At 45.8% G+C, this 72,089-nt stretch overlaps 1 protein-coding gene and 1 long non-coding RNA gene across 2 annotated transcripts; one reads left to right on the top strand and one right to left on the bottom strand.

Moving 5' to 3' along the window:
* Window positions 1-21,445: 21,445 nt before the first annotated feature.
* LOC129380966 (uncharacterized) lies at window positions 21,446-25,158 on the bottom strand. Its single transcript, XR_008609199.2, has 2 exons — window positions 24,977-25,158; window positions 21,446-21,572 (listed from the first exon to the last, which is right to left on the bottom strand). It is a non-coding gene; the product is annotated as an uncharacterized lncRNA (long non-coding RNA).
* Window positions 25,159-36,934, top strand: LOC126548581 (uncharacterized). Its single transcript, XM_050196830.2, has 4 exons — window positions 25,159-25,538; window positions 26,140-26,184; window positions 26,246-26,417; window positions 31,846-36,934. The coding sequence occupies exons 1-4, from the start codon at window positions 25,263-25,265 to the stop codon at window positions 32,799-32,801; spliced, it is 1,449 nt and encodes a 482-aa protein (XP_050052787.1). The 5' UTR covers window positions 25,159-25,262; the 3' UTR covers window positions 32,802-36,934.
* Window positions 36,935-72,089: the final 35,155 nt, after the last annotated feature.

The raw sequence follows: 72,089 nt of genomic DNA, 5'->3' as shown, positions 1-72,089 counted from the left end.
TCGTCGCCACTGTTGTAGCGGGTGACAGAGTGACGGAGACGGCCCAAGAGCAAATACACAATACGCTTATTTCAGAGGCAATGAACTATATATAAAGGCTGCTTGCCTATGAAGTAACACAAAAGAACGAATCATGCTTGACATGTTAGCACAGCACTTCCAAGCATATCAAAAGCAAAACTTTTTATCTTTATTTTGTGGTCCAAAATGCATTGCAGCATATGTCCCATTAATACAAATTATGCCATATTTCTTTCTGACAAGTGCCTATAATTTGGTGCCACGCTGGACAGTATTTAAAGCGTTAATGATTTTAATTTTAAAAAAGATGCTGCGTGCAGCATTTCCACTCCTCTCAAAGCATCTTAGTATGTTAACCTCCCCATCCTGGTGGGGAGGTTAACCACACAACACAACGCTTGTGTTGGGTGATTCTCCCTTTAATCCTTGTGTAGTTTTTTTGCCCTGAATGTTACCAGTGAACACAACCAACTTGCCTCATCGCCCTACTTAAACGCTTTCTTGTAATCAATGAAAGCTATATATAAGGGTTGGTTATATTCCGCACATTTCTCTATCACCTGATTGATACTGTGAATATGGTCTATTGTTAAGTAGCTTTTACAGAATCTTGCCTGGTCCTTTGCTTGACAGAAGTCTAAGGTGTTCCTGATTCTATTTGCGATTGCCTTAGTAAATAGTTTGTAGGCAACTGGCAGTAAGCTGATCGGTCTATAATTTTTCAAGTCTTTGGCGTCCCCTTTCCTATGGATTAGGATTATGTTAGCGTTCTTCCAAGATTCCGGTACGCTCGAGGTCATGAGGCATTGCGTATACAGGGTGGTCAGTTTCTCTAGAACAATCTGTCCACCATCCTTCAACAAACCTGCTGTTACCTGATCGTCCCCAGCTGCCTTCCCCCTTTGCACATCTCCCAAGGCTTTCTTTACTTCTTCCAGCGTTACCTGTGGGATTTGGAATTCCTCTAGACTATTCTCTCTTCCATTATCGTCGTGGGTGCCACTGGTACTGTATAAATCTCTATAGAACTCCTCAGCCACTTGAACGATCTCATCCATATTAGTAATGATACTGCCTGCTTTGTCTCTTAACACATACATCTGATTCTTACCTATTCCTAGTTTCTTCTTCATTGCTTTTAGGCTTACTCCGTTCCTGAGAGCATGTTCAATTCTATCCATATTATACTTCCTTATGTCAGCTGTCTTAAACTTGTTAACTTGGAAAGTTCTGCCAGTTCTATTCTAGCTGTAGGGTTAGAGGCTTTCATACATTGGCGTTTCTTGATCAGATCTTTCGTCTCCTGCGATAGCTTACTGGTATCCTGTCTAACGGAGTTACCACCTACTTCTATTGCACACTCCTTAATGATGCCCACAAGATTGTCGTTCATTGCTTCAACACTAAGGTCCTCTTCCTGAGTTAAAGCTGAATACCTGTTCTGTAGCTTGATCTGGAATTCCTCTATTTTCCCTCTTACCGCTAACTCACTGATCGGCTGCTTATGTACCAGTTTCTTCCGTTCCCTCCTCAGGTCCAGGCTAATTCGAGTTCTTACCATCCTATGGTCACTGCAGCGCACCTTGCCGAGCACGTCCACATCTTGTATGATGCCAGGGTTAGTGCAGAGTATGAAGTCGATTTCATTTCTAGTCTCACCATTCGGGCTCCTCCACGTCCACTTTCGACTAACCCGCTTGCGGAAGAAGGTATTCATTATCCGCATATTATTCTGTTCCGCAAACTCTACTAATAACTCTCCCCTGCTATTCCTAGTGCCTATGCCATATTCCCCCACTGCCTTGTCTCAAGCCTGCTTCTTGCCTACCTTGGCATTGAAGTCGCCCATCAGTATACTGTATTTTGTTTTGACTTTACCCATCGCCGATTCCACGTCTTCATAGAAGCTTTCGACTTCCTGGTCATCATGACTGGATGTAGGGGCATAAACCTGTACAACCTTCATTTTGTACCTCTTATTAAGTTTCACGACAAGACCTGCCACCCTCTCGTTAATGCTATAGAATTCCTGTATGTTACCAGCTATACTCTTATTAATCAGGAATCCGACACCTAGTTCTCGTCTCTCCGCTAAGCCACGGTAGCACAGGACATGCCTGCTTTTTGCACTGTATATGCTTCTTTTGGCCTCCTAACTTCACTGAGCCCTATTATATCCCATTTACTGCCCTCTAATTCCTCCAATAGCACTACTAGACTCGCCTCACTAGATAACGTTCTAGCGTTAAACGTTGCCAGGTTCATATTCCAATGGCGGCCTGTCCAGAAGGCAGAAGGCATATTCTTGACTAAATATTAATATGCAAAGTTTTTTACTCAAATAACATTTTGTTGTTTCTTGTATTGCTCCATGAGCAAAAAGAAAGGTGAATAACTTCTACTTTTCTATCATCTGGAATGCTGTTCGGACTTTGTGGGGTAAATATGATGAAATTGTTTCCTTTAAGTGGTTGGCAACTACACGCAAATTATTAACAGGACATTGGATGTCCTTGGTGGCAGGTGAAGTATCCTCACAGTGGCCATACCAATCATGTCCTACATATATATAATTTTCTACTTTACAAAAACTGCTTAAGAAAAGTGATGCTTTGAACATGTTAGAACACTAATTTGTCACTTGAACTTGAGTTCCCCTTATCATAAAATAAATATTATGTTTTTATATACTAGAATGCAATTGCAGCTGCCAGGCATTAAACCTGCCACCTCAGGTTGTGTAGTAACATGCTGATGGTCATTCAGCTGCTATAATGTGCATGTATTGGCGATGGCTTCATTTAAAAGTGATGAACATAAAACAAAGGCACTATACACAGCAATAATAAATATGAACATTGTGGTTATAAACCAAGGTATATGCCTGTTGGTCCGCGGGCATAAATGCCTGCCCCATGAAATGAAACAGCTTTATGCAGTTTCATATCGTGGAACGTTTCTCTATCCGCCACCCGAGAACGCGCTCTCTAGCGGTCAGGCTCCGCCGAGAGACTTTAGTAGCTTGAGAGTAATACAGGCTGTGTTAAACAGTTGTATCGAATTGCAGCCACAGTAATGGCATCGAACTGCTACAATATCCTTCCTAGTAATAAACAGAATATATTAAATATGAATATTGTATTAACAGTGATGCTTTGTTTGAAAAAGAATTATAAATAAATTGGAATATATATTGTAATATGATATTTAAACATTTATTTTCATCTGGAAATAGCAATTTAAATTGTCACCTGCTGCCTGCATTTGCTTTCAGCCTACTGAAGCAGAATCCTACCTTGCACCTCTGGGCAAATGGACTCTTACACACACATTCAAATAGAATCAATTCTTTCCTGCTTTTCTACTTACGCCTGTGTTTATATATTCAAAACTGTTTTAAAGAAATTTTACATGCACTGTTGCTTTATTCTCACCAAATACTTCAATGAAGTTAATTTTCTTGGCCTGCACCATCTGCATGGCTTATTCGGAATTTTATTGGCCAATAGGCATCAAAACTAGTGCACTCTATGCAACAGCTTACGTTTCATAAAGCAAGTTGAACATACTGTAGCCGTATAAACTTTTTTTTCTAGACAACCAGACATGCACAAGAATTGTCTTATTGGATGGTGTAGACCAAAAAAATGCAATCTTATGAAATTTGAAGGGTAAAAGCAGTGGAATGAGCAAAAATGTTTCAAATCTAGAATACAAGTGCAAGTTGTCACACATCAATGCAAGTATAGTAAACCAGTGCACCCAACATTTGACATGACTTTTAGTTAGTAACCAGGAGAAAAGTTACCCTAAAATGAAATATAAAAGAAAAGGTAAACTAAATAATAGCTCTGTTTTAAAGGACTGCAGTTTATGTGTTAAACGAGAGCACCGCTGGCATGTACTGTTTGTTGCCATTATTCTAGTTCACTTACATGTTAAATGGCCATGACTCAGTACAGTAGCAGTTTTAATTTTTGCAATGCCTTAAATTTTGCTAACTTAATATTTTGTGGAACTTTTGGGTTCATGAAGATATTGGAAGAGGTACCAGAAAGCAAAAGTTTAATATAAGAGTCACTCACTCACTTTCAGGGATCAGTGAAACCAATGGCCATTGAAACGTACATTCCTCAGTTGGCTCATTTGTGTGAGCTAGTGAAAGGGAGCAAATGGAACTAATAGATGTCAATGACCATTGATTTTTATGGTCCTTGAAAGAGCACACGTGACTGCGGTATAACTTCACATATGAGTTACTTCTCAGGTTGCAGCTCATCAAGGATGCGAATCTCAACTGCTCTGCTGAGCGAGTGCCTACAACATCACTATGAATAACTCATGAATGGTAAAAAGGATTTTAGAAGTATCTCCATTTGCAATTTCTAATATCACAGGCACTTTAATAAAAACAGTGTAATATTTAATACTAAACTCCACTAGCATACAAAGAATTAGCATAAACAATAAGATTTCAGCAAAATCTTTTTTTTTTATGTCATCTGATTTTCTTCCAGTTTCATGTCACTAAGTCCTACCTGCCAACCTGTGAACTATGAAATTTAGAGAAAATGCTGCGGACACAACACTGGAAGTGAGAAAAATAGCTCACATTTTTTAAAGCTTGCCCTTAGCATGTACCTTTTCAGCCATACATGTTCACCTTATTTAACATGAATTACTTTTAGATGCAGAACACAAGCAACAGCAAACTTCGAAGAATGCACAGACAAGCTACACATAATTTTTAGGCCACAGTAACTTTTTGTTGACATTACCTGAACACACTTACTCAAGGCAGGCACCAGTATGGTTTTCACCATCAAAAGACCTCCAAGGGTATGGTCAAAGGCTGTGCAGCAAGGCTTGTTAATGAAATGAATTTACTCTTAGTAAGCTAAAGTTGCAAAGACAGCTGTACAAAGACCTAAAATCAATGGCTGTATGGCTAAAAGTGTAGGCATATAAACATGATAACAAATCTAAAATGTACATGCAACCACAACATGTAATGTATAAGTATTGTCCTTTGGCCATTATATTGTTTTAAACTTGACTGGAACAAACTGGGTGTTATACTTAAAGATAAAGTCCGGGGAGAAATTTGGGTTTTGCGCTGTCTGGCAGCTCAAAGTTTAGATTTTTCCTGCTAATAGTCAAACTCATTCTGGAACAAAAACGCAATTCCACTTTGGCTCTACCCTAGGCACTGGCAAGGCAGAAGAAGGGAAGTGAATCATTTCATTATCTGCTAGACATGATATTAAGTGCCTGCGCATTTTGGACTTGTCAAAAGTTGCCGTGCAGGGGTCGACCCCAGATGCAATGGTAAATGCATTTGCAATAGCAAAAACACCGCAGTCGTAACTATTCTCTTGACGCTGAGCTGCTTTAGCATGAACGTTAAGAACATTAGAAGAAAGATTCACAATGTTGATTATTTGATGTACTGCACTATCTGGAATGGCCTGATCCAATGAATCGTATAGAAAAACAGTATCCTTAGGGGCTCCATAGTTTGTAACAGTGACCCAATGTCCAGGAACGTGTAGGATTTGAATAAAGGTGTTTTGCTTCTTGAATTTAAACCTCTCCCCAAGAAGAACATCCTGAAACCCACCTATATCAGGAAATTGACGAGATATAATATATAATGCTGCATTAATAATTGCATCTGACAGCCACCCTGTGCCTCGCAAGGCCTTTAATTCAGAGGTGTTTATTTTGTAAGGGTTGCAATTATCTGAACCACAAATAGCTTCAGCAATGTTATCAATACATCCTTGTGCTGTTTTGCTATAAACATCTGGCAATGAGGCCTGTTGTTTAAATTTAGAGTTGTCAGAAACAGTTAGACACCTTTTTTTTTCTCTTTGGTTTGTATGATCCACGCGTCTTCTCTTACGTGGTCGGCCACGAGCTGATTGAACAAGAGGGATGCTAAGCACTGTTAGCTGCTGAGCAGCATTACTACTAGGCATGAGGTTTGGGTCTGATCCTTTCGCAAGAGCCTGACATATTTTTTGAGCATGTGAGACTATTGTACAGTTATTTACATCTGGTAGGTCTTGTGATTCATCTGCAATGCAGTCTTGATCAGTGGAGTTATCATTTATAGACTTCACTGGAATGCCGTCATCCGGGTCTACATCACTCTTTGAAATGCTCAGTTCTCCTTCACTTTCTACATCTTCCTGTATACTAATTTCTTGTTCACTGCTTTGTGCCATTTCATCAAATGTTGAATGCTCTTTCTTATTTCTAGAATAAGTCACAAGGTTGTGAAAGAAATCCTCACACTCTCCCAGCTTTTCATTAAGTTCAGTTTCACTATACTGTGCTAATATGTTTGCAGTTGCCTTTGAGAGTTCTAAGAGCCGTGCATATACATATTTATATCTAGCCTCTGGAGTATCAAGCTTTGGCTGTGCCTTTTTTGTTATGCTCGTTGTGAGAATGTTTAGTTTGTCTGTCGACATTGTCAGATCAGTGTCAACAAAATCAGATTTCAGCCAGCGCTGTGGTACACAACACTCATCGAAAAGTTTCTCGTTTTCTTCTGACCTAGCAGCAAAAATATGCCTGCAAGGCAGCTTGTACTGCATGTTAAATGTGCATATGCAGGCTCTCATTCTATCGCTAACTTCATAGCATTTATTGTTAACAGAAACAACGTGTTTGTCACCAGAAGCTGAACATTTTCCTGGATTTTTCTTGTATGTTTCGTACTCTTTACATACCAGTCTTTTAGCATACTCTGTACATTTTGCTGAAACTTCCGTGTAAAATGTGTCAGTCTTGCTGGTGTCAATGCACAACTTTGTTTCTCTGTACTGGGCATGGCTAACTGAAAGAGCATCATGGGTAACATAACCTACCAAAGCTTTCACTGCTTCAACCAAGTGCATTTCACGCCTTAAATATCTCTTGAGCTTTTGATTATGACTTTCCATCCGATTATTAGTATTATTTCCTAAACTGTGCACATTAGAACGATAAGCATGAACCCACATGCTCTTGCAACTGTGCCAGTTTTTGTAAAAAAACTCCAGAAGGGTTCTGTCATCCTTAAGTAATGTTTCCAAATTTAGTAAGTTCTCTTTATAAATGTCCACAGTGTGTGCAAAAACCAGTTTGGTAATGACATCTTTTACACTCATTTTATCAATGCTTTTTGAATCATGTTGCATAACTTTGGTGTGTAAATATTTTAGTACATGCCATGAACACAACAATATCCTACATTCAGGCAGAAGCTGAGTAATTATGTTCATTTCGTTTAGATCTTTGTCCATTACTGCAACTTTGCACTTGTTCTTTACAACAGGATTCAAACACAGGAATGTCTCCAGGAAAGACTTTAATATTTCAGATGTCTCCCGCTGAACAAATGCATAACACACGGGCCTGCCATGGCTAGTTCCATCCTCACACAGAACCGAATGCAAGATATACCCCTCTTTATTTACTTTATAGGTGCCATCAAAAAACAATACTTCAGGGTATTTTTCAGCTAACTGGGCCATATGCTTTGACTGCAGCAATATGTACAAAAGATCATTATCTGCATTTTTTTCTATATGCACCTTCCACCCAGTGTTTTCGGAAAACAATTTATTTATTTTTTCTAGCAGAAGCGCGCCATGATGTGCACTGTCCTTTATTTTTTTAACTGTTGCATGCCTTAAGTTTCTGACATCTTGTGAAGTAATGAATTTTCCAGTTTTTTCCAGAACAACTTCCTTAATGTCTTTCGATGTTGCATTGCAGGAAATTAAATCTTTAAGTTGGTCTTTTTCTGAAGCAGTTAGTGCACGATTCATAGCATACCATACATAAATTTCAGGGCCTGTTTTGTGGTTGTGCACCTCTGATATGTTCAGCACTTCATAGTATGGCTGTGGCATAGACCGCAGCACAAGTCTTAGTTCAACCTTACATCCTGTCCCATTGAAGCGCTGATTGGGCCGAATATTCTGTCCTCTCGGAGTTGCATGCCCTGCATGGCAACAGACAAATGCAACTCAAATGTACGGAAATTCTGCTTCATTTATATCTTTGTCGGTGCAAAATGGATTTTTATCCGATTTTGAAATACGCATAGGATGGCACCCTTCCTTCTTCCATTCCTCATAGCTAGCCCTGAACTCCTTATATGTTGTAAACTTGCTACCTATAGACAGATTTCCTCCACCTGTGTGAACATGGCCCTGCTGTAATTTTGCAAGCTTAATATGCTTATTACGTCGGCGTTTTGCCTTCTTGCTGCCACACACTGTGGTGCTACCCTCTACGCTCACTGTTGCTTGGCTCTGCTCAAGGCCAGCACTTTACCTCTCCTTGGCCTTTACCACAAGGTCCAGAAGAGCTGTTTGCTGCTGTGGCGCTGCCCTCGCTTAGCACTTCAGCTTCTGGCTGGGGGCTCACTTTGGGTGTTCTGCAGCAAGCATGAAGTGTCCCAAGGCCAGAAGCTGGGCTCTGCTTAGCAGCTGCAGAGGGCGGTGGCACAGTAGCTGGCACGGTCTTGCGCACCTTGTGGTGCAACCACACACCACCAACAAGTGCAGGAGCACATGCAGGCCACTCCTTCATGCTGTTCATTGCTACATGAGCTTTCATTGATGCAGCTGTGCTCTGGTCTACTTTCTTTACCTCTCCTTGGCCTTTACCACAAGGTCCAGAAGAGCTGTTTGCTGCTGTGGCGCTGCCCTCGCTTAGCACTTCAGCTTCTGGCTGGGGGCTCACTTTCGGTGTCGTGCAGCAAGCATGAAGTGTCCCACGGCCAGAAGCTGGGCTCTGCTTAGCAGCTGCAGAGGGCGGTGGCACAGTAGCTGGCACGGTCTTGCGCACCTTGTGGTGCAACCACACACCACCAACAAGTGCAGGAGCACATGCAGGCCACTCCTTCATGCTGTTCATTGCTACATGAGCTTTCATTGATGCAGCTGTGCTCTGGTCTACTTTCTTTACCTCTCCTTGGCCTTTACCACAAGGTCCAGAAGAGCTGTTTGCTGCTGTGGCACTGCCCTCGCTTAGCACTTCAGCTTCTGGCTGGGGGCTCACTTTGGGTGTCGTGCAGCAAGCACCAAGTGTCCCACGGCCAGAAGCTGGGCTCTGCTTAGCAGCTGCAGAGGGCGGTGGCACAGTAGCTGGCACGGTCTTGCGTGCCTTGTGGTACACCCACACACCACCAACAAGTGCAGGAGCACGCACAGGGCACCTTCCTGCTGGCTGTGCAGCAACAGCACCAGTCAAGTCCCTGGTGCTTGCACCAGCAGTCGCCGACAGTGCGGGGTACGCACGCACCGGGTCTGCTTCTGTGACTGTGGGCGTCACTGCAACAGCAGTGCAGTGCTGCACAGTGGCAGAAGAAGACGTGCGCACTACTGCTGCCCATGTCTTTTTGGCACTGCAACCTGTGGGAGCTACATTAGTTCCTGAGTGACAACAAAGAACAGGAAAGTTCTTGTCACTTCCCCAGTGCTGTAACAACGCATCAGACTGGTCACCATGCTGGCAGCGCAGCTCTTCATGCTCCTCCTGGACCTGGTGCTGCCACACCACCTCACCATGGCTCTTGCCGATGTCCTCAATGACACTCCTGATGGTGTGACGCAGCAGGCGCCCCAGCAACTGAAACAGGCAGAAACACACACAGCGCTCTAGTATTTGAAAAATGCTTTGGATATTCATGTGGTGTACATGGAGAAAATAAACACTTTCGTGCTAAATTACCCAGTGTAGGGTTTATTTCATCCATGGGACACCGAAATCATGTCTTGGTATCCATGCACTGCTCTGGGAACAAGACATCCAAATGTTGCATATACTACCAAGGACGTCTTACGACAGTTGCAATTTGAAACTTCTGTAACCCACACATAAATAGCTGTGCTCTAAGGTGCTCTGTCTGTTTCCACATGTCGGAAATGCACTTTCTGATGAGCTCAAATTATAATCCAGGGCTATCGCTTGTCAGCAGCTCAATTAAGTGTACACATATATATATATATATATATATATATATATATATATATATATATATATATATATATATATATATATATATATATATATATATTGCATAATTTTTAACACAATTTGTTTTGAAAAGTTGAGTTAGTTCAATCTGCCTTAATCAACATGTCCTCGCAATGTATCCAGCAAGTACCCATAATTATTCCATGGCGCACATGCAAGATATCTCATGGTGCGGCCGGACAGTACGACTAAACGATCGTGATAGTGACGTCCGCCAGATGTAATTCTCGTAATCTTAACCACATCCCTTTCTTTTGCCGAACAGAGATGTTCAAGCACAGCTTGTTTCCACTGGCCATTGAACTCTGGAATTCACTACCTGGAAGCATCCGCTCTTTACCACTGCAAGAATTTTGGAAAACCATTACATTTACTTCACATTCATATTTTTCTTGTGCTTGTATTTTGTTTTCTCGCTTTCTTTTTTCTCTTCACTCCCTCACTGCCCGCTCCTGCAATAGCCTCACCGAGGCTGCAGTATGTGTAAATAAATAAAAGAAATAAATAAAATTAATTGCAAGGCACGCACCTGGCTACCACGTGGCGTCGGGTGCACGCCGTCGGCCTTCAGCATCCCCGACAACTCGCGAGTGCTGTCCAGGTACCTGTAGCCATTCTTGTGGCACAGTGCCTGCAAAATGACATTCGTCTCCCTAGCATCCCTGTTGGATGTCTCCAATTCCCGAGCAGTTAGCGCCCACCGGCACTTGAGAAAACTCGTCTGTCTCGGCAGAATTGCAGACACCACCACACGGATGCATGGGTTGACATCAATGATGCGATCAATTAGTGCCCGGAACCTGGCAATCCGCGTGAGTGGTTCTTCGCCGACATTGTTAGTTCCTACATGAAGAACCACCACGTGCGCGTTTGCCAGGCTATCGGTGATCAAGGGAAACAACTTCTCGATGCGTACACCACTGAATGAGCGCACCTCGACATCTACCGAGGGGCCCAGTGTGAAAGATCCTGCAAGATCTTTCAACATTGAGTCTCCGGCAACAAGGACACGGGTCATGTTGAGGGGCTTTTCGGCAGCCGCGCACGAGCACTCCAATAAAAGCAAGGATTAAAGCAACAAATAAATGCAAACAGTTAACGCTAATGTTAAAAATACAGTAAAAATGACATGCACAATTGGAACGAAACAAATAGAACCCTAAGACAATGTAGAATCCACCGTCGCTCGCAGAAAGTTGCACAGTCGACAGCACTCAACGGATCTTCCACGCTTCTGAAACAATGGGTGCTTTCGGAATTAATCGCGTCACCGTATTAACTGTCACGTGATCTTATAGACAATTAATTAAGGCCGGTTGAACGCAGCATCTGTGAGCAGGGAAAATGACACTACAACACTTTTTAAACCAGGCAAGAAAATATTTGCAATACAAAGCGGTACCATGAACATGCGAATTTGGCGCAGTTTATATATGACGTCAAATACCGCGCAACCAACCGCTGGGCGTTTGTTCACATGACTGCATTCTATTCTTGACCATGATCCCCGAACTAAAGCTTGCGCACAGGTGAAGCCAGCTTCCACGAATGGGGAATGCGGCCCGCGCGCGTCCTGTCACCGCCCCTCGGTGACACGCTAACCTTGAATGGTATAGATGGTGCACCGCGCCGAAACAGGAAGGAAACAATAATTAACTGCTATATTACGCCTCAGCAGTGGTTGATCAATGTCGCTCTTTAATTATACGAAGGCCCTTTTCAAATATTCCTTCAGGAAATTTGGCTAGATTCATTGCAAGGCGTGGGTTGAAAGAGGGGTCCCATTTAAGCTGCTGAGCATGTGCGGCACGGACGTACGTTCAACACTTCATCAATTCTACAAAGCACAAGGTGGTAGTGCAGTGCGCATGCAAACAGTGCGTTCTGTTCAAAGTGGTTCTGCTTAAAGAGCGTCCACTGTATAATGCCTGTCTGCACTTCTCCATACTCAAAGCGTTTTCTGGCCCAAGAAACACGAACTATGGACGGTCGACCACAAAGGACATACGGCAGCGGCCTGATATCCCATTGACCTGGGACCGCTTAATTGTTCTTTGTGTGGCAGCGGTGAAGATCTTCGTGAATACATCCATGGCCATGCGATTAAACAAACGAAACAGGCATATAGTACGCTCTACAGATGCAGAACTTCTTGCACTGGCACATGGCGGCTCGAAAAGTGTGGGGAAACGGGCGGTAAGGATTAATTTTAGTATATATATCTACATTAAACGTAGGTTTCACGGGGCCCATGGAAATGGGTCATTTAAGTGAAAGCTAATACTGTTTGCGAGGAGCGCTATTTTCGTTTAGCTACCACTTGCAGATATATAGACCATACAAACAAGTAGGGTACATTGTCACCGGGTACGCCTCTCTCAACGTTCCCAAACTTCATTGTGGCGCTCAAACACGCACCGAACACCTGTTGGCACGCGCGACACTGAACCAAACGCGATCGTCCTGCACGTATTACGTATGACTTGTGCGTACAGGTAAAATAATAATGTGCAGGAACAATCCACGATTATTTTCAATGTAAATGAACAGCCGAAAGTTGGCGTTCAGGGTAGGTTTCTCGTGCGTAGGGCATCGGCACTCAACTGCTATTGGGTTAGAACGCGCTTGCGAGGACCATTTACAAGATTAAACGCCAGCATATATGCCGTGTTTGAGAAGAAAACGGCGACGGACGCGGCGGTGCCGTGTGTGTTCTATAAATAGAAGATTCGCTGTTCACTTCACGTACCATTGTCTTCGTTAGCCCTTTATATTTGTTAAATTAAGTCTTGTTTCATTTCTAAGTCTACAGAAAACTAAGCCTTTAACCAGTGCATTTGCTGCGGTATACATATAAGCCTATTGGTTGAATGTGTAGTTAGCTTTACTTCTTATCTTTGGGGGCACGAGCGCCGGCGAGGAATGCGGCCCATTTCGTTTTGTGGATTAGCCATACGGTTCCATATACGCATTCCTTGTATCAATGCTAGCGAATGTAAATTTGCCTTCGTAACTTATTCGAAAGCACTGCAGTTCTTCAATTGTTTATGTCAGACTCATTTAACTCCCCTCTCTCCCCAGCGTACGGTAGCAAACCGAAATTTCCTTTCTAGTTAATCTTCGTTCATGTTCCCTTCCTTCTGTCTCCCTCTCTTTCAGAATCATATCGATGTGCATGCATGAGGACAGCGGGAAAGCAAATGACTAACCAAGAATGATCGAGTAAACGAACGTTATACCAAAAGGATAGCGCGCGTACTATTTGGCGCCGCAAATGTGCACCTTGTGGATGACCGTGTGGTGTTTTGTATGGCAATGTATTTTGCCAATAAGAATGCACATACTTGAAGCAATTGAACAGCGCAATCAAAAAACGAGATGAGGGATCGAAGAAGACAAAGGCAGCGTTGAGTATATATCCGCCTTTTGTTTTTGTCGTTGTTTTTCGCGCTGCTTGCCTCATGAATGTAATACCAACTTACCTAGTCAATTATATAGGGTTCTGACGTACAGATGTAAAGTAGCTACATTAAAGTTCCAGTTGCTTTATCCAGCCCTTTTGAGCCTACGTTCATGGCGGCAGCTACATTACTCGAGCCGAACTGCCTTGACTAAAACCCAAGCGAAGTTAAATGCGCCAAATTTAAAACAAGCCTTTTCTAACCTTGAAAGGCACGTGATTCGCGCTTCTGAGTATAGCAGACGAAAAATGCGCGCCTGCTTAGGCCACGCCTTTGAAGTCACTCAATTGCTCTGTGCGGCCAAACTCAGTCCGGTCGTAGATAGATAGGTAGAATAAACGAATAAACTTTATTGTCTAACGGATAAGGTGATCTATCCACCCCCCGACACGCAGGTCAGGGGGCGGGTGCCGCCGCCTCAGCTGCATGCAGCCTCTTCAGCCAGTTGGACGAGCCAGAACCGGAGCTCAGAGTCTGAGCTGCGGAACAGGGTCTCCCACGTGCCTCTACTACTAATATGGTGCGTCACTCCGGGAAAGTACGGGTATTCCCGTATTATGAGGGTCGAGGGTCCCTCTCGCCCCACAGAGATTACACCTATCGCTCGATCCTGGCCTCGGGGAACACGTACGTGGTTCGCCACCCGGGTGCGGATACGTACTAGTTTGCAGACGTCTCCACGCGACTGCTTGTCTGTTGTTTAATTTCGGGTCTGGCGGGGATACCAGTCTACGATCCAATCTATAATGCTGCGTGATCTCCTCATATTTTAGAATGCGCTCTCCGCCGCCTCGGTCATCGATGGGCCCCGGCCGGTAGAGAGCTCGAGCCAGCTCGTGTGGCGCCTCATTGCCGGGGGAGGCTTCGTGCTCTGGAGTCCAAATTATTTGAATTTTTCTAGTTCGGTCGTGGCTGCGGTTGCCGCGTTGCTGCAGTGGCTGTGGGGAAGGGGGAAAGCGCGGTGGAAAAAAATCGCCCGTGCCGCACGCGGCGAGAGATGTCCGGAGACCTTCGAATCATATTCGACCCCTTGCCTTGGCCTTATAACTCTGACACCGACCCCCCCCCCCCCCCCCCCTAAATAAACAAAGAAAGGAAAGCTCGATACTCAAGCTCTCGACCTTTTATTCCGGCCTTGTCAAAATGCGGCCGCCGTATATGCATGAACCACGGGCGGCTGGCCAGCTCATGGCAAGAAATACATTTGGGAGTGACTGAATCGATTAAACTTACAGAAAAGTAAAAGAAGCATGTGGACTTAAAAATGGAACTGCACGAAGAATTATTCCTCTTTAACTGCATTTTCTATGAGTTAATTTAATTTAAGCTCACAGCAATATTTTAAAATGCCGTACGTTTACTTGCACTGTTGCTTAATTTGCCTTGTTCACGATCACAAAACCATATAGAATGTAAAATTATGAGGCACGCGAAGCTTGCAAGTGACTGGTGTAGCAAGAAACTTTTTCGAGATCGAGGGGCATGCACTTGATCGCAGTCATGGCATATGAAGGGGCGGGGTGAGGGGCGCGGGGTACTTAATCAACTCCTGAAAATATGACCTTAAATAGCAGCTTCTGCGCCCGATCGTTACTTATCGCTTGCTAACAGTAAATGTGGTGAATGTAAGACCGACTTCCCTGTCTAGAGGATCGTGGAAGAGGGCATGGTGCTGGGCAGGGCAGGTGCTGTTTTGCTACCTATAAATTTCAGTAGGGGGTGGGGGGTGCGTCTTCGGTGTCCAGGGACGAGGAGGGGGAGGGAGGGGTAGGAGAGATGGGCAGGCTGCATATTGACAAAAAAAAATTTCGGGGGAAGGGGCACATGCCAGCTGTACAGCCCCCTAGCTACGCCACTGGCATATATTCTAACAGATTAAGATATCCTATAGAAAGCAAAACCAAGAGTGCAGAAAAGTGATGCACTTCCCTTTAGAACTGATGCCTAACTTAAATATATAAGTGCCATATGAAAGCTTGATATGTCAACAAGTAATAAATTCAAGTTTCATATAATGCTATATTGTCCTTTATTTATGCTTTATATTAATTATGTTTTTATAGTAATCATAGAATATAGGTATGAGAAATAAATTCCTTCCCTTTAGACAAAGAAATTGTTTAAAGATTGTTTGTCCTCTGTTGTTCGCTGAATCAGATGTTACGATTGAGGTAGTAAGCTATTTGATACTGAGTGATAACAGCTACAGTGTTGGGTGCTAAGTTTCAGTAACGATATTATCATAGGTGACAAACTCATACAAAGTGGGCATATGAGAACACATGTTGAGAATATTATTTATTGTCAGCATATAGCACTACACAAATTAATAATACAATTAAGCTATATGCACAATATGCAGGCCCTGGGGAGGAGGATAACAGGGTATGTGAACCAAAGGCATTTTCGCTTACAGCCTTCATATGTTTGTAGCCTCAGAGGCCAGGTTTTGAAGGGGACATCCATAAATATGTTCAAATAATGAGGATATTTAATTAATGTTTCTGTGAGTGCTACATATATGGGATACTAAGCTAATTGACTGAAATGTTGCTAGGACCACTTGCAGTTACTAAAATAATGAGTTCTATGAAATGTAATGTCAGTTTGCTTGTAAATAATACAGGCTTGAATGCTTCTCATCAGAAAATTTGATGTGTGAGTATGCACACATGCATATGTATGTATGTCTCTATCTGCGTGCGTAGATAAACGGCATGAAATGACAGTTTGTGAGGTAATTTAGTAGCAGCAAAGGGTAAAGTTGGGCTGGTTGATAAGCATTTGTCATGAAGAAACAATGTATAAAGATGGGACATTAGAAAAAAGGCAAGGCACTGCTGTGTTCTTCTTTCAGTGTGCCATTTCGGCACTTCTTTATGAAGAAGTAACATGACACAATATATATAAATATATATATATATATAGTAAATTAACACTAGTCTGTTTACTAATAGGTGGCACATACACTATAGTATAGGGCAGACTTGTACGCAATAAATTAAGTGTGCTTAGTTTCCTTTAAATAATTATTATTATTGTAATTTTGTAACTTACCAATTACTTCGTTTACTCAGTAATGCTCGCTGTAATTTAAAAAAATTTTCAATAACCAATTAGATATAGCCGGGTGTCTTTTTCACAAACAAGCTATAACAGGTGAGCGGCGCAACTTCGGGTACTTAAATATAGCAGGAACTGCAGTGTCCAAAAGGATGAAAACATGTATCAGGGTCACCTCCTTCCCATAATCAGCATCCTGCAGCTGTGCCTCAACCATCTTAACATGGCAGGCTTTCCGATTTTTAAGCTTCTCGTGGAAGTCCAAGTTCTCAGCTTTTCTCTGATAATACATATATATATGTATATTTTTCTCTCACCTGAAAGCACTTTAGGAGCTGCTTGTCAATTCTTATTGTTTGCTTAGTGAATTCTATGACTTTTCTGATATAGACAGAAGCTTTTGGCCATTAAACACGCATGTTTCCGTCTGATATATTCGTGACTCATATATACCAAATATGCGATTGTGATACATTGTGATACAGCAGCAGTATTTTTAGGGCTGAATAAGATGCAGCTTCACATTAAATTACATTACACACTTGCCCACATTTTCAAGGAACATGAGCGTTTGCTGGGGTCCATTACAATTAGTTGTTTAAGTCTAGGAAGGGAGAGAATGGAAGAAGGAAAGGCAGGGAGGTTAACCAGACTGAGTCCAATTTGCTACCCTACACGTGAGGAGGTGAAGGGGGAGTGAAAGGAAGAAAGAGAAAACAGTCTACATCGCACTTTCACACATTGCACTAAGTTAAGTGCAGGATATCTACAGTCGGGCACTCATGTCTGTTGTCTTCAGGGAGTGAAGAAGCTAGCTCTCGAATGGCTTTCTTGGTTAATGAAATGTGAGGCCAGGCTCCCAAGATATTTGCTCCTGTGAATGGCCTATCGTCCAGTCTATTCGTATGTTTAAGCCTAAATGGCTAACAAGCAAAGGGCGCCGGGAGAAAGTCCAGCAGATGTTGGCTGACAAATATAAACGGCACTTCTGTGACTTAATTGATAGCGATGGCCACTGCAGACGTTGATGCCGGGAAATAGGTAACCTATGGGCATTTCTTTAGTTTTTCACTGATCCTACTGAGGTCACCATCTAGGCTCAACAACAGTGAAGCACTGTGGTTCATAGAGGACCCAAACCCGATGATAGTGCCATTGAGTAACCACAATCTTGTGTGCAAGGTGTTGGTACATTACAACACAGCCTTTCTTTCCAGCACACACATCAAGCAAGTTTTCAGTGTCCCTGCAGATACCTTTGCAAGAAAATGAGGGTAAATAACCAAATAACGTTTTTAAAAGCAATCATTAGTGAAGATAAACAACTTGTAAAGGGCTCCAGAGGATGCACTGAACGAGCCGGGCCAACTCGCTTTATTTACTTTATTTGTGTAATGTTAGTAAAACTAGGGAGGAAAGTAATGTTAATGTAATCGACGAATGTTTTACTAAATATTCAATTAATATAGTGGGGCAGTACTTGGTGACTGTAATCAATCACATTTTTGAAAGAAGTAGTTGTAATTGTAATCAGTTACCTTTTTTTCCTGCAACTTGTACAAGTCTGGTGTAGGGTGCTTGAGTATTTGAAATTTCTAATAGGAATTGATTAGTCTTTAATTTGCTATTCAGTTTGAGAATTCACTATTCAATGTTGTAAAATATTCATTTCATTTGATTACAATATAAGGAAAAACAACAGTTGCTGCAGTCTAGAGGGAGAAAGGTTGATGTGGTGACACTTGCAAATGAGTCTGCTTCAGGAAAACTATAATTGTTATGCATACGAATGAGTTTTTAATTAAAAGCCTGCACAAGTTTCCAGTCATTGATAAGCTTGTTTTGCCTTATACTGCCTAAAAATTTGGTGTCTTGATTTAGCCAAGGCGATTTATTATTCAGTTAGCCTCACCATGTTTGGACTCCTTTAATATAATATACAGTGCTGAGGTATCATATCTAGAAACTTCAAAACATGCATCTGATTATATGTAGTCAAAAGTTCGGCGGAATACCGTCTGGTCAGGTAAAAGCACTGTTAGAAAATGAAGCAGGTCACTGACCAAGGTCAAAATAAAAATGAAATTGTTAAAATTTTATTTTTATTTTGACCTTGGTCTGTGACCTACATCAACTATATGCACTATGAGAGCATTGCCTGTGAACAATGTGACATACAAAAGCAGGCAATTGAGCTAAATGGCTGAAACACTGGCTTTTGCCTTCTTGTGCCTTTTTGCTCTCCTGTGTGTCTTGCTCAGCTCGTGTTATGGGTCACGACCAAATGGCCCAAATCTACACAGGCTTTCACAGCCTTTAAACCATTCATTTACTATGCTTTACTTTAGGAGACATATGTCTGTGTGTTAATTGTGATGTGCTGTGTATAAAACATGCATGGAGACTACATGTGCACATACATTTCACCCTGTCATCATCTGAACTCTTTGCTTTTTGTTCCCTTTCTCCACCATCACACATGTGGAGTAGCAGGACAGAGTCGAAGCTTCTAATGCCAACTTCCATGCCTTTCTGATATTGAAAATTTATTCTCCCTGTACTTTCCAAACAAATTTTCTTTGTCACTGGTTGTTGTATACTAATCTTGTCTGTTTGGATTCTTCCATCTAATCATTTATGTACATTCTTTACTGGGCAATTTTCATGGTTGTTACACTTATTGTCTTGTCTGTGCGATAGCTTGATGTGAAACAACTTTCCTACTGTTGTTCCATTTCAGCAGGTATTTCTTTTTCACTTGTGCCCAGTGGCGTAGCAACAGGGGGGGCCGGGGGGCCCCGGGTGCAAGGGGCCAGTGAGGGGGGGGGGGGCTGTCATATATGTCTGAAGACACCCCTCTTTCCGCCGGCTACACCCGGGGAGGGGGGTGACAGAAGACCTATGGGCCCCGGGTGCCAGACGACCTAGCTACGCCACTGCTTGTGCCTAAATTTTCAACTCTCTGTAGCAATATTTTTCCTTTATGAGCAAATGGCCTTGTAATCAAGAATGGTTTTGGTGCCTGTACGATAGGAGTAATCTCTTCATTGAAGTACAGTAACCTCAGCACACTTAAGTGTGAATTCACCTATTAACATCAATGCCTAAGCAACGAGATCATATGTCGGCAGTCACTCTGCAAGCTGCCACCGGTTGAAAAGTTTGTTCATCTTGTTCACGTGGCACTGTTGGCACATATGTCAACAGCAGAGTATGTGCCTAACCTACAGTACCTATTCATGAACCATTCATAACAATGGCAATGACATAACATTTAAGAAAGTATTTTAGGGAAATCACATTACAGACACTTACAAAAACTTATTTTGTGTTGCACTTCTCTTTGGTAGTTTTAACTCTGCATGTATGTTTAATTGTTTGATCACAAACCATGTGCTATATATGATCAACGTGCAAGTTACTTATCAAGCATAAGTCCAATGATAACAATGGGCGTGTGCATTCCCCTGCCCCCCTTGAAGTTTCTGAGTTGTTATACAGTGCACATATGCTCTTCATTTTCAAACAATAAATTAGTACGTAAAACCAGTAAATATAATGTCAACTTATGGGTTTCTCTAAAGTGCAGACACTTCTTAATGGAATAACACATGATTTTCATTGGCTTCTTTAATTTTCTTATGTACATCCTCCCTCATTCCAGAGCCACTGAATATGTGCCACTTCGACACAAGGAGCATACAAGCCTTAAATGCATTTTTACATATGCTTCAAACTTCTTTCTCCTTACACCTGTCCTCCCGGAATGAACATCAAACATTGCCTTCACCCTCACATCCACGTCTCACATTGTGGATCTGCATGAACTGCTGCTTGCATTTCTATGTATCGTGTGAACGCTGGGGTGCATAAACATTGCATGCTGCACATTAAAACGAACACAGTCACATGCATTGAATTAAGTAATATAGCGCTAAATTGCCTTCCTTACATATTTTTCACTTCATATATATTCCGATACGTGCATCGAGTCTGCATAGTTTACACGTCTCTCTTCACACAAAATTTAACTGACACATTTTAAGAAACCTTTACTTAGTTCATCCAGCAAATTCAAAGGCAGGAACATAAAAGAGGCACAGGACTAGCTTTTTTATACTGTCTTTCTTGTTACTACAGTCAATTAACCGAAATGAAGGAAAATGAAATCACTGCAACGATTCTATTTTATTACAACATTATTAAAGCTGTAGCGACAGAAAATTGTCTATTTGTATAATGAGTTGTTATTCAGGTGGCCCCCTTCCACCACCAAGTTAGATTTTTTTTAAGCAATTAAAGAAAGGTCCCTCAGCATCTGCACTTTTTATTTGCTACTGAGAATCTTGTGAGGAGTATACACTTGCTACCAAATTGGGCCCCAAGGGTGTTGGTCTTTCCTTAGAGCAAATGTAAAAGCAAAGAAAAATAGCAGCTTTTTGCTAGCCAGAAGCAGGCACTTTGCGCACCTGGAGTTTCTTACTAAATTCAACATCTCTGTTGGGACTGGCTATAAAGAGCTTGTAGAAATGTATACCCATGTGAAAGATCTGTACTTCTAAGCCATTGAGGGCAAGTAGTCACTACTGAAGAAAATGTTGTTCCATACAACAATTTCCAATTTATAAGTTCTACCAATGCTGCATCAAGGTGTTTGCTATTCTGCCTTGCACCTCAGTTTTACTGTACATATACATTTTACCATGCCACCAGTAGAAAGGGTTTAATGCTGTTCATGAGTGCTCTCACAAGCATTCACCATCACAGACAATTTCCCATAGAAGTGGTTTTGCCATAGAAAACAACGAGGCACAAGAATCATAGTAATTGATGTTGATCAGTAATTAGACAACCAAGAATGTGGGCAGGAACACTTTATTTTCAGCACAGATGTTCTTGTTGATGAAGAACTGCTACTTGACTGTGGAAATCTGCACTTCGACGTACACCGCTGGGCTTCATCACACCATGCCGAGTGCAAGTATCCTGTACCAGAAAGTCAAACCATGTTTCATCTGTGAAAACAAAATGAGTTTGAAACAGGTAAAACACATCCAAGAACAAATCCAACAGATCAGAATTACCTTTGAGTGCATATAGTATGAGTGCACTGTGCCATGGAAACATATAGTTTCCATGGCACAGTGAAGAAACCTTGATCCTCCCACTGTTCTTGTGCGAGAAAAGATTAAAGTGCAGGTGTTCTGTCCCATTTGGTGTATTTTTCACCTTTTCATAAACAAAAAAGATGTTGTTTTAACTTGCCCAACTGTCTTTACGTCTCCATTTCTCTGTTCGCACACCATGATAACTGCAGTTAAACGCTGTAGTAATGCTTAGCTTGAATTAACACCAGCTACATGCACTGTACTGTTGAACATGGCAGTGCAAGTTAGATTGATTCACAGCACATTCATGTGCTATATACATTTGATCTTCGATTGTAGGCGAGATAAATAAAAGGAAGGTATGTAAATAAGAATGTTCCCTGATGAGCTATGCAGAAGTGCTCTCGCATTTAGATAGAAGCTGAGTGCAACTGCAGTGAACAAGAAGATAACTTATACAGCATTTAAAATCAAGGATCTAAATATGCTATAGATCTTTCTGAATTCATGGTAGAAAATCTAGGTGTTAAAGGTGACACACATTTAAGCAGGTCTCTGCTCGGAATGGTAATGCTATGTGTCGCCTAGTTTTATTAAATATGCCCTACCACTGGTCTCCCGAGCTGAGGCTGCTGACCAGTTGCAAATGCAAATCACTCAATTATGTCTAGGGCACACTTAAGCAAAACGCAGACAAAAATGACTGTGCCACTGAGAATGTACTAGAGGCTCCAACAAAGCAGCTGATGGCTTCCATGGACTGGAGCAAGAGAAGTGTGTCTTGCACAGATTGTGGTTACTCATGGATGCTATTTAAAACGTTTTATATATTTCAGTTAGTTCTTGGATTCAGGCAAAAAATATTAATGTATTCTGCATCCTTTCCACCGTTAAATACTCGCACCCAGGTTACCACAGGTCTGTTTTTCGGCATCAGATTTCTTCTCAGAAAACTACCCCTCTAAAAAAAACCTTCACAGATACATAACCCCAACCTCTCTTCAGGAGAGCCATTACACTGGTCTCTGAATATAACAAGTCTACTAATTACATAGCGACTCCTTTCTATGTATGTTATGTATGTCTGCACCTTACAAAGTACAGAAACATTTAATAATGACAGTATGACAGGTACACAACAAAGCAAAAGGATAAAACATCACGCATGCTGCCATCAATGTTCATGTCTCCATTTTAACGTGGATGTTCTTAGCAGTGAATATGTCTTTATTCTATTGAGTGTCATATCACAAAAGCGAATGGCAAGGGTCTTTGCATTCTAAACTGACAAATGTGCTGTAGTATGTTTCAACACAATACACAATGTGCTTTGCAGTGAAGCATACTAACAGTGGCAAAGGTGAACCTGTCACTAGGGTTTCGGCTAACTACGGCGGGCGTGTCCTGCAGCGAGGCATCTTCTGTATTGCGGTACAGCGTACTAATAGTGACAACAGCTAACCTGGCATTTATGTATGGCTTTAGCCAACAAAAGTTGTCGAAACGTCATCCTGCCGCGAAAATCTGCTTTGTTGAGACTAGAAAATTCGGTTAATAATAATACTTTATTGATGGCTTGAGAATAATACAGTGCAGGAATCGGGCCTGGCAGACAGCGACAGAGACATCAGTAACACGTTATTAGTTTGTAGACAACAGTGAAGAAAAAAAAAAAAAACACATGACAGTCTTCCGGTCATGCATGCAGGATTCGTCGCTGACTGAAACCCTACATACCCAATTCGCGTAAACCCTTCCAATTATCAGCGTGCTTCACTGCAACACACAAATATGTTACGGTGGTAACAGTGGTCGAATATGCTGGTGCAAATGTTTCGACAGGGGAGCTTGCCTTCATTCCCAATGGGGGAGAATTAGCTGGTAAGACCTTTGCCAAGTGACGTACCGACGAGCGTATGGTAGTGGCTGGCAGCGAGGCAGGAGTCTAAAAAGCGTTTTAAAATTCGGTTTCGTAAGGTTAGCTTCGCCGCAGTACAAATATGTTGAGCGGTTAGACATACAGAATGTTTTGAGGTGAATCATAGCAAGGCTGCCTGGCCTTTGATGCAAAGCAGCTTCAGAGGCATGCTGATATCATGGCTAGTTATGCAGTTCCCCGCATGCGAGTGAGCTCCCTGCTATCGGCGGTTTCCCAGTGACATACAAAATGACATTGGTTGACTGTGTTGTAAATGGGCGACGGCACTATATGCTGATGCAAAACCGTCGTTTCGCTTTCGAAAACTGCGCTCGGCTAAAGAGAACACCTTGACTCGCATATGACCAAAGCAGTTGAACAGGAAACTACGAAATAACGTAGCTATTATGGAAGAAATCAACAGTTCAGAAAACAAATGGCCGTGTAAACATTAACTGGCTTACGAGGTCGACAAACCAACGGTTCAAAGCATCACAGCCACGTCCGAAATAGCGTTGAAGGCCGGCCAGTACACTTAGGCGCCTCGGCGCGCGTAATGTAACAGGAGACGGCAGGTGCACGCGTACATCATTAAGGAACACATATTATATATGTCGGTGAAAGCGGTCACTCTTCAGTTCTGACATGCTTCACCGCTGAACACTAGTCTACTGCGGCGAAGCTGACTTCAGGACGCTGATTTCTTCAACTTCTCTAGCGAGGCAGGTCCGTTTATCACGCTTGGCATCGTTTGACCACATCTTCTGCATTAATTTCGTTTGCTATTTTTAGTTTTCTTATAATAGCGACCCTGTATAACGCAGTAGCAGAGCTGGTGCCGTGGCGTTAGGAAAGGTAAGCGTGTACGCAGCAGGCACGGCGGCATTGGCTCTTGTTGGGAAATTTCGAAAGACGCTCTTCCGCGCGGCGATGCCATTTGTATTATTAAAAGAATGCAGGTGATGATTAAATGAGCCGCAGCAAAGCTGTAAAAAAGCAGTAGTAATGCTGTTCTAAGATCCTCTCGCTCGAGCGAGATGGTCTTAGAAAAAAAGCGCGATGTAACACTATCTGACGGAACAGCTCGTCATGCCAGTGTTTTCTTACGTCCTCGTTCTTTCGCGCATCCTCCCCTGAACCAGACTACTGAATGGTTCTGCGCACGCACTGACTATCCTGACGGAGGCAATACCACTCACATAGCAGCTCTATAAGATGCCACGGCCCATTCCACATGCCGGCTGCAATTTGACGCGGCCAGGAGGCAAAATATGCGCGCAAGATACTTAACGGTAACGCATCAAACAACTCACAGCCCCACGCTTTTATTACACGCATATAGCTTGGAAAGATGAATTACTCACGCTGTAAGTGGGCACGGAATAGGGACCGCTTCGCAGCGCAACCGGTCCCGTGAGACAGACGCCATGGAAATGAACGGATGTGACATCATGGGTTATAGCGGACGTGACGTCATGGGTGAACGTAGACATTTCGGGCACCTTTCGTTTGCTGTGCCCCGGGCACAGCAGACACGGCCTAATTTTTTACCGTGTTTTAGCGCGCTGTCATGCTTTTTCATCCGCTCGGGTCTACCTTAGTGTTCCGGTGGCACTGACTTGTAATACCGTTAGTCTGGTGCCCGTAAATATGTCGCAACAACCGCCATGCTCTGTTGTCGGTTGCAAGCCCAGTGATCGGCCAGGGCGCATTCGGCATAGGCTGCCTTGTGATGAAGCGCTGCGCCTTGCCTGGCTGCAATGCATTGGACTTCCGCCGACAAAGAAATTTGCACTGGTTTGTGGCCGGCACTTCGCGCCGGAGGATTACACCCTTGACCCGCGGATGCAACAGGAAATGGGCTTTGCGTTTAGACCGGCGCTGCGCCCGGGCACGATACCAACGCTGTTCGTTCCGAACAGGGTGGTAAGTGACGCATTTTCGTGCTCAATCTGCGATCGATGCCGGCTTTATTAGTGAACGTGTTAACCGAGTACTATTTACTACTGCATATCGGTTGGCTCGTGCGCGCAGTATGCTTTTTAATTTCTTGTGTAAATCAGGCAACACTAAAGATACGCGGATTCAAACAAAACGAAACTGCTGCCGTCCACCGTAGTTCAAGCACCACTTACGCCCGTTGTATTAGTAAATAAGCTAACCGAGTAATTTTTTGCTACTGCACTATCGACAATGTCGTGCGCATTTTTTTTTTTTCATTTATTAAATCGGGTGGCAGGAAATATGTGTTGAGTTAAAAAGAAACTACCGCTGTGCACTGCTCTCCAAGTACCGTCATTTCATGGCCGCAAACAATGCAAGCTAACGAAGGCGTATTCATGCGCCCAAAATACTGATTAGCGAAGTAATAATTTTTTTTTTTCTGTGAGGCATATGTGCAATAACAAAGATTTAAAAAAAAAGAACTTCTACCTCAGTACATTGACCAGAAACTGCAGCAATGTCTATAGTACAGTAATGAGTGGACGTGCAGTGCACTTCATGCACCATTATTCTTCACTTCCAGCCTTTGCCTGCACCATGCAGTAGTCGGCCTGAAGCATCACAAACAGTAAGTGCCACGACATATCTAAATGCAATGACTGATTTTAGTGGTGTTGACACCTTTGTAGGGTAAGACGTGCAGATGCAGCCGAGCTCCACTGCTTTGCACAGCCAGCTCGCAGACAACACAGGATCTGTGCAGCCTTCGTGCGTCATCCGAGGCTCACACACAAACCCTTAGAATCCTGCGCACAGCTGGTACCCAGACACCACGGCAGCCGAGTTCTGGAAGAAATGCTGGTGAGCATGGGCTGTCACATTGCTGCAATGGGTGGACTTTCGTGTTGAAATAAATACTACCTGTACAAAGCCTTGATAACACACATGTATAGAAAAAATTCCAGTAGAAGTCACGTTGGGTTAATTATCTTTTGTACAAAAGAACAGACTCGTGGGCTAGTTGGTACTGTTATGATTGGGGGTTCAATCCCATCACTCGTGATCCGTTGTCAAGATTGGAGTCGGGCATGAATTAGAAGGTAGCTGGCCCATGCCGTTGTCCAACTTATCCACGCTGAGGACGTTGATGAAGGGAAGGACTGCTTCTCATTGAGAACGAGGAATATTGCTTTATTTACAGTATTTATATCAGTCTAGCATGACTGTTTGAGAAAGTACATCAGTCTAACATGACTGCCTGAGAGAGAGTGACCTGAGCAGCCGCACAACAGCGGTTTTTAAACACTCGGTCCTCTCCCGATACAAGGTGACGCGAACGTTCGTTCAGTCATTTTAAACAGGCCGCCTCTCTCCGGGACGGGTTACACGCACACATGCATACACACCGGTGCAATGGTCCAGAGCCGACGTCAGAGGGGCTTCGTAGAACTCGGAGCCGTCCCAGGTAGCGCGTTGTCTTGCGTCTTGGTCGGGGCGTGGGAAGGAGCCTGCGTCGGCGTTCCCGCCTTAACTCCCCCACCCGTAGCAGATCAGGTCGGCGTTGTGCTGTTGCGCACAAAGCCTGCTTCGTCAAACTCCTTCAGTCACAACAGCAACGAGGCTAGAGCGTAATGGTGACGGTTTCAGCACAAAGCCTGCTTCGTCGAACGCATCCTAGCTGAAGCGACGGAGAGTGGAGGATGCGCGTATTGTTCATGACACAAAGTCGATTTAGTCATGCCGTGGCTAGAGGTTAGTGGCGACGCTCCCGGAATGTTGCCTCCACAGTCGCAACTGGGTGGCAAAACTTGCACTGCAGCTGGCCGTTCTTAACAGTACTGCACCTCTTACTTGAGGCAAGAGAGCACGTGGGACAACAGAAGAGAGTGCTGCGTCTTCGTTCCTTTCTGTTGTCCGATGTGCTCTTTTGTGCTTTACCTCAAATTACCCTCGTAATCGTTCATCTGCACCTCGTATTGATTGTTATAAAGTGCTTGTTCCTCGTTGTCACACTAACCAACACTTTCATTCTTTCATCCCTCAAACTTGTAACGATTGGAACCACTTGCCCACCTCCATTGTATCTATTATCGACCTTAGTGATATTAAAAATCTGCTTGAATATGTTACCCAATGTTTGCTTTGTGTTTTTTATTTCCTATTTATTGCTCCCACTCCCTTCTGTAATGCCCTAAGGGCCCTGAAGGTATTCAAATAAATAAAATGTTTTGTACTAATGCACACACACACATATATACACGTATTGCATATTTACATATGTGCATGTTTATTGTTTTTCAATATAGTTGTTGCCTCAAAACATGACTCATGCACACAATATTTTATTATTATTTTTTTTATTTATTTATTATACTTCAAAGGTCCCTAAATGGGATATTACATGAGGGGTGGGCACATATTGAAGAAACGGCCTGTCAGATTAGGTAGTATGACTTGAAAGATGGTCTTCGATGGCTTCATGCTTTCTTCTTCAGTCGGATTTTCTTCAGGGTATCCAGCCCTGTTGATATTGCATGCAGATCCAATGCACATGTAATAATCAATTTCAAGCAAAGTTTTGTTTATTGGTGATGCCTATTTGATGCTATACAAAGATAGCTTGATTTGGTTTGGTTTGACGAGTTTGATGTAGTAGGGTTTGTTCAGATAAGGACAGACTGAGTGGTCCCGACTATTTTTAGCTTTCAGAGAAATTTTTATATGAGGTGGGAAAATGTCTCTGTCATCTGGCTGCATTCCTAATGACTGGTGCGTAACTAAAATAATCCCGATTTTCCAATCAGGTGATCATGCTTCTCTGCTTAATTATCGTCCATCTCTTTAAGCAGAGCTATATGTAAATTACTCAAGCACATCATACACGCTCAAGTCATCAACTACCTTGAAGACCATAACATTATTTTCAGGCATCAGCACGGTTTTTGCAAGGGCTACTCATGCGACATCAGACTTGCCGGATGTATTAATGACATACATGCACTGATGGACATTGGGTTTCAAGTTCATGTGATGTTTTTAGATTTTTCTGAGGCATTTTATCACATTCCACACCATAAGTTATTGCTTAAAGTTCCACAACTTGACATTTGCTCTAATATAGTTGCATGCATCATTGATTTTCTGTCATATAGAGTAAAGTTTACACCAGTTAACAATTCTAACTCGTGTTATGTTGATGTTATGTATGGCAGCATACTTGGACCTATACTTTTTCTAATTTATATTAATGATTTACCCAGTTACATGACGCCGAAAATCGAGACTATTTGCAGATGATTGTGTACTTTATCAATGTGTAACATGCAACACTGATACCAAATTGCTACAAACTGACCTAAGCCGCGTTTACACGAATGCGACAGTGTCACATCGCATTCATGTACACAGCGGTAATGCGCTAGGAAGGTGCATCGCATTAATGCGCCAGGCGAGGGTAGATTTACGGGCGCGAGTAGACTCTCGCAGAGCATGTAAACGCAGGATGGTCGCATTAGGAATTATGGGAAGGAATTAGCTGCGGGACTGCCGCGCTGGTGAAGCTGCGAGACAGCAACGCCCGAAGCAGAAGCAAAATGGCGTCCTCCACAGCAACTTCGCTCGCCGTAGCGTGCTCTACGCGAAACTATTTCTCTGCACTCGGCCACCAACATGCACTCGGCCCACTACCGGAAACCAGTTACACCGGAAGTCGGCTGCACTTCCCTTATATGGCACCATGTGGCGCTACGTTCTCGCGAGAGTTAATGCGCTACATGTAAACGGCGTCACATCACCTTTCTCAAATGCGCTTGGAAATGCGATGCGCGACTGTCACATTCATGTAAACGGGGCTCTAGAAGCGATAAGTGTATGGTGTTCAAATTGGTTAATGCCATTAAATATTTCCAAAACTAAACTCATGTCTTTCGCCAATAGGCCACGAATTCCAACCACTTACTCCCTTGATAACCTCATTGTTGAACTTGCCACAACTTGAATAATCATGTTAATCTTACCCTTGCCTCTGCTAACTGCACCCTTAGACTTCTTAAGCGTAATTTAAGAGACACCCCAATGTATATTAAGAAACTAGCGGACGCCGCATTAATCCGTCCCAAACTAGAATACGCATCTGCCATTTGGGATCCCCAAACAAGCTTATATCATCGGTAACATCGAAGCCTTCCTAAACCATGCTGCGCAATTAACTTTTTTGTTTTTTTTCAGATTATTCACGATACACCAGCGTCAGTCCGTTAAAGAATAAAGCCAAGTTTGACAATTTTGTTTTACAGAACTTAGCATGAATTCCTTTTAAAAAATTCTTGTTTCTCTAAAGGTAACGCTTTGTATCCCGCCAAAATTTTTTTTATAAAGCTACATCATAGTACTATTGGCCCACAAGAAGGTAAATATATGTCACCCACGCTATGTTTTTGAAAAATTGACAAACTTTGGTTTTTGAGCAGCTGCCTCTGACTGACACCGAAATCTGGGGGCTTTCGGGCCATTTTACTCAAGGCGATGAAGCTGAGGAATATTTGACAAATCTTCAAAAGGTTTCTCACAAGCTAAAAAAAAAAAAAGAGTATGCAACAATGCCACATATTCATTTTGTAATAAAACCCCTAAAATGCCAAAATTTTATGGAAATTTTAAAGTAATCATCATTGATTTTATGAAAATTTTATAGAATAACCACCCAGGTCTGGTAAATATAGTACTACAAAATTATGTTGCATTATTTTACTTTAAGTGAGAAAATTGAGCCTATTTTAAGCCATGGTGTTGTATGGTCATCCCAACAATGTGTCTTGGTCTAACAATAAAAATCACACTAATTTATTTCTCAACTCATTCTTTTTGTTGTAAAGAATGGCTTATATTTTGTCTTTATTGCCTCTTTTTAGCCATGAAATGCGTTGAGCTGGAGTTTTCAGAGCTACGGCATCCGTATTCTTACTACTGTATGTTGAGGTAGAAAGCATGTGAGAGCACATACGAGTTTTTTAAGACTAGTCAGGGTAAACTATTTCTGTCATTGATCGCTAATTGCATCTGCTATCTGAAATACTGTAGTAGGAATATGGATGCAGGAGCCCTGAAAACTCCAGCTCTACTCGTTTCATGGCTAAAAAGATGCAAAAAAGACAAAATCTGAGTCTCTTCACTACTACAACAAAAAGAATGAGTTCAGAATACAGTGAGTGCGATTTTTATTTTATTATTAGAACGAGACACATTGTTGGAATGTCCATACATGGGTCTTAAGATAGGCTCAATTTTCTCATGTAAAATAACATAATGCAACATGTTTCTGCAGTACTACATTTACCAGTCCTGGTTGGTCATTCTATAAAATTTTCATAAAAATCAGCAAAGATTATTTTAAGATGGCCATAAAATGTTCTAATTTTAGCATTTTCTGGCTTTTATTGTGAAATACACGGTGTTGCATTTTTTTTTAGTTTGCAAGAAACCTTTTGAAGATTTGTCAGAAATATTTTTCAGCTTCATCGCCTTAACTAAAATAGCCCAAAAACCCCTGGTTTTGGAGTTAGTCGGATGCAGCTGCTCTAAAACCAAAGTTTGTAAATTTTCCAAGAACATACTGTGGGTGACACAAATTTAACTTCTTGTGGGCCAATAGTACTGGTGACATAGATTTACCCAAAAAAATTTGGCAAGGTACAATGTGTTAATTTTAGTGATAGGCCTTCGAATTTGTAAAATGTGCAAGTCGTTAAAACGCTCTTTTCTGCCTTTAGCGAAGTAAGAGTATTTTAAAAGAAATCCATGCTAAGTGTCGCGAAATGAAGGTTGATTCCTTTCTACAGAGACATTTTACTGCCTCATGAAAATTTTGCTGAAAATTAATAGTCGGGATCCCTCCAGTCTGTCCTTATCTGGACACACCCAGTAATCATAGTGGGACATGCCTACTCTAGAAGATTGACAAATAATGGGCACAGACCTACTGGCTCATGCCGAGTGGCTAAATTAAAGAAAATAAATGAAATTAAAAAAATGTGCTAAATATATTTCACCATTCCATTAACAGATTCATGTGCTTTAGAGATACCTCTGAAACTACATACGTGCAGATTGTATCAACCAAGTCATTTTCTTGTTGCGCAGAACACAGGTGGGCATACTTGGTCAGCATACAAGGGTTGTACATCATTTTGCTGGTACTTTCATGCATGTTTTCGTGTAAATTCAACATCATGTATACAATGTGACAATCATTAATGTGTAACGGCTGACATCTCTGCGTGTTACACATCAGGGACGTCCACCTCTCATACCATGGCGGCTACAGTGTCGTGGACTCCCTCAAAGGCCCAAGTCTTCGATGTTGTTGTCCCTGCGGGGAATGGTCCCGAGACAGTCGTCGATGCGACAGCCTCAATAGTTGGCCTCTCTGAGGTCTACTGCGTTCAGCACATGGGAGGCCTCAACTTCCAAGTTACTGTCAAGAGCATGGCTTCCATGACTCTAATCGTCAATGCTGGCTGCCTTGTCATCGGTGGTGAGCGTTGTCTTGTTGTTCCTGTCGGCCTGCAGGTCACCAACGTAGCCTGCCTCTTCCTGCCATCCTTTGTTCCGGACGAAGTTCTCATCCAGGCACTCTCACCATACGGCAAGGTTCTGTCTGTCAATGCTGGTCTTATGAGCGGACGACATGGCGTGCTCACAGGTACGCGCTTCGTTCGGATGGAGATGTGCACCACAAACCCTGTCCCCAATTATCTGCAAGTCTCTGGTCACCGAGTGAAGTTTGACTACCACGGTTTACGAAGTGTGTGTCATCGGTGCGACTCGAGTGACCACTGCCATGCACAGTGCACCGCACCATTCTGTGGCCATCGTGGAATCGACGGCCATGAAAGCAAAGGATGTGACTGTCCATGTCAGCGTTGCGGGGATGGTCATCCTACGGTCATGTGCCCTGAACTGCGCTCTTACTCAGACGCTGCTGCTGGAGCTTTAAACACTACGAAAACACCTGACCCTATGACTTCTATGCTGGGTGCATCAACGAAATCTGCTGTGGCTTCAGTCTCCACAATTGTGTCGCTTCCAACGCCGTCTCCAAAAGATTCTGCGAAAGCTGTTGCACCGTTGCATCTAAATGAGCCCCTAGCTACTGAAGTTGTCGGCGGCAATAACATCGATTCCGCAGCCCAACCGCTACCGACATCATCAAAAAACTCTCGCCAAGCCTGGATGGATTCAATGTAAAAATGGTGGTTCCACGAAAAGTAAAGCGTGCCCACATGTCAGCCTCTGGCTCGGATGACGCCCCAGCTCGCCGCACCAAGTTACAGCGACCGAAGAAACCTTGGCCTTCTTAGGGAGTGTCGAAGTGTGTCTTGTGACGTGTAGTGCATGCCCCCTGGAGTTGTTCCCAGGGTGCCGACTTGAACAAAATGACCAGGTCAGTTTGTTGAGACTTTCATAACTTAATGTGGCTGAGGCCCTGAATATTTAATTAAAGTCACAGGGGTGCCGAAGTCCTATATACCAAGTCAAAATTATCAATGTGGCCCTTGCGAAAAATTGCGACATTCTCTGTTTGCAAGAAACACAGCTTTTCACCATTGGACATGTTCTTGCTTTCAAACGCATACCAACCTATATTGTTTTTTTCTCTTTCGCGACACCATTCTCTAGTGAGGTCGGTAGCATTATTTTCGAAGGAGCTCTCTGTTAGATCATGTTTTTTTTTATGATGGGACAAGGCAAATATTGGGATTTGACTGTGCACTATCTTCATTTAAGTTACGTATTTTGTGCATCTACGGACCAGCGCAAACCACTGCCTAATTTTTTTCATGACCTGGATGTGTATTTCCGAGACGGTTGTCACATGGAGCTGATGTGCAAGGCCCGGGCTGTGGTCGATCTGACTGGAACAAATGGGAGTTGTGTCATCTAATCCAGCACTTTTGTTGCTGGATGCTTATTGACTCATACACGAATCTTGGTTTATCTGGACACGGCGCAACGCTTAGCAGGTTATATCGTGCCTATGTGCCAAGCACTTTAGCTCTGTATGTCTCACAATCTGATGTGATAACTTTACCTTTACCTTCATCTGCTGTTTATATCTCCGATCAAAGACCAGTTATGCTTGAAGTTTGCCTCTCCTTTCTCATCAGTAAAACCTTGGCGCCTCGACATCCGCATTCTACATGACAGGCGCTTGCTCTCTAGTTTGTCAAGAGCCGTGCATGCCTCTCTGGACCTGGCCTAAAGTCATTGGACGTGCTCAAAGTGCAGTGGCGCTTACATCGTTCAGTTGAAGGATGTACCCTTGGACAACTGTTGGAGGAACTAGCGGATACTACCACAAATGTTCGTATTGCCCTTTGGGCCAATCGACTGTCTCCGCTGATGCAGGCCTGGAAGCCTGAACTACATAGATGTTTCCAATGCCTCATCGCAGCATCGTCTTCGTCAGCTGCTACTTGGTGATGCAGACATAACCTGTGTGCGCACACAACCTGAAGTTCTGTGCTTCGCAAGAAACGCGCTTTTTAGACAGCCGAAGCCATTGGGTTCTGTGGTTACAAGAGCATTTCTTGTATGCCTCCTGCGCTTAATTCTTCACTCTTTGTAATGCGTTTTGAAAACACGGCACCTACAGCTATGCAAATAGATCATGGTGCTCTAGGATCTAATACAATGCTTAGTGGGCTGCCTCAGGTTCCACCTAAGGCAACCCACCTGTGCTACTCCAGGTTCCACCAAAGGTTTCACAAAGATGGCTGATTGTCTTTGTGCACGGCTGTCAGCTGATGAGGTGAAGGAGTATTTTCTTCCATGAAGCGTGGCTCAGCCCCAGGACCAGACAGGTTGCCCGTTGAGCTTATTTAACCTTCTGGGAAGATGTTGGTGCCACTTTCATGTCTGTTATTTGCTGCTGCTCTGAGAACTCTAAATTCCCAGTTAGTTATTGCGACAGTTGCATTGTGCTGATACGCAGTCATGGTCCATCATCAGTTCGTCCAGAGGATTGAAGGTCATTCAGGTTCTCACTGTTGACTACAAGACCTTTGCAGCTGTGTCACTCGACGCTTGGGAAGCCGGATGCCTTTCTTAATAGGACACCATCAGGCATGCTCAGTCCCTGGCAGAGATATACATACTCTCGTTTGTTAAGTGGTACATAATGATGTATACCCTGACCAGATCAGCACGGGGTCTCTGGGTTTCACTAGATCAAGAAAAGGCATTCGATGGCTTTGAACATAGCTACATACTGTAGGACATTGTTTAGTTTTTCGTCAAATTTTGTTGAACTTATTAGGAATGCCTATTCAAATATCTGAAGTGCATTGTTTCTTGATGGAGGTGAAAGTGCACCATTTCCCATTATTCGTGGTGTTCATCAAGGGTGCCCTTTATTCCCAGTACTCTATATGCTCAGCCTTAAGCCATTTCTGCACTCATTACTGAGAGACCCTTATGTGCGTAGCCTCCCACTGCCGGGTAGTGGTGTGAAGGCGACGGCCTTCGCCGATAACATCAGATTGTATCCCTTGAACGAAGGCACCTTAACCCATAGCCTTTGAATTTTCACTGAGTATGGAAATATTTCAGGTGCGATGCCAAATTTTTCAAAATGTCAGTTGGTTTCCTACAGACATGCCTAAGTCCTTTTTTCCGTCTTCAAAAGAGCGATTCTATTCGTATTTAGGCCTTGATTACACCTATTATGGCATATCAGACTCTGTGTGGCTTTCTATTCATGAAGATGCAGCACAACATATTCAGGAGGCTCAGGGGTACGATTTACACGAAAGTACTTAGCACAGTCTCTATTTTGCGGCCATGTGTGGTACGTTTGTCACATTGTACAGCCACCCTTATGGGTTAGTACATCATTACAGGCCCCCCCTTAGTTCCTTCTTCTGGTCGGGCAGGTCAGAACTGGTCTGTCAGCGGCACTTGGGCAGCCACATTCTGACAGTGGGTTCGCGTTTCCATCTGTGTCTGTTTGCTGCCGGCTGCTTGCTCTGCGATTTCTGCTCTGGCTGTTACTCGATGATCAGTGTCCTGCACGTGAACTAGCCAGCTATTTTCTTTGCACAAAGATTTGCTACCTGTTCTTGGGCGTACGCTTAAATTGCAGGTCGCAAGTATTAAACATACCTTCATTTTACTTTATGGCCAGGTCATTTTATCGCCATGTACAACAGGTATGTCCTGATGTAGCCAGCCTCGAAAACTGAGTTGTGAATAGAATGTCAGCTTTACTGCTTCCCCTGGTTAGCGCAGTGCGCCGTGCACATTCCAATAATGTGTTGTGGGGTGCAATAATGACATCCTTTCTGCCTGGCCATCTGTGTAACTACGTGTGGCTTCTAGGGTGGCAAATGCTCCCAACGCGTGGCAGACTAGAGCAGTGGGGCATGATCCCATCTTCACTGTGTCCCAATTGCCCCCTTTCATGAATCCTATAAGCATGTGCTGCAGCAATGCGTCATTGCTAGGATATTTTGGAGGGCCGGGCATGCTGGTTTCCTGGCCTTGGAGTTAGCTGCTTTATCAAATCTGGTTGTTGCTCATGTGGCCACCTTGCACGGCTTTTAATTGCAACGGGACCTTTTGTCTGTGACGTAATCGGTGCAAGGCAGTTGCCGTGTGAGATTGCTGCCACCCTCTGTTTCTACTTCTAGGGAGGCTCTGCTCTGACCTACTGTTGTACCTGTCAGAGGAGCTCTTCTTCCTTTGTGGAGGGGAGTTTCTTTAACAGTAGTCACGCTGTTTCCTGTTGGTGGCTGATGGACGCGTATGGCTTAATTTTCGACCAGCCAGGTTCTTGTAGCCAGGCTATCGAATGTATTGATTGAATGTACATATTATGTGGGTGCTCGTGATTTCTGTGTGTGTGTACTCTCGTATGCTTGAAAATTTTTGTATTAGCACATCTCATAGCATCACTACATAATTATGTAAAGTGCCCCGGTCACATCACCATTGTACATAACCATTGTGTGCATTGTACATATTCAACATTTTATATAACGTGACAGTTAGTTTATGTGTAACTGTGCATTTCTGTGGGTCTATGTGGTTATATGTTAGTGAGGCCATGTGGACTCTGACATTTATTTGAAAACATGTTGTGTACACATTGCCCAGGACTCTGTATATGTTATCATCCAGTGGAACTGTGTCATCATTGCGACTCAAAATGTTCGCATCGTCTTTTGTCGAAATTAATTTTTTCTAAACAAATTTCTCTGAAAACATATGCCATGTATATAGTGCTCACTTTGTAAATGATCTCACCCTGCTCGTATCATGCTGTCACCATGACTAACAATGTTAGTGACGTCTTGTTGGAATAAACTTTTTCTCTGGTATGGGAAGAACACAGGGAAGGACTTTTGCTTGCGGAGGCTAGACTGTGCTAGTGGCGAGGTTGTCTATGTTGGCAGTTAAGCTTGCCTCCTGAAACCATGGGTTTGCGACACTCCAACTATTCTGCTAATAATGAACCAATATGAAAAATTCTTGCAGTAGAACACACCCTAGATGGAATGTAACAACTTCCAGCATATAGCCAAAATTTGCTATGTGGCCTGGTGAGCGGCCCTTAATATATTGACTGCTTGCATGAAAGGTGAACTGACTGCGATAGCAACTCCTCGGACAGTGTTCTAACAATACGCAAGTCCAAGCGACGCGGACGTGATATACGCGTGTGCGCCAAAATTTCTGGCACCCATGAAACCTCTAACACGCTGTGTAGGGCCTGTACTGGTATTGCACAGGCACCACTACGCTGCTTGTAAAGAGCCGCTCCAGCAAAATTTCATCACTTTCAGGTTGGAGCACCGATTTTAAAATTTTTTGTTTCACACTTTTATTGTTTCATAGTCTCTGAAGACAATAAAAAGGCCATGCGCCTCCATGAAGTGCGCTATAGCGATGAATTCGCAAAATACTGAGGAATAATTTAGTCAAGAACGTTAGACCTGGTTTGATCAAGAGATGGTGGTTGAATAGTATTGGCATTCATATACGGCATGTATAAACATATAGCATACATGTACTTAAATGTATGCCAAGCTGCACTGCAACGACAACGAAAATTCTCCTGGAATGTCTATCGATGTAGCAGTAAAATTGCTTTTGCATTAAGGAGTGTTCACATTCCAAATCATGTGCCCTTAATAATCTGTCGAACGGTTACTTGCACACATGAACTATTGCATTTTGCAAAGCAACAGCAAATGTTTTGGGACGGCTGAGCAGTGCACATGAAAAGTGACGAATGTGCTTTAGTCTACGTCACCTTAATACAAGCGTGTAATAAGGTAAGGCATATTGGCTGAACAAAGGCGAACCTGAAGCGTAAGGTTCCTGCCAGCCGCAGTCAGTACATCACCTGCTTCAGTGTGGACAAGAGCCTTCACATCGTCGTTGAGCTTGCTTCTTGGGCAATGAAATTTGAAACTGTTATGTGTTTCTCCCATTCGAAAAGCAGCACTTTCTCTTCGTCGGTAGGATCAGGTAATGCGAGTTAGTTTGAAAGGTAGTTTCTTTTTGCAAAGAACATACCTTGTAACGGGCGGTATCCCCCAAACCTGAAGCACCTTCACATAACGGTATAATAGTAGTTTCGTTACAATATGTGGATAGCCACAGAACCGTTCTAGCTTTACTAAATTCTCCTTTCGGCTCACGAATCCTCCAAAGTCTGATATGTCTTCCATGGCGGAAGAAGACTTCACGCACGACACTGGCCTGTGCACAAGTTCAACATAGTCTCGCGAACGTGCAGAGTAACAGCTGCAGTGTGTTGACACTTCGCCGCAACATTGGTGTGGCAGTCGTTTGAATTCTTGGTTTGCTAACCTGAAATCAAGAACCCCATGTGCATGCTGCTGCAGGTAAGTTGTACAATAAATATAGCGTTGTTGCTGCATTGATTATAGTTTGCGGAACACATATCCCAGTGATCTTGAAAGCACCTGCAATGGCTGCAACCGCTACCACCTCGACTTCGTAGACGTGGCTTGCTCTGAACATGAGCTTTACTTTGACGTTAGCACCGCGAAAGAATGTGTCCAAGTCTCATAGTTCGAGGAATTGTCACTATGATCACGGGAATGCTCTTTGTTGCCACAATGAGAACCGTGCCAAACTCGCGTGCCGATTTGCAACTTGATGGAATTGTCCGCTCCTTCCCTTAACCATTGCCTCTGAGATCGCGCGCTGCTCGATCTTGGAGGCAATGATCACGTGATGGCGTCGTGGCGTTTTCTACAGTGTACCTTAGCTTTCTGATAGCTGACGGTAGTGCCGTCTGGCAATGCACAGTGTGTCTGTCTTATGCAAATAAGTAAAATTCTTCGGAGCATGTTTGCTTATGAATTAGTAGAACGAAGCCAGTCTGTCAGCCCGCTAGCGTCCGTGTATACTATCAAGAGTAAAGCATCCACATTAACTGCTGTGATGCAAGGTATTCGAATACTATGAGAAATATTTGCATTTACGAAGAAATTGAATAGGGTAATGTATTTAATGCATTAGTTGAAACTTTTATTTGCACACACATACTAGAAAGTAATGTTCCAATATGCCAAATGAAATGTGAGGAACCTTGCCGAGTATAAGCACTCCACCCTTTTCCTCGATCCCTTATCCGCCATTCAGAAACGGTCAATTCCGGTGAGCTGGTGACAACGAACACTAAGTGCCGCTTGGACAACCAATGGAGCATCAAAACGAACAGCATTCAAACAGGATTATTGCATATATTACCCTAGCCATTTTTTCTTTGCTGTTTTAGATGTGTGCCTCTACTAGAATTGGTGCCTCTACTAGAGTATTTCAGCCATAGTTTCATACAGTAATTATTGTAGGAAACAGAGTTTAGCATAGCATTGCCATTCTACCATTACCGATGCCACCAACTGCGCATGTACTGGTTTACCACGTGTCTGCGTGCGTGTGCATATGTTCGTCCAAGTTTATGCGTACGTGTGTCAAACCACACACTGGCTACGTGCGATCACCAGAGTTTATAAAGTAACGACTGCTCCTGCTCTGAAGGACTTGCAAGCCTTCGATGGTTAACTAGATTAGACATGACACACTTTGGGTAAGCATACAAGTGCAGGTGAAGAAAAAAAGAATAGTTGCATCATCTATAGCGTGCTTGTGTTCCTCTTGAGACAAACACTGGAAGCTCTTGGGCATTGATTTCTCTACTTTATAGGAGTACTGGCAGAAAATTTTTGCCTTGTTTTCATCAATTTATTGGATTGCCATTGACAGTAATTGCGCTATCAAAGCATAAGGAGAACGGTGTGACGTTATCCTTCCATCTGTTATCTATATGTCTTGTTATGCCACAGGTGCTGAAGTGATGCCCGGCGCATGCATGACGTACACGCATATGTATCTACAGGGTGGTAATATTTAAGTATTACGGAATTTTAAGAACCACCTATGGCAGATAGCATAATTATTATCCTTGAGGTGGATTATTTGAAGAGACGGGCATTACTTATGCGAGAAATCGAAGCACATATTCAAGTAAATAACAAAAGTACATTACTTAATTTCGAATTACTTTACAGCATATATTGCAATTTCGAGTTGTAGCTGATGAGCTTGCAAGACGTACGTATCCACTTGAAATTGATTTCCAAGATGAGACCAGTTTCAAGGTATTTCTCGAAGTGTGGGACTAAATACATGGGCGTTCCAGTTTTCTGCTTCAATGCAGTAAAGAGTTTTGTTAAGCGTGAGTTGAACAGTACATTTTTACGGCGAGGTTTTCGTGGTGACTATGATCATTGTGCTCAGCTTGTCCGAGGCGAGCCTCTGTCGTCGTTTGCGCAGTTGGAGAGAGAGAGAAGAAATTTTATCCATTGATAAAATAGATTATTCTCATGGGGGAGCCTTACTCGAGAGCTCCACGCGCCCGTCCAACCTGGTCGATCTGCGATTGCTGGTCGGCCAGGTCTTTAGTCAGAGCTGGACAGTTGCACCTCCCACTGCTCCAACGTGTATTGTGCTGCCAAATGTGTCTTTCAGGTGTGGGGGCTGTTTTGAGCAGCCCTAGGTACTGTGAAAAAGTGCAGGACTTACTCCCTACCAGGGGCAGGAACCTTGATAGCATGTCAGGAACATGGCATGTAATCTTTTTAAGTGGGGATAAACCACTGTATGAATTTTTCTCCAATTGATAGCCTCCTCTCCTGTTAGATGTTTATGGGGAGGGGCATATGCTTGTTGGAATTTCTGAATGGAATTGTCTACATATCGTTTTAGTCCTTGGAATTTCGTAAACATCTGCTGCATTTGCGCTTGTAATTGCTCTTGCATTCGCTGAAATTGTTGTTGGATTCGTTGCTGCTGTAATGCTAGCGTGTTCAACTTGCTGTAGTGTCATTGTGTTGTTGCTTCTTGTGGCGAACATTGTGTTTGTGCTGGTGGCCAATGTGACAGTGATGGTTGTGTTGGCTGTTCGAATTGCGTCACGAGCGGTGGTTGTGGTTGCCATTGCTGCGACGGAGTGAGTGGTTTGGGTTTCAGTGTCCCCATTTCAGCCGTGAGCATAGATACTTGTCGCTTGAGTGTTTCTACCTCTTGCGTTTTACTGTCTGAGGTGGCCTTAAGTTGTCTGCCCTCCAAGATTGGTCGCTTGTATTTCTCACTGTGCGCGACAAGTTTGGTTGTGGAAGATGCGACCCCTGCCCGGCTTACCTGTGCTGGCGTATTCTTTGACTGGACTTGGTCTTTGATCCCGGCTGGTAACTGTTGCTCGTCGAGGCCTGGGATCGGGATCCTTGTTTCTTTGTACTTGTTGGCAGGGTGAAGGCGGCAGTGTGCTGTGCGGATCTCAAGCGGGATCTCTCCGTGCTGGCGCTTCTGCTTCTCTGGCTTCGACCTACCCTGCAGTCCTGTTCCTCATACTCGGAGGAGAGCCATCTTAGTTGTCTGGTGTCCTGTGGACATAGTGTCCGCAGTGCTTGTGGCTGTTGAGATTGCTTTAAGCGCTTGGTGCAGCTTTGTCCCCGGTAAGATGGGCCCCCCTGCACGAGGCACAGATAGGTTCACAAGGGTATCCTTCGCTTGGATTCTCGAGCCCACAGACTTTGCAGATTCTTCACGTAGGATTTGGCCAAACGCCCGTGCGGTGTCCTTTGCCGTGGCAGATCTTACAGACTTAACACAGTAGCATGAAAGGGGTGACACAAGAGTTCTCCTCCTAATAGTATACAGTTCTTAGTAGTATGGGCCCACTGAACGTCAGGGTGGCACTTTGGATATTGCCGATCATGTGGGCCTGTATCAGCTAGACTCTTTGCGTGCAAATCCTATTGCTGGCAAGCAGGGTCTCTGACGGAGTGTGTTGCGGTATGCTGTGCACCACCCCTTGCAGTGCGTCTTTCTCGGTGGCAATGTGTGCTTTGACGGCGTGGCCTGTGCCGTTGATGGTCGGGAGGTGAAGTCCCTGTGCTTTCATGGCCGCCTCTTGGTGCGGAGTCGAGAGCATGGCTATGCTAGAGCCTGGCATGATTAGGAGGAGAAATTGAGCCCCAGAAAATTGATGGTTGCAGGCTTCAACGATTGCTGTCGCCATTGCTGGTGTGATTATCATTGCGTTGAGGTAAGCCCTGACGTGGTCATATAACGATCTTGAAATCGTCCTTTAGTAGAGGTGGGAGTTTGGGTAGTTTTCCTCCTTTTGGAGAGGGCAGCTTCTTGGTGTCTGTGTTCGTTTCCAGCTTGTCTTTGGCCAGCGATTTGCTGTGCTTTCGTTCCAATGCTTGTTGCTTCCGTTGACATAGCGTAAGCACCGTTTGCCAGTCTGCATCACATTGGTATGGGGGAGGGGGGGGGGGGTGTAGATTAGGTCCGCTCATCTCCGTATGGTTGGTACCCCGTCGACGTGCCGGGCCCAGTGACGTCGATTTCGTCATTGTCTGATGCTTGCCGGTGTAGCATCCCGGTGCTCCTGAAATCTCTAGTTCCTTCCATAGCCACGATTAGGCGAGCACCGAGTTGGAGCCCTCACCACCGCCGCAGGCGTTCAGATTAACGGGAACAAGACGATCCGTGGGAAATGGCAAAAAGGGCACTTCCCATATGACTCCCAGCGAGAGAGGCCTGGGCATGGGCGGTCGGTGAAGGTCGCGTCGTCTCGGTGGTTTCGGAGTGCACCGATGGCACGTCCGTTCACTTGGCCGACTGATTGGAACTCGGGACGTTTGGAGAACCAGCGGGCCAGCGAAGACGTCCAGAAGTGTGCATCTCGTGATAGGGGCCCTCATTCGAGGTCATCGCGCCCTGCCAGAGGGGCACTCTCCTACAAGTGCCAACGCCGGGGACATTTTCAGCGCTGTCTGCTCACGGAAGCAGAAGCAATGTCATTCGTAGTAGGCTTGTGCAGTGCTCACCGGACTGAAACTCATAGAGAGAAATTAGACAGCTAGGAACTGTGTGATTTATTTCGTTGGCGGTTTAACTGGTACATTTGCAAAATATCATTTTGTTCAGGTTGACATCAAAATTGTCTGCTTAAATTGATACCGGAGTTGAGGTAATTGTTGTTCCAGCGTCGTTTCCTGGCATACCCAAGAAACTGTATCCTTCTGATGTAATTCTTAAAGGGCAAAGCAGTGAAGTGTTAGACAAAGGAAAGTTCACTGCTGACATTCTGTGGAAACGTAGTTTGGTGAGGCAGGATGTTCTTGTCGTTGACTCAGTGAGCAATGTCATTGGGCGAGTCAGTCATATATCGTTAAGCAAGGTACTGTGCAATGCAGACATGGACAAGAAGAGCACAAGGATGCTCTTCTCGTCCATGTTTTTATTGCACAGCACCTTGCTTAGCAATGTAATTCTTGGCTTACCAGCAATAGAAGCTTTAGGAACAGTGAAATTTGTGGATGAAGCTTCGGTTCACCATGTTGTGCAAACATGCTTCCCTTTTTTGTTCCGCGGTCTTGTTACCTTGACAGGCGAATACTGTATTCATCTTATAACAGACGCTGTGCTCTGTGCCATTCACACCACCCGTTGCATGCTCGTACCGCTGCAGGACGGCGGGAAATGAGCTAGAATAAATGAAAAGAAATGAGGTCATTCGGAAAGCTCAAGGGCACATCGGATGGGGTGCTGGCATATTTCCCGTCCTGAAGACGTCATGGTAAGTGCGAACATATGTTGACTCAACTGAACAAGCTTGTGAAACGCGAGCGATTTGTGCTCCTCGCTGTTGATGACACTCTGGTTGCTTTGCGGAGCAGCTGTTTTTTCTAAACTTGACGCTAACTCGGGATTCCATCCAGTGAAGCTAACCAAAGAATGTCAGCTTTAAGAATGTTTATTACTCCATTCGGCATAACCCCTGCTCCAAAGTATTTTCAATTAGAAATGTGTGAAATTCTTGATGTAATTCCGGGGGTCGTGAATTTAATGGACGATGTACTGATCTTTGGTTCTTCCCAGAAAGAGCATGACGAGCAGTTGTTTCATACCTTAAACTGCTTAGCAAAAGCTGGGGTAACTTTGAATCAAAAAGAGTGCCAGTTCAGTGCAAAAGAGGTTTATTTTTGGCGTGCCGAGTTATCAAAGACGGAATACGCCCGGATCCCGCGAAAGTTAGTGATCACTAATATAAAGCCGCTGTCAAATGTTGCCGAAATGTGCAGATTCCTAGGTCTCGCAAATCACCGTTGATTCGACAGCGCAGTTCAGTGCTACTGCACACAACTGCCACTCGACCTGCTTTCAGGCAGAGTTCTCAAAGAGGCTGCTGTATATCGATTAACGTTTCACATTTCGCATGCTTGAGTTAATTGCCATTGTGCGTTCGCTTGGCTCACTTACTGCTGGCACAGTTGTCAAAGTGCTGTGAAATAAATATACCATAAAACATCAGGGATCAGTCTGTTGCGCAGCAGTGAGTCTTTAATCATTTGTTAGTAAGGCCACGTGAAATATGGGTAAACATAGTAACGACACCATCAGCGACTTGAACAGGATTGCCCGCCGTGGTTGCTTACTGACTATGGTGTTCGGCTGCTAAGCAAGAGGTCGCGGGATCGAATCCCGGCCACGGCGGTCGCATTTCAATGGGGGTGAAATGCGGAAGCACCTGTGTACTTTTTGCGGAAATGTGTAAAATGCTGAAACACCTGCGCACTCTTTTTTTTATTATTATGCAACGCTTGTCGAATCCTCAATGACGTTGAAAAGCAGTCTGTATCATCGCAGAAGGCTTTCGAGCTTTTGCTGCTTACTCACAGGGAGACTTGTATTTATGTCGAAGTCTGGTTTCGGAAGCTATAGTCGTCGAGGTAAATGTGGCAAAATCTGAGAGGGCAAACGCATTGCTGCTTTTCAGAATTTCACCGATGCATGCGATAGTTGTGCCCTTGTTGACGTGCTTGAACTCATGGCAGAAGTTTGTCAGCATCACTTTCGCTTTCTGTCCGTGCAATTGAGCAATGCCTCTTGCGATGCAAAGTTCACGGTCAAGCAGTAGATGTTGGTCGCCCTTGATGACTCCTTCTACGTCTGCGTGTGTTTCGGTGCTGCTGGAAATGACAATGCTGGAGCGAGGCTGGTTGCTGACGTGATCTTCAAGTGCACTCAAGGCATGGTGACTAAGAGCGCTCTCCAGTGGTATCGCTTGATCTTCGGATAGCGTTATAGACTTCTGGTAGATGATTGTGCTGTGTTGGTTCAAGAAGTCCATGCCAAAAATGACGTCTTGTGAACACTGTTGAAGAATAACGAAGGTAGTAGGGTAGGTCCAGTCATGAACAGTAATTATTGACGTGCGAATTCCAGTTGGCGTTATTAGGTGTCATCTAGCTGTCCGAATTTGAGGGCCTTCACATGCAACCGTAACTTTCTCCAACTGGACGGCGATGGGTACACTAATGACGGAGCATTCGGCTCCTGTGTCGACTAAAGCGGTGACTGCGTGGCCATCGACAAGCACGTCGAGGTCGGTGGTTCCCTGGGCTGTTGCAGCACGATGGGGGACGCTGGGGCTGTGCCATTGGGTTTGTAGACTTGGCCACAATCTTCTTGGTTGTCTCAGGTGCAAGTCTGTGTTCCGGGGGCAGGTGTTGTAGCCTGCGGCTTGCTCGATAGTCCGCGACGACGCTGGCCTTTTCTTCGCGGTCTGGGCTTGGATCACGGCTTGTTGGGGGTGTCTGGTACATGAACGCAAAGCACTTCCACCAGATGTCACGTGGTAGTGACGGTCAAGGACACATTAGAACTGTGAATGGCGAAACTAACTTTATCGGGCGACCCTGTGCCCAGAAAAAACAGGCTACACTCGAAGCACAACTATAGCGGCGAACACAGTCGGCGATCGTCGAAAATTCGATCTGCCGGTCAAGCGCGTCGGCGTTTATACATGAGTCATCGAATCTCCAGAGTAATCGCTGATGCCCGCATGTCTTCCAGAAACTACTACCATGTACTACACAATTCGCGTCGTGCATACAATCAGATTACGCAAGCTTCGGTGAAAACAGGCAACAGATAGAACCATCGATAACAATCGCAGTAAGTTTCAATCATGCAGGCGCGTCTTGCGCTGAGCAATATCTTGTCAATGGGTGAAATGCAGTCCCTGAGAAAAGGACAAGTACGCGTGTCAGTATCATCACTGGAAGGGTGAAACGAGAGATTAGGAGCCGCAAAAATTTGAGTTGAGGATAGCTTGCATTTTGAGGCTTCTGCTTTTACGTTCGCGTGTGTTATAATTGTGAGTTATCTTTACTTTGATCTCTATGACATGTGACGAATAGTTATAGCAGTTTTTTTTTTAATTGAAGCTGTTACGGGCTACATTCCCCCGGGATCGTGTCCGTGTGTAGACACAAAACTATCATCAGAATTGGCCCCAGCTTCTTCCACAGCTGGCTCGTTGGAGCCCCTCGGCGCTACCGCACGAACGCGCTTGCGCCAGTGCTCCCGCGTTTGTCGTCGTCATTAAGAAACACAAAGGCGTAACCAATTTTACAGCGAAGCTGTTAAGGACTACAGTTCCCCCAGGATCATGTCTGTGTGTAGACACAAAACTCCCCACACGTGGGCCGATCCCAAAGGTAATGCAGTGCCGGGCCGACCCGCGGCGGAGGTGAAGCAGGCGTGAATCACTCCCCATACGTGGGCCGATTCTGAAGATAGTGCAATGCCGGGCCGACCCATGGCGGAGGTGCAGTTCGCCAGCCATTTAGAGCTGACAAGCGCAGAGCATACAATGCGCGATAACGATCGTGTCTGCAAAGTATTGCATAGCTACGCGCCGCAGAAACGTAAAATTTCAATCCAAACGCCGTTTTCCCTTCTCATCGCGGCCGCCGCGCTCCAAGCCACGTGCTAGTGCACGTGGCTCCGTACGCGTGCTAGTGAGCCTACATACACTTGTTTGTGCTGTGACGTGACACGTGACTTCGAGGATTATTCAAGGCAACATCTGTTGTTTGTTTAGTATGTTGCCTAAATAGACGAATTAAAGCTTATAGGAATAATAAAACACAAACGGAATGTCTGCATGTTTGTTTTACTTCGCACCGCAGCAAGAGAGATGTACTTCCGTTTCGTCTGCCTGCTCCCACGTCATGCTGTCACGCGCGCAGAGATCGAAGCTATGTTATTTCCTACCGTGTTCCAGAGCGGGATCATGCTCTGGTGTTGGTGGTGGTAACAACTTTATTGAGACTCTGCTCAGTTATGATCTGGCAGGCCCGAGTCCTAGGATGGCCCCTCACGAGGAGCGACCCCTTCGGCCCAGGCAACGAGAGCTTTTTGTAGTTTTTCATCCGGCGTTCTGAGCAGCTCCTCCCACGTCTGTTGTGAGGGAGCTGGCAGGAGCGACCTGGGAGGGGATAAGCCCTCGCACTCCCAAAGAATGAGATTTTGGGTAGCCATTGTTGGATTTGTGCAGTTTTGACATATTGGGTTCCATTGCCCGTTGGTAATTATGGCTAGCCAATGTGGGCTGGGGAACGATTTAGTTTGGATTCGACGCAGGAACGAGGCTTGCGCTCGCGTGAGGCTTGCGTTTGGAGGCGGGTAGATTCGCCTTTTTTGCTTGTAGCAGTTATCTCGTGGTATGTCGTCGGTGCCTCATCCATGGGATCCGAGTCTGAGGGGCACACCTCCCGGTTGATTAGACCTTGGGCTACCCAGTGCGCCTCCTCATTCCCTTGATTCCCCGAATGGACAGGGACCCATACGAGTTCAACAGTATTTTCATTTGTAAAGTCCCGTAGGACTCGCGCTGCCCAGACGCCTATGCTGCCTCTCGAAAAGTTGACTATTGCCCTTTTGGAGTCGCTTATGATAGTTTGCACGGAGGGATTCATGATGGCTCTGTGATCGGCTTGTGTCTGCCTCAGTATTCGTGTAGGACTGACTTATACCACTAGTCAGGTGTCCTCGTGCACAGCGCGCAAAATTGTGCGCTGCGCAAAACGAGGCAATCGGAACAGCACGTACACGACGCCGTCAGTGGAAGTGCGCGCCGCCGCAAAAAAGCGATGAGGAAAAAAATGAAGGCGAGTCCGTGACGTATGCGTCACGCGATCCTCGAGGTCCGGTATGGGAGAACGCAGGGAAAGAATTTCGCTTGCGGAGGCTAGACGGGGCAAGTGGAGAGACTGTCTCGCTTGACAGTGGAGCCCACCTTGTAAAATGAGTTCGCGGCACTGAAATATTTCTATCTCGGCTATTAATGAGCCGATTTGAAAAAATTTTACGGCAGAACGCTCCCTAGAGGACATGCAACAACTTCCAGCGTATAACCAAAATTTGCTAAGGGGCCTGGTGAGGAACCTTTTAAGGGGCCCACATACGCAGCTTCGCTGGTCATCCTTTTTCACAGAGTGGAAGGGCACTGAGTTTTATTATACAGAATTTTTTAAAGATTGCCTTTGGCAGGTAGCACAATTCTAATCCTTACACTGGATTGCACAAAGAGATGGGTATTATTTTCACGAGAAGTCGAAATGCATAATTGGCTGAATAAGAAAAAATCCGCCAATTAAGTCTTTATTATTTACTTTATGACAAATCTTCCACTTCACTGGTTGTAGCGGACGAGTTTGCAAAGTATATCTGCTTGGAACGAATTATGAGGATGGCACCGGTCATGAGATAAGCGCCGTTGGACTTGCGTAAAAATGAACTGCTGTACAACTTTATTTAACAAAGCGCATTTTATGCACTGAATCACAAAAACAAGTGGAGCGCCAATGTATTTCGTCGCACATTTGGGGAATTAATATATCTAAACTGCAGAATTCGTACCAAGCGGATATGCCTTGCGAACTCGTGCGCACGGGCCACAATTCATAATTTGCAATATGTGTCGTCAAGTAATTCATTGAACTTTATTTGTTTAATGATTCGATTAAGCCTTTAGATTTCTCGTGCATGTCAGCCTTTTCGAGTGACTTAGTGCAACAGGTGATGACAAAAGATTCTGCGCAGTCTAAAAAAAAATATAACGCCCGGTAGAACAAAAATGATAGCCTTGAATAGTGTAAGTTGCGGGCCCCATTTCAATGCCAGCTGTGTATAAGTCAAGGAATTCACGTTTTGATGCAATAGTGGTCTCCAAGATTGGTATTGACGTGAACTGCTGTTGCGGATCAGACTGCTACAAAGAGAGCAAACTTTCCTGTTCTTTGCCATATCCGGATTTATAGCAGGGCGCAGAACATTTCATCAATTACTACTCTATTGTTCTGCCTTTGCATGAGTGTCAACATGAGTGTCATGAGCATTAGTGTCGACACACCTTGTTCCGTGGGGCATGATCAAACATACTGCACGCATAGTAAACAAAGCGCCGAACACGAAAAGTTCGTAGCACATAACCTTCACTTACGCGTGCACGTTCGGACGTGAAAAATGTGTACTTCTGCTGTGCCTTTTCGTACAACATTATTTTTCGTCTGCTTTCTCTAGGGACATGTACAAATGCTTTGTATACGTGCAGAAAAAGCAGGAGTATGTGTTCATTTCCGTTTTCTTTATTTATGCGCATAAAATTTTGTCTTTAATTGCTGTCGAATCGGGACTGCTCAGGGTTCGAGTTTCTAGCAGACGATAAGCTCGACATGCGCCGCCCCACCATCTCCGCGCTGCAGCCGCCGCCGCTGTGTGCTCCCGCATATGGAACCAACCCTTGGAATGGTTTCCACGCGGCTCAGAAGACGGCACTATGCAAGGAGAGTAGTTAAATTATGGTGCACGGAGGAAGGAAAGCACAGGAGAGGCTTCGGCCAACACGGACATGTTGGAAAAAGTGTGGTGGTAGTCACGTGCTGTTTTTTGCAAAGGAGCACTGGGACTAGTACCCCAAACGTCAACGTTGCCATAGCAACCGCGCTACTGAAGCTCTCGCTGCTGCTCCAAAAGCATGTCCACCCCTGTATAAGAGAATGATTAGCCAATTAATGATCCATTAGTGATTTAATTAAGGTAGATTAGAGTGTATTAAGGAGGATTAAGGTGCATGAATAAGGATTAAGGTGTATGAAAATATATTGACGTGGATGAAGGATGATTAAGGCGGACTAGGGTGGATTAAGGTGATTTAGGGTTGATGAAGGAGTATTAAGACCGACTAAGATGGATTAGGGTGCACGAGCCAGGATTAGGGAGGATTTAGGTGGATGAAGGAGAATTAAGGTCGATTAGGGTGGTTAAGGTGAATTATGGTTGATAAAGGAGGATTAAGACTGATAAGGATGGATTAGGGTGGATTAGCGTTGATGCTGGTGAATTAGGTTTTATTAGGCAGGATTAAGGTGTATGAAAGAGGATTAAGGTGAATAAATGAGCATTAAGGTGGATTGGGGTTGATGAAGGAGTATTAAGACCGATTATGGTGGAATAAGGTGGATTAAGGTGCACGAACAAGGATTAGGATGGTCTAAGGTTGTAAAGCTTATTATAATAAACCTTAATCCGTACTAATCCTGTATCCACCTTAATCCTCCTTAATGACCTTAATCCATGTTATTTCACCTTCAAACTCCATCGACATTAATCCAACCTAATACTCCTTAATGCACCATAATCCTTCTTAATCCACCCTAATCCTCCTTCACTCACTTTAGTCCACCATAATCCACGATAATTCTCCTTCATGGACCCTAATCCACTTTATCGACTTCAATCCACCCTAATGCGCCTTAATCGTCCTTCATTCACAGTAATTCACCTTAGTCCACCATAACCCTCCTCCATCCCCCCTAATCCACCTTCATCGACCTTAATTCACCCTAATCCTCCTTAATGCACCTCAATCCTTAATCCTTCTTCATTCATTTTAATCCACCATAATGCTCAATCTACCTTCATTCACGCTAATTCACCTTCAATACATCCTTACTCTACTTAACACACCTTAATCATCTTTAATCGAACTTAATTCATCTTAATCCAATCACTAAATAATCATTAATTAACTTTGATAATCAGTAATAATCTCTTATACACCACTGCACGTGCTTTGGTTCGATTCTGGCCTTCCTTCGGTCACGTCATATTTTCTGTAGCTCACAACGCGATCTTGAAACAGAGATCTAAGGCTTTCGCTTAATGAGCCGCACACAAAGGGATGTGCCACAAGCAATACTAAGTCAGACGCACAAAGTAAAGCATCTCATCATGTGGCAGAAACATTGTCTGGAGTATAGAACTCGCCTCAAAGCTCCTTTTACATCAGTATACCCCAGTTTTTTTTTAATTATGGGGTTTTACGTGCCAAAACCACTTTCTGATTATGAGGCACGCCGTAGAGGGGGACTCCGGAAATTTTGACCACCTGGGATTCTTTAACGTGCACCTAAATCTAAGTACACGGGTGTTTTCACATTTCGCCCCCATCAAGATGCGGCCGCCGTGGCCGGGATTCGATCCCGCGACCTCGTGCTCAGCAGCCCAACACCATAGCCACTGAGCAACCACGGCGGGTTGTATAGCCCGTTCATGCGGCTTTAAGAAAAAACCGACCTCCTCACAACCGTTGCCTTCACCATTATCGATGCTGTTATCAGCATTTCTCGAAATATTCAACACCACTGGGGCGTGCAACTGGCCCAAAATACCACGTCTCCATAGAATGCTGTTTCCCGCCCGCGGGAGGCCAGGAGAAAAAGCGTGCCGTGCGCAGCCGGCGGGCGAAGAGAATCGAGGAGGAAAGCGCCGTGAGGACGAGAGTGTCGCTACTTTCAAATTATCAACGGCTTTTAGAGGCACGAATATTGAAAAAATGTATAAGAGGGTGCCTTTAAAAAAAGCGCCTTTCAGCTCCCTAGACTTCGCTGCGCTGCCATGGATGAATCATTCCTTTCGCACCCACGCTTAGAGCAAGCACACCACACAATCTCGACCTTAAGTCACCACCTGTCGGCGTGGCCTTTGGAGTGACTGCGCGCCGCACATACGGCAAGTACGTATATCCTGAGCTGTAGGCCTCTCGCTCGTTCGCCTGTTTCCACAATGCCTAGGAAAAGATGGCTGCCTTCTACAAGCGCTGAATAAGGTTCTGGGCCAGTGATTGGCCTCGACGCGCATAGGAGAAATTGGGCGCACGGCCGGCAAAACCGGGCCCTTAAAGAAAATACAACACACTTCGAGCGTTATGTCGTGTTTGAGAAAATAAAAGAGGTGCAACGGACTGAAAAAAAAAAAAAAACGCATGTTGATCCTCGTTACCGCTTGGCACGCGGCAGGAACCCACTGAAGTGTACGCCATAGCGTCTCATTTCGCGGAGCTGCATCAGCCGGTGCAATCCTAAAGGACATGGTGGAATCGCCTCAGTCATTGCCGACGACTGTTCATCTTCGCCTTGGGGAGGAGGAGCAAGTGACGTTGCCCCTGCAGAAGTGCTGGGTTCATCCTTGACGTCTTGCAAAGGAGGCACGAGTGGCCTTTCCCTTGCAGAAGTGGTGGGCTCATCCTCGACGTCTTGTGGAGAAGGTGCAAGTGGAACTTCTATTGCAGAAGTGCTCGGCGAGGGGATCACGTCTATGGGCACACCGCCTTCAACCATTGTGGAATTTAAGGGCCGATATCCTGACAAACGGTACTGTGGTGCCACGAATACCCGAGGAGGAGAGCCAGACTTCAAGGAGCCCGCCGTGGCTGCCACACTGGAGCTGTCCTCGAAGGATGACGAGCACCGCATGGTCTCTATGTCATCTTCATCACTGGACGACGGATAAGGGACCCAATCATCGCTATAGTTGAAAGAAACGACTCCAGGCTCATCGTCGCTGGACAGCGATATTGGCACCGTGTCTGACGTGTCGGTAGGCATCGGCGGCGAGTCCGCTAGGGGGTAGCGATGACGCGCAGCTGGAATCGGAGAGGAAGCTGCCGGCTCACGCCTGCCTCGTAGTTTCTCTTTTCCACCTCCACGGCTCCGCTTTTGCGCTTGAGATGCTGACGGAATGGGGTAAGAACGCTTGGGTGGCATGGTCGCCAAACCAATCTGGTAGCCCTGATCCACAGCTGGGTAGATGCGCAAGCAGCTCACGTGCACATGCTGATGATGATCCCACATCTAGGGATTTGCCATGAAACAATTAAGCGGAAGAACAATAAGACACGGCTTAGACGCGGCTTGGGGGTTTTCCCTTGTAAAATGTCTATTAATCGTATTTTTACTTGTTCCAAGTTCTTTTTTTTTTCTAGCTATTCCTGGCCCACCCTCCAAAGTTGTGTTTTTGCCATTTTGTAAAGATATTATCATCATCATCGTCATTCAATTCACTGAGCGCGCAAAAATCTGTCCATTCGCCCTGTACGTCGTGTGTTTAATATAGTGTACTAGACTATTCTATACTCTATCTCAGTTGTTGCTTGCAGCACTGTGGAAGCAACAGGCCATTTTAGAAAATAGGAAGGCCGAACACACCTCAAAATATTCATCCGCGCCGCGTCGTCTGCTCAGCGTCTGCTCTGGCATCCTCCACGGTTGGTGGATTGACGCAACAAATGTTTTGGTGGTATAACCATAAGCTGCGTTTACTTGAACGCGTGAGCAGGGCTCCGCTTGATCTATACGCCTTCTCAGCAGTTCCTTGCCGCCTCCTTAGCCAGTAGTAATGGCGAACGCCCGTATAAATGCTGCGTCGTATGCTCGACGTCTATTTGGCTTTTGCTCGCCTGCCATCACGTACCATGCTAAAGCGGAGTAGTAAAATAATGATGTAATGAACAAATAGGCCTTTATAGAGTACCGCATCGTCAACGTGTCACCAGTGGTGATGCTGTGGCGCCATCTACTAAGTGTAAATGAAACAACTTTTACGCCTGGACTGTACCTCTGTAGTCTTAGCAGCACCAAGACAAACATTTGATCTCAATAATAAGGACAAAACATACCTGACGCTTTGCCCTTAACATGCAATTACACTAAGCGATGACTGATGCTACCATTTATTTCTTGAAGTCTGGGCTGAGAGGCAGTAACAAGCGCAAATTTGGATCGAAGCAGAAGGTCAGGGCTGCATCGGCGCTGCCACGTTGCTACGTAATCGCGGTTAGGGTGGCAATTACGGTTACCGGCGGTAACGCCACAGTCTTTTCGCCCTATACGACACGCATGCGCACAGGCCTTAACATGTCATAGAGGCTGTGTTCTAATACTCGCCGTACACGGCAAAGTAGACGGCTACGCGGATTGCGGCCAAGTATCGTTCCAATTTTCACGAATACTTTAACGTAGACACCTTCATGAAGACAGCATCGAAGTCATGAACAATGCAGACATGGAAGAAAGAAACGAAATAGGAGAGGCCCTGACGTCACGTTTTTGAAGCCGGAAATGCAGCCATGTTAGTGTGCCATCTACCTTTGCGCCTCCAATTAGCTCGACGGAGCAGATTGTTTTAGCTTTAGTTTAGCTTTAAGTTTACTTTGTATTAACTTTTGATATCGTTACCTTTACTAATTTATTTACTATAGGGTGGACGAATATTCGATCTTTCGAATACGAATAGTTGGTGTGTTATATTTTGGTGGTTGGTGTTGTTTGGTGAACCGCCGTCAACACGCGACTACTAAATTACCGGGATGCGCAGAAAGTTTTTATTTTTCTCACTCTCTTTTTTTTCACGCTACGTTTAAATATTGCTCAAGTTTGCCGAAAGTGTATCGTATATCTAGCCGCGTTCATGGCCGCGTGCTTACGGGTGACTCCGAAACCACGATGTTAGAACCATTGAGGAATACTATGCCGTGTCACCTGCTGCGATCAGCAAAGCCCCTATTGCGCGAAAAATTTCAAACATGTTTTCAAGCATTTGAGATATACGAAATTGACTTTGACTGACTCCAAGGGAGCGCATCGTGCACGCGACATTATTATTTTTAACGGGAGTCGGAGTGGGGACTGTATAGTTTTTGCCTAGCGGAATTCACGACCACCGCCTACATATGTGTGGTCGTCGGTACGCCTGTAGGGTTTACCTAGCCGAGTTCACGGCCGTCTGCGCGCGTGCGATTCCGGAACTACGAGGTCAGAACCGTTTAGAAATCGTTCTATATTGAGTTACCCATCGCGATCAGGAAAACTCTTCTATCGCGGAAAAATCAAGATGTTTTTAGGCATGTAGGGCCCTCTGGGCTGTAGTTGTCGGCTATAAGGTAGCCTCACCGCCTATATAGGATTATCTGACTGAGCTATGTCGAATGCTCGGTTGCCATAGTCGGAAGTTCGAATCCCTCTATAAGGTTTTTTTTTTTTTTTTTGACGATCGTGAGCTTGAAATTTACCTCCTCCAGTGCACAACGTCTGCAGGCTGGAGTGACGCCTGTCACCGGCAAAAGATGCCGAGAGCGAGTGGTGCTATACTAATCCAGGTAAAACCAAATTAGAAAGGCCCGCTAAGCTTCAACAAGACACTCCCTCACCAAAACAGAAATTGGCCTCCCTGGTGCCTCCCTGGTGCGGCGGTCAGACCTGTAACGCAGCAGAGGGTGCTAAGATCTCTGGTTCCGGACAGGCCGCCAATGGAAACTGACCCTTGCAACGTTTAACACCCGAACCTTCTCGAGTGAGGCTAGCTTAGCAGGACTCTTTGAGGGACTATCAGACATTGTTTTGGATATCATCGGCCTTAGTGAGATTAGAAGAACTGGTGAGGCTTATACATTGCTGAATAAGGGACATGTCCTCTGCTATAGAGGTCTCCTAGATAAGAAGCAATACGGGGTAGGATTCATAATCCATAAGGACATAGCGGGCAACATTGACGAATTCTATAGCAATAATGAGAGGGTAGCTGCAGTCGTAATCAAACTTAATAAGAGGCATAGATTAAAGGTGGTACAGGCCTACGCTCCAACATCCAGTCACGATAATGAGGAAGTAGATCAGTTTTATGAAGGTGTTGAATTAGCGATGAGAAAAGTGCAAATTCAGTATACTGTAGTAATGAGCGACTTCAATGCAACAGTGGGGGAAAAGAAGGCTGGTGAACAAGCAATTGGCAACTACGGCGTCGATTCTAGGAATGCTAGAGGAGAGATACTGGTAGAATTCGCGGAAAGGAATAAGCTGCGAATAGTGAACGCCTTTTTCAGGAAGCGTAGCAACAGAATGTGGACCTGGAAAAGCCCTAATGGTGAAACAAGAAATGAAATTGATTTCAAACTTTCTGCCGATCCTAGCATAGTGCAGGATGTAGAAGTGATAGGTAGGGTAAAGTGCAGTGATCATAGGTTAGTGAGGGCTAGGATTTACCTCAATTTGAAGAGAGAAAGCGAAAAATTGGTCAAGAAGAAACAGGTCAACCTATAGGCAGTAAGGGCAAAAGCAGACAAATTCAGGCTGGTACTTGTAAACAAATATGCAACCTTAGAACAGAGAGATGATCATGACATAGAGCTAATGAATGAAACCGTAACTATGTTGGCTTCAGAGGCAGCAATCCGCCTCTTTCATGTTCCTGTGCTGCCCTCTGACAATCCTGTACTCCGATCTGTTGAACAAGTACTCCGATCCTGTACTTGTTCAACAGCTTCTGGCAGACAGGCACGGTTCCACAGGAATGGAAGACCAGTCGCCTAATCCCACTGCTCAAGCCTGGCAAGTAGCAGACATGGCATCATACCGACCGGTTGCGCTTGTCAGCTGCATCGGAACACTAATGGAGAGAATGGTTCTAGGACGATTATAATGGTATGTAGAACATTACGAGGTATATCCAGACGTATTCGCAGGCTTCAGGCGTAGCGGTTCTTGCATAAACAACGTTGTCGACTTGGTGACGTTCGTCGAGCACCAGAAGTTCTGCAAACGATTATCTGCTGCCCTGTTTCTGGATGTTAAATGAGCATATGATAACGCAACACACGAAGCGATCTTCAGCAGGTTAGAGGAAGTTAGGACTTAGCGGCAAGATCTACTTCTGGATTAGTAGCTACCTGCAAAGAAGATCCTTTTTCATACTTACCGAGGATGGCCCAACCTACCGGCATTACAGTAACCGTGGGGTCCCTCAGGGCGGAATACTTAGCCCAACGCTCTTCATTCTAACACTCATTGGACTCGCCGACATCCTTCCATACATCGTTCGGCCCTCCAACTATGCCGGCGACATTTTTATTTGGATGTCAGGTGTGACGCGACTTCAGCTTCATGCGCGGCTTCAGAAGGTAGTCACTTTAACATCATCCTACCTTCGGGAACAAGCACTTCAAATATCATGCGAAAGGTGTGCAGTGGTGGCATTTACCAGGAAACATTCTGATTGCAGAATGTCTTCGTACGTGAAATACGTCGATGGACAGCTGATCTCGTACAGCACAAGTCACGGATTTTTGGGGGCGGTTACTGACGGAAATCACTTTTGGACCCCTCATGCGAATTATGTGAAAAAACAACTGACGGGAATTTGCCATATATATTAGATTCCTAGCAGGAAACACCTGGGGAGTGTCAATACAACCTGTGCTTCAAGTGTAAATGGTCGTCTTTGTTGTATTCCTGCAGTACAGCCTGCCGCGGCCACCTCCAATGCCTGCAGAACTAATCTGAATACAATCCAAGGTATCCAAGCCCAAGCACTCAGGATATGCTTTGGTCTACCGCGGAGCGCGCCAACGACAGAAGTTATTGCAATGGCTCAAGATTGCACTATCTAAACGCACATTATTCTTGAAACAATGCGTGTGCACACGCATTGCATACTTCGCCCGGACCACTACCCACCACCTCGCAAGTCTACCTGTAAAAAGGCCCTACACGACATTCAGTGCAACTGCCTTCGCGAACCGTGCCTCTCTTACGTCAAGGTACGCACCTGCTGCAAGACGTTCGATTCCTCCATTATGTGTGGGCCGTACTCAAGTAAACCTCACAATCCCAGGACTTCAGAAAAAGTCGGACTTGCCGTAATCTGCACTTAAGCAACTTACTTTACTCATCTTGTACGAGAAATACAGCGACTGCATACACGTCTATACTGATGGCTCAACTACATCAACCAGTTCCGGTGGCGCTGTATTTGTTCGAACAAGGGGAATAACCCAACGATTCAAGACTTCCCATGTCACTACATCTACAGCTGCAGAGCTTGCGGCTCTTCGCGGTGCACTTCATGTGATCAACACAGAGTCTTGAAAAATGGGCAGTCTTCTGCGATTCAAGGTAGGCGTTACAATGCATACGGTCATTTCTCCGACATGGAGCTCACGATCAACTGACGTGCGAAATCGTGGAATTCATCCATCACTTGAGAGAAAAAGGTCATTATATCACTTTTCAATGGATAACAGGCCATTGAACTATCATAGGAAATGATGACGCAGACAAGGCAGCTCGGACGTCAAACCAAGAAGACCGCTGCGTCCCCTTTCCTCTCTCAAGGACAGACGCTGCGAGACAGCTTAGCATTCTAGCACGCACACTCTCGTTATCTGAGTGGAATACCGCACATACAAGGTGCACCATACTGCACAGACTCAACCCTTCGCTGCAACTCGGACCTCCGGCCGAACTGCACCGGCGCGAAGCGTCTCTTCTGTGTCGGTTGTGGTTGGGAGTTGCCTTCACGAAAGCTTATTCAGCAGTAGTGGGAATGGCTGACAGTCCTGAATGCTGTGTCTGCGGCTGCGAGAACATTGACCTCCTATTGGGCAACTGTCATCAGTTTAAAGCACAAAGACAATCTATGTCCAACGCGTTCAGGAGACTAGATGATCGTCTTCTGAGTGAACAAACAATACTAGAATACCGGAATACCGACCATCGGCTCAGAAGGCAATAAAGGTATTTTTGTGCTTTCTGAGAACGTCTGTCTTGTGCGTGCCCCTTTGACTCTGTAGTGCTGTCCGTGTACCTATCTCTACCCCCATCTCTCTCTTTCTCTCCTTCCTTTATATTCCCCTTCTTCCTTCTCCACCGCAGGGCAACCAACCGGACTCTTGACTGGTGGACAACCCCTCCTTCGTTTTATCTCTCTCTCTCTCTCTCCTAGTGTCCTCCATGCAAACATCCCCTCAAGGTTCTGCCCACCATCTCTTACCAGAGGTGCTATGCAAGATGGCCAGAATTTGGAAAAGTTAGGGATCTCCCCGAGCTCTGGTGATACCCTCAGATGAACGAGCTAATGGTATTAACACCGAAAATTCGACTCTCGGCACGCCTCAAGTTTCACTGGCTTATCTAGATTCTCTTTTGAGTAATCATCACTTGGGCGTTATTTCATGGGTGGCCGAAAGAGAAGGACCCATGGGGTGAAACTGTCTGTGCCTTCTTTCATGTCTGCGTTCCGCCCAGTGCATTACCTGTGCAAGTAAGTTGTAGAATAAATGTTATCTTTTAACGTGTTCGGAAGAAAGTAAAGGGTTGGCGTAAGAATGTGCCACGTCTGCACCGTTCGCATTCGACGGTGGATAGACAAATACAGTATAGACTCGTGTAAGGACCGCACCCATGTAAGGGTCGCACCCCCAGCTTGGCAGCCCAAAATTTGGAAAAACAAATTTCCATTGGAGAAGTAATCGCGTTCGCTCCGATGCCGCGCTTGCGCATCGGCGAATTTTCGCGTGCTGCGTACTTCCGCGTGCCGCTATTACATGGCGAGAGCCATCTATTAGGATAGAAGTAGAGCAGCGTAGTAGCAGTAGAGAGCGATAACAGGCAGCCTCCTGTTATTGACAATTTCGTATGGGGAGAGTGCAACCTAATGACTCGGTCAATAAAAGACGGAGACAAGGGCATGCTAATTGAACTAGGTATATGAGGTGGCAAAGTGTAAAACAGGCATGCAAGGAGCATTTACGTAGTAGCTGCACATGGAAAGTGAAAAGACGTGGCTGGTAGTAGCTTACAAGTGGATAGGTAGTGACAGTAGAGATCAAAATGAAGAATTGATTGATTGTACTAGAATATATTTAGGTGAGTTCAGAAAATCAGGCCACATGATATTAATAGGAGATATGATACGCCCATAAAAGATCTAGACGGATATACTGATCACAATGGCTGTTTAGTGCTGGATCTGTGCGAGAAACAGATATTTGTAGAAGTTAACAGGATAAAATAAATGCCATGGACAGATAACATGGCAGTATGGAAATCGGCAGTGATATATCGACTATTATTTAGTCTCAGAACCGGCTTACTAACGACTAGATGAAATGACGATTGATGAACAAGGAACAGATAGCCTTGGTAGTGACAATAAGCGTTCATGCTTCATAACTTTTCATAATTTTTGGAATCATAACTTTTTGGAACGACACCGACGCATGCCGGGAAGCAACAGCAGCACAATATTTAAAGTGAAAAGCAAATAACAGAAATAGCAAAAAGTGTGGAGAAGAAAATGGAGGCATTTGCTACAGCAGTCTGGGGTTACAATCAACTCGTAGACGTCATGCAGCATGAGATACGACAAACACTGCTAAAAAATTGTTGGACTGGAAAGAGAAGAACACGCAAGCGGTGGAACAACGAAATAAACCAGCTACAGAAGAGCGTAAGCAGGCGTCTATATAGGGATCATTGAGAAGCCAAAATTTTGGGATTACATGAGGAAGTGCTACTTAGATGGGACAAGTACGAGGAAAAGAGTGGCGAGCGTACTAGCGCAACAACAACAACAACAACAACAACAACAACAACAAATGAAATGTACAAGTGAAAGTTGGGTGCTCGGCATTTGCAAAAAAGAAAGAAATAATAATAATAAAAGCGCACCAAAAAGATTCTGAAACCACGTAAGAGCACTAGAAGTTGCGATTAAAAATTCGTAAACAGCTGTAAGGGATGGAGACGGTAACGCCTTCGAAGGAGAAGACGCGCTGTGGTATGTCAGAGACGTTATTAGAGATAATTTCGGCAAGAAAGAAAGAAAGCGTAGTCCAGACTCAAACAGATCCAGCAACAAAAAATCCTGAGAGATCAAAATTTTTCGTAACAAGTTTTTACTGAAAAAAAGAGAATAAAATGCCCCTAGTAACACGACCGCGGGATTCGATGAAATCCCAATGCAGTAATCAAACAGCTGGGTTCAAAGAGCAAGGAACTGCTGTCTAATGCCAGAAAACAAGCGATTAAAATGAGGGAAATTCCGTTTTGGTGGGGTGAAAGCAGGATCAACCATATCTATAAGGGCAAAGTGATAAAAATAAGAAAAGCTCGTCCAGGCCACTTATAGTAATGTCGATAATATTTAGAATGACAATTCAAGCCATAAAATTAGAGCTGTCGAAGTGGGTGGAGGAAAACGTTATACTGGGGGAACTACAGAAAGGGTGCAGACCAGGTAGACGCTTAGAGGATAATATATTTGTACTAACTCAATGCATAGAGATTTCAATAGCTCAGAATAGACCTTAATGGATAGCATTTCTTGACCGTCTCGGAAGAGAACAGCAATTTACAATAGGTAGCGAGGCACTGGAAGTGGTAAGCGAATACATCTACTTAGGGCAGGTAGTGACCGCGGATCCGGATCATCAGACGGAAATAATCAGAAGAATAAGAATGGGCTGGGGTGCGTTTGGCAGGCATTCTCAGATCATGAACAGCAGGTTGCCATTATCCCCCAAGAGAAAAGTGTATAATAGCTGTGTCTTACCAGTACTCACCTACGGGGCAGAAACCTGGAGTCTTACGAAAAGGGTTCTACTTAAATTGAGGACGACGCAACGAGCTATGGATAGAAGAATGATGGGTGTAACGTTAAGGGATAAGAAAAGAGCAGATTGGGTGAGGGAACAAACGAGAGTTAATGACATCTTAGTTGAAATCAAGAAAAAGAAATGGGCATGGGCAGGACATGTAATGAGGAGGGAAGATAACCGATGGTCATTAAGGGTTACGGACTGGATTCCAAGGGAAGGGAAGCGCAGCAGGGGGCGGCAGAAAGTTAGGTGGGCGGATGAGATTAAGAAGTTTGCTGGGACGACATGGCCACAATTAGTACATGACCGGGGTTGTTGGAGATGTATGGGAGAGGCCTTTGCCCTGCAGTGGGCGTAACCAGGCTGCTGCTGCTGATGATGATGGTGGATAGCATTTCTAGATATTATGGGAGCCGACGGCAACGCAGACAAGGAATTGCTATGGAATGTAGTGACCGTCCGTCACTTCGTTGTCCTCGCTCCTTACAAATCCAGTTTGCCTCGCAGTGAGGGTCATTGCAGCCCGCTTGCCCGACGGGGGCGCTACCAAAGCCACTCGGCAAACCTGTTTTTATTTTTGAATAATGCCAGTCGACCCGTTCTCAACCTGTCAAAATGTGTATTACTTGCCTGCGCTAAACCGAGCTTCCAACAAGCGGTGACACAGGACATCTACGTTTTTTTTTTTTTCGAACACTAGCCATGGACGACGCTACTCCTACTTCTACTGACAGAGACGACGCCACGATTACGTCTCCTGTCATCGCCGCAGAGCTTCAGCTTCCCAGTTTTTGGCCCAAGAATCCTCGAGTCTGGCTTATGTAAGTAGAGGCCCGTTTTCAACTCCGGCGCATCCCTTCACTGAGAGCAAGGTACCTGCACGTCGTTGCCGCGCTACCTCCAACATAGACGACTTGTTAGTGGTGTTAAGGACGGCCAGCTGCAGTGCAAGTTTGCCACCAGCTTACGACTATGGCGGCAACATCCCGGCGCTGTTAAGAACGGCGAGCTGCAGTGCAAGATTGCCACCCACTTACGACTATGGCGGCAACATCCCGGCGCTGTTAAGAACGGCGAGCTGCAGTGCAAGATTGCCACCCACTTACGACTATGGCGGCAACATCCCGGCGCTGTTAAGAACGGCGAGCTGCAGTGCAAGATTGCCACCCACTTACGACTATGGCGGCAACATCCCGGCGCTGTTAAGAACGTCGAGCTGCAGTGCAAGATTGCCACCCACTTACGACTATGGCGGCAACATCCCGGCGCTGTTAAGAACGGCGAGCTGCAGTGCAAGATTGCCACCCACTTACGACTATGGCGGCAACATCCCGGCGCTGTTAAGAACGGCGAGCTGCAGTGCAAGATTGCCACCCACTTACGACTATGGCGGCAACATCCCGGCGCTGTTAAGAACGGCGAGCTGCAGTGCAAGATTGCCACCCACTTACGACTATGGCGGCAACATCCCGGCGCTGTTAAGAACGGCGAGCTGCAGTGCAAGATTGCCACCCACTTACGACTATGGCGGCAACATCCCGGCGCTGTTAAGAACGGCGAGCTGCAGTGCAAGATTGCCACCCACTTACGACTATGGCGGCAACATCCCGGCGCTGTTAAGAACGGCGAGCTGCAGTGCAAGATTGCCACCCACTTACGACTATGGCGGCAACATCCCGGCGCTGTTAAGAACGGCGAGCTGCAGTGCAAGATTGCCACCCACTTACGACTATGGCGGCAACATCCCGGCGCTGTTAAGAACGGCGAGCTGCAGTGCAAGATTGCCACCCACTTACGACTATGGCGGCAACATCCCGGCGCTGTTAAGAACGGCGAGCTGCAGTGCAAGATTGCCACCCACTTACGACTATGGCGGCAACATCCCGGCGCTGTTAAGAACGGCGAGCTGCAGTGCAAGATTGCCACCCACTTACGACTATGGCGGCAACATCCCGGCGCTGTTAAGAACGGCGAGCTGCAGTGCAAGATTGCCACCCACTTACGACTATGGCGGCAACATCCCGGCGCTGTTAAGAACGGCGAGCTGCAGTGCAAGATTGCCACCCACTTACGACTATGGCGGCAACATCCCGGCGCTGTTAAGAACGTCGAGCTGCAGTGCAAGATTGCCACCCACTTACGACTATGACGGCAACATTCCGGGAGCGTCGCCGCCAACTTCTAGCCACAGCGTGACTAAATCGACTTTGTGACGGAATGAGTTCGGCGGGCCAACTATTGTTCCCAAACTCCCCAACGCGCTACCCGGAACGGCTCCGAGTTCTACGGGGCCCCTCTGACGTCGGTTCCGGACCTTCGAACGTGTGTGCTTTTGTGCGTGTAGACCGTCCTGCGGAGAGGCGGCTAGTTTGCGATCACCAAACGAATGTTCGCGTCGCCTTGTATCGCGGGAGGACCGAGTGTTTAAAAACTGCTGTTGTGCGGATGCTCGACACACTTTTCTTAAGCAGTCATGCTGGACTGAGACACTCTCCCTCAAGCAGTCGTGTTAGACTGATGTACTTTCTCAAACAGTCATGTTAGACTGATATAAATACTGTAAATAAACCCATATTCCTCGTTCTCGATGAGAAGCAGTCCTTCCCTTCATCAACGTCCTCAGCGTGGATAAGTTGGACGACGGCATGGGCCAGCTACCTTCTAATTCATGCCCGACTCCAATCTTGACAACGGATCACGAGCGATGGGATTGAGCCCCCAATCCTGACAGTGGCTACGCTTTCGGCCACAGCATTTAAGACATGAAACGCACGGTCCTACAGCGCCTCGACCCATCGCAACAGAGCAGGCTCCAACGGCTCCTCTCCGAGGAACTCGGCAATCCACGACCGTCACAACTCCTGCACCGGTTGCGTTAGTTGCTGGGTGGCCACTGCGCGCAAACGACCGCCAGCTTCCAATTTTGTGCGAGCTGTTCTTGGGGCGCCTCCCACAGTCCGCACGCATGGTACTGGCGGATTCCGACGAGACGAGTCTCGATCGGCTAGCTGCACACGCTGACCGCATATACGGCTGCTCGTCTGCGGTGCAGCTACTTATCACCGCTGCGAGAGTCTCAGAGCCAGGAGACGGACTCTCGCATCTGGAGGAAACAGTCGACCGCTTTCTAGTGCACTGGAGAAGCTGACGACGGGTGGCAACATTGGCCACCAACTTCGGCGCAACCATTCACCTTGACAGTCTCGTAGCGCACCTAGAAACGCGCCGCGGAGGTTGTGCTGGTACCACCATCGCTTTTGCGAACATGCTGTCGCTGCACCCAGCCTTGTTCGCGGACGGTAAACGCACCGGCCAGTTGCTAACGGCGACATGCGACATCGGCCCTCGCGCAAGCCGCCTATTCGTAGTCAACCGCATCACCGGCACTCCCCTCCTCATCGACATCGGAGCCAAACTGTCTATCGTTCCCGTCACGGCCGCAGATCGCCAACGTGGCAAGTCCACTCCTACGCTCCACGGAGTGAACACTGCCATCGCGTCGTATAAACGCTGGTCAATAAAGCTAGACATCGGACTCCGGCGCTTGCACAGATGTGTGTTTGTGATCGCCGACGTCAGCTTCGCCATACTGGGAGCGGACTACCTCAGCCATTTCAACCTAGATGTGAGTGCCTAAAGATAACGATGCCTAAAGGATAACGTCACATCCCTCGATGTACTTGGCCTGCAGTCCAACTCACCTCATCTGGTATCCCTACGTTTCGGCCGCTGTCAGTGTATACGACAAGATACCTACTGAATACCGGCAACTCACGAAGGCTGCTTGGCTTCTTCTCAAAGCGCCTCAAGCCTACAGAAGCTCTCTACAGCACCTTCGGGAGGGAGATGTTCGCGATCTATTGCGATGTCAAGCATTTGCATTTTTTTTCTCTCGAAGGCTGTAGCTTTTACATTCTGACGGACCACAAGCCGTTAACCTTCGTTTTCAAGAATAGTTCCTCGTACTCACAACGTGAGCTTCGGCAACTTTTCTTTATCTCCGAATTTTCTACAGGCATCCGCCATATCTCTGGGACCGAAAATCAGGCAGCTGACGCACTGTCGCGGATTGGCGCTTTGCCTGCTGGCCCTGTGGATTTCCAAGCTCTATAGCCTCTGCCCAAGAAAACCGCGAAGGCTCTATTGGATCTTGCCGTTGAGTGCGGGAGTTGGCCAACGTTGAGGAGGATTTTAAGATGAAACGGAAGGTTTATTTACATTATTTACAGTAATAACACAAAGAAATTAACAGTAATAAAGTCATTGACGGCCGGCAGCAAATCGGACGCTGCGGCCCGTGGCACGGAGAACGAAAGAAATGAATGAATGCAGGAATGCTTATCTCTGCTCTATGTCTCTCGCTTTTAACCCCTTCGGTCTCTCGGGGTCACGTCATTTTCGGCCAATCGTCGAGCCCGCTCAGGTGTCGTCATTTTCCTCCAATGGTAGGCGCCCGTGCAAGTGCCGCCACATTCGGCTCATGAGGTCGCTCCAAGGGCTCCATTGTCCGAGGGGTGACTTGCCACGGCGTTGCCTCCTGGTCTACAAGCGCTCAGCGGGAGGGGACGGGTTGTTCTTCGAACGACCTTTCAGAGCTGCAAAACAGCTTTGCTCGGGACCAAGATTACCTGCAACAGTGCTAGGCTCCCGTTGCACTTTCGGGAAGAGTCAAGCAGAAGGACAATAGCTCGACGTGCGGCGCACGCGGTGGGGGTCTCCAACTTGTCTGACAAGTCCGGGAACGTGTTAGACGCGCTTCTGCGCACCTTAATCCGCCTTGAATTGGATTTAATTGGATTTAGTGGCCTCGCCCTTTGTAACGGGTGGGCATCGCCGTGAAAAAGTAGCGTTGCCCTGGGCTTGGTAGGTAACGATCAGGTACATGCACACATAAGCGCAGTCACACATGCATTCACACACACTATCAGTGTCAATATCAGGCACACGCCACGTTTGGCCGTTAATGTGCGCGCACTATGACCCACCACTCATTGAGTCGACTCTTGGTTGTGGCCACACCAGGGTCTCGACTGCTTTGGCCCACTTTCTCTCGGTCTCCTGTACAGGGCTCGAGAAGAAGCCGTATTTCTTGGACAGCTGCTGCAACCTTTTCGTCCACCTGGTGCGGATGCCATTGCGGTGTATGTAATCAAACATACGCTGTGCCCAGCGGTGTGGCTGCATCAAGCGCAACCTGTCCTCGTACGTCAGCTTGCTGCGTGCTTCGCGCGCTTCAAACCGGGACCAACCGAGGTCTCCCTGGATTGCCTCGTTTGCCACGTTGCCATGGCAGCCCGTAGCCAGTCTCCCTACCAGCGCGCTGGCTGCGTTCCAGCCATTCTCGGGGCTGCGCTGTGGGGCATACGACTGCATTGGCAAACGGCAGTGCAGGCACGTGTGCGGTTTTCCACAGCTCTCGCACCATAATGAAGCGATTGAGTCCCCACAGGCACTTCCTGCGGAGTATTTGGCTGGCCCGCTGGGATGTTCCTCTCAGGCGCTTTTCATGGTTTGCCGTATAATCTTGTTGCGCGCTGAAGCACAGACCGAGGTATCGGTACTCAGTTGCCTGGGTCAGTAGTCCTCCGCATGGTAGCGTCAGCGAGCCGGGTGCCTCAGGGCCAGAGAAGGTAATCACTGCCGATTTCTTTGTGTTAAACTGCAGTCCCAGTGGCGCCAAGGCTTCGGCACAGCTGGTGATGAGGGTCTGCAGATCGCCAGTGTTCGCCGCCAGCAGCACTATGTCATCTGCAAATAGCAGCCCCGGCAACACTTGCTGCTCTCTGAGCCCATCACTTGTTCTCTCCACTACAAAGCCTACCCTGGAGGCCAATAGCGTGCGCTCTACACATGCGGTATAAAGCATATAGAGTAAGGGCGAGAGTGGGCAACCCTGTTTTAAACCCTTGCCCACCACTACCTCGCTCGAGTAGGCGCCGTTCAGGGTAGCTACAACCGTGCTGTCTGCATAGAGGCGTCTGATAAGCCCAGTCCAGGTTGGCATCATCCCAATCGCCTCAAGATGCCGTAGCAATGGCTCGTGCGGGACACTGTCGTAGGCCTTCGTCACAACAAGAAAGCAGCTAACCAGCCCACGTTCCTCCTTTCGTGCTACCTCTATACATTGGCTCAGGACAAACAAGTTGTCCTCGAGCCGTCGGTCGCGCCGAAAACCATTCTGCAATTCAGTGAGGTGCCCGCCCTCTTCGGCCCACGCAGTCATCCAAGCTTTTATCACTTGGGCGAACACACGATACACTACGCTAGTGATTGTAAGTGGCCGGTAGTCACGTAGAAGGCCGGAGCCGCCACCCCTTTTGAGGAGCAGGATCACCTTGCCGCTAGCCAGTCCATAGGTATTGGTCCACTCCAGAATTTTGCTAAAGAAATCAGCCAGCTGTGACCGTGATTTAGTACCGAGACATTTAACAAGTCCCGCCGGGATACCGTCAAGGCCTCGAGCAGTGCGTGCACCTATTCTCGTGATTGCCCTATCAACGGCACTCCGAGACACTGTCCACGTCTGATGGTCGGGATGGGCAAGGAGGGGCACAGCGGGTGAATCCTGTGGTGGCGGCGCATATAATTAACCTCTTTTTAGCCTCTTTCATTTCCCTTTGCTGCCCTCTGCCGCACGCCGCTGAAAACGTTTTGGAAGGGTCCCCGGGCTTTCGCCGGTTGATTTGTGTACCTGCGCCCACGTTGAGTGCGCGTCCGTTGTGTGTTTCGGGGATCGCGAAGCATTATTAATGGCTTCTTCGGGACATCATGTCGTTTCCGAAGCCATGTAGCACTCAATGACTACTGGGTGAGCAAGCCTGAGTGCGCTGTTCTGCAAACAGTGCGGCCGATAAAGGCACGCTAAGTTCCGTTTGGCGGCACGGCTGCCTTGGAATTTGTCACTGATTTCTGCCCTTGGACATCACTTTTTGTATTCTTTTTACACATTATTTAGACGTTTCGCATATTCAAAAATTCCTCGAGCGCAGCCTTCTGCGTCGGATTTATTAGAGCAGTGCACTCGTTTCCATCGACATCTACAGCTGCAGGTCGTTGTTATCGTCAAATATTGTGGGAAAGATAGATCGCTGATGTGAAATAGTGTCAAAATGTAGCGAAACATCCATGCGCATATGTGTCATGTTGTTACACCCTGAGACGAGTCAATATGAGCGGCCGAACCACTTAAACAACGGCAACTGTGATCCAGATACATATATTACGTGCTGTTGATTAACTCATTCTCGCTTTTCTTTAACTCCATCATACTTACAGTTTTAACGTACAATAGAGCATTATTAGAGAAAATTGTGCTCGCATAACTGCTTACTTGTAGGCCATGTTCTCTCACGAAAACGCGCGGATGCCATCGCTCACACGACGTTGGTATAAATGAGCGAGGCGGTTGTTTATGCTGCTGTATACCGAATACACCGTCTCTTGTTTGCCGCTTGACGCAGAGGCAAACAGTGCATTTCTGAAATTGAGAAATGTGTCCGCAAAGCAACACGTACAGGCCCACCCATATACGTAGCGAATGCGGCCGACAGCCTACAGGTAGGGTGACGTACAGATGTTGGCACAGCGCTGTGTAGCCGCTTACCCCTTATTGCGTACGCGCCGTGCGAAGTGAAGTGTAGCTGATTTCAAATCGCTAAGACCAGAATTTAACTATAAAAGCAGTTTCGTTCCACCTAACTGCTTACATTTCAGTTCAGGTCCACCGGTAGCGAGTGCATGAACTCGACGGCGCCAGGATCGACATTGGCTCAAACTTCGTGGGCACGGCCTTAGAGGGTTAAAGCTTGTGCATTTCAACTTGGCAGGCGTGCTTGACTCATTTTGAGCACGATTAATTATATATAGAAGCGAAGACGCTGCTATTGTGTTGTCGGTTCGACGGCCGATCGCGCGGGGTTCGGTCGAACGATGGTCGGCACGCTGATTTTGCCGGTGCCTTCGACAAGAAAGCATGTCGCAGTACAAATCGCGCTCGTCGGTTGCGTCGTTGTCGACCTGGTGTGCTAAAAAGGTTTCAGTGACGCACAATAGTCGGTCAATCATTGGAGTGAGCGTCTTGTCGGTCTCGTATCGACCTAGTGCTGCCGGGCCTTACGAGTACGTGCAGTCAGGAACGCGCTGCCACTACCAGCAAGTGAGGACCGACGCTGCAAAAAGACTTCGTCAGCAACGTGATGTACTTAAGTGTCGCCCAAGTGTAACGTACGGATTTTTCGTTAAATTAGCGAGCCATTCATGAAAGGCGGCAACTACCTGTCTCACGGTGCAGTCCGGACAACTCGGACGATGCCCTGACCGCTTTCTCTTTTAAAGTGGAGTTGCACGTTTTCGGCACCGCACCGACGTCGAGCGACCAGTAGAGTTTCAACGCGGTACACGGTGAGAGTGTTTGCAGCAGCGCGCGCCCGAGTGCTTTTCTTTTTTTTTTTATCGGGGGACTTCCCTGCGCGCGGCTACGCGCGCGACCCTTCCAAAACGTTTCGCGACTAATCCGCTAGGGCAGGGCGCATGCGCCGTCGCGCCATGAAAGAGGCGGAATACGGCGATGCGATGTAGTCTGGTGAACTCGAGTGATGCCAGGAAAAGGGTCCGTATCTAACAGCTCGTTGCTCCAGCTTGCGGAGGTGCCGCTTCTCTACACAAGATTGGTCACGTGCAACACATTGCAGGCAGCTCCTCGCCCTTTCGTGCCCCATCAGTTTCGGCGGCCAATATTCGGTTCACTGCACGGGATAAGCCATCTCGGCATCAGAGCGACACAGAGGCTTATCACAGGCCGCTTCGTCTGGCCAGGGATCAACAAAGATGTTCGAAGCTAGGCAAGAAGCTGCCAAGCCTGTCAAGCCGTGAAAGCGACTCGGCATACGCGTTTAGTGGTGCAGCCGTTTCGACAACCAGAGTGTCGTTTCGATCACGTGCATTTAGGCTTGATGGGGCCTCTTCCGCCCTGTCAAGGTTTCGGGTACTTCCTCACGTATGTCGACCGGTACTCAAGGCGGCCCGAGGCGATACCTCTGCAAGACATAACGGCCGAAACTGTGGCGGAAGCATTTGTTGCTACGTGGGTGTCGCGGTACGGTTGCCCTTTGCGAATAACTCTGACCGAGGCCGACAATTCCAAAGCTCGCTTTTTTCCGCCCTGGCGAGACTGCTCGGCACGCGGTTTCATAACACCACGGCTTACCACCCACGGAGCAACGGCTGTGAGGATTGCGATTTCAATCCCGCCGTTCGTAACCAGTTGTCAAGATTGTAGTCGGGCATGAATTAGATGGTAGCTAGCTGGCCCATGCCGTCGTCCAACTTATCCACGCTGAGGACGCTGTTGAAGGGAAGGACTGCTTCTCATCGAGAACGAGGAATATGGGTTTATTTAGAGTATCTACATAAGGACGTTTCAGTTCATCAGTCTAGCATGACTGCGAGAGAAAGTACACTGAGCAGCCGCACAACAGCGGTTTATAAACACTCGCTCCTCCCTCGATCCCTAGGTGAGAAAACCGTTCGACCAGTCATCGCAGACGAGCCGCCCTTGAGCGGGGGGGCTTCCGCACCGGTTTCACGGTCCGGAACACGCTTCCGCAACGGTTTCACGGACTCCACCGAGGGCAGACCTGCGACGGCGGCGGTCAGACCTGCGACGCTGCAGAGGGTGCTAAGAATCCCTGGCTCCGGACAGGCCGCCATTGGAATATGAACCTGGCAACGTTTAACGCAAGAACATTATCTAGTGAGGCGAGTCTAGCAGTGCTATTGGAAGAATTAGAGGGCAGTAAATGGGATATAATAGGGCTCAGTGAAGTTAGGAGGCCAAAAGAAGCATATACAGTGTTAAGGAGCGGGCACGTCCTGTGCTACCGGGGCTTAGCGGAGAGACGAGAACTAGGAGTCGGATTCCTGATTAATAAGAATATAGCTGGTAACATACAGGAATTCTATAGCATTAACGAGAGGGTGGCATGTCTTGTTGTGAAACTTAATAAGAGGTACAAAATGAAGGTTGTACAGGTCTACGCCCCTACATCCAGTCATGATGACCAGGAAGTCGAAAGCTTCTACGAAGACGTGGAATCGGCGATGGGTAGAGTGAAAACAAAATACACTATACTGATGGGCGATTTCAATGCCAAGGTAGGCAAGAAGCATGCTGGAGACAAGGCAGTGGGGGAATATGGCATAGGCACTAGGAATAGCAGGGGGGAGGTATTAGTAGAGTTTGCAGAACAGAATAATATGAGGATAATGAATACCTTCTTCCGCAAGCGGAATAACCGAAAGTGGACATGGAGGAGCCCGAACGGCGAGACTAGAAATGAAATAGATTTCATACTCTGCGCTAA

The sequence above is a fragment of the Dermacentor andersoni genome, chromosome 1 (genome assembly GCF_023375885.2).
Source record: "Dermacentor andersoni chromosome 1, qqDerAnde1_hic_scaffold, whole genome shotgun sequence".
Lineage (NCBI taxonomy): Eukaryota > Metazoa > Arthropoda > Arachnida > Ixodida > Ixodidae > Dermacentor > Dermacentor andersoni.
The sequence above is the reverse complement of the archived record's forward strand: the minus strand, read 5'-3'. Positions and strand labels throughout refer to the sequence as shown.

Bases quoted from the DNA above. Each gene is read 5' to 3' on its own strand.
- LOC126548581 (XM_050196830.2), top strand. From the start codon at position 25,263: ATGTCGCAACAACCGCCATGCTCTGTTGTCGGTTGCAAGCCCAGTGAT. The intron at 25,539-26,139 runs GTAAGTGACGCA...CTTCACTTCCAG, and splicing joins TGTTCGTTCCGAACAGGGTG to CCTTTGCCTGCACCATGCAG. The intron at 26,185-26,245 runs GTAAGTGCCACG...ACACCTTTGTAG, and splicing joins GGCCTGAAGCATCACAAACA to GGTAAGACGTGCAGATGCAG.